We start from the raw sequence: 72,089 nt of genomic DNA, 5'->3' as shown, positions 1-72,089 counted from the left end.
AACCCGAGTCCCAAAGAGTTTGTCATCTATAGCGACGCCTCTACTTGGGTTAGGTTGCGTATTAATGCAAGAAGGTCGAGTTGTGGCCTATCGTCGAGGCAATTAAAGCCACATGAGAAAAATTATCCGACTCATGATCTCGAATTGGCCGCCATCGTATTCGCCTTAAAGATTTGGCGACATTATTTATTTGGTGAAAGGTGCCATGTATACTCGGATCACAAAAGTCTCAAGTATTTGATGACCCAAAGAGACTTAAATCTGCGACAAAGACGTTGGTTCGAGTGTTAAAGGATTATGAGTGATCATTGACTATCACCCGGAAAGGCGAATGTGGTTGCGGATGCCTTGAGTCGTAAATCGTTATTCACATTACGACGATGAATGTGCACTTGTCTATCCGATCCGACAGTGTGTTAGTGGCTGAATTGAAAGCCAAACCATTATTGACACACCAAATTCGAGAAGCTCGTAAAGTCGATGACGAGTTGGTTGCAAAACGGGCTGCGTGTGTTCGAACAAGGACTCGGAGTTTCAAATCGACGATGACCATTGTTTGAGGTTCAAAAGTCGTCAGTGTCCCAAAGAATTGAACTCATTTCGATAATTCAGAATGAAGCCCATTGTAGCCGAATGGCAATCCACCCGAAGTCGAAGATGTACAATGATTTGAAACATCGGTTTTGGTGGCATGGTATGAAGCGAGACATCTCCGACTTTGTTTCGAGATGTTTAATATGTCAACAAGTGAAAGCGGAACATCGGTGCCTTCAGATTACTTCACCAATCACGATACCCGAGTGGAAATGGGATCGAGTCACAATGGACTTTGTATCCGGACCGCCATTGTCGTGAGTAAGAAGGATGCGGTTTGGGTCGTGGTAGATCGATTGACTAAGTCGGCCCACTTTGTCCCCGTCGTCTGGATTTTTCAATGGACAAATTAGCGGAATTGTACGTTTCTCAGATTGTGAAATTACACGGGGTGCCTATTTCTATCGTGTCGGATAGAGATCCGAGATTTACCTCGCGATTTTGGAAAAAGTTGCAAGAAGCTTTGGGTACCAAGTTGCATTTCAGCACCGCCTTTCACCCCCAAACCGATGGTCAATCCGGCGGATAATTCCAGATACTTGAGGATATGTTAAGATGTTGCGTCCTCGAGTTTAGTGGTTCATGGGAACGGTATTTGCCGTTAATTGAATTCGCTTACAACAACAGCTTTCAATCAAGTATTAAGATGGCACCCTACGAGGCCTTGTACGGTCGTAAATGCCGTACGCCATTGTTTTGGACTGAGCTCGGTGAAAGCAAGATTTACGGGGTGGATTTGATTAGGGATGCTGAACAGAAAGTGAAAGTAATCCGTGAAAGTCTGAAGATAGCCTCCGATCGTCAGAAGTCGTACGCGGATCTGAAGCGTAAGGATGTCGAGTATCAGGTGGGTGATAAAGTGTTTCTCAAGGTATCGCCTTGGAAAAAGATACTCAGGTTCGGCCGTAAGGGCAAGTTGAGCCCGAGGTTCATTGGACCATATGAGATATCAGAGCGAGTCGGTCCAGTGGCATATCGCTTGATTTTGCCCCCGAACTCAAAAGGTTCACGATATCTTTCATGTTTCGATGCTTGACGCTATAGATCCGATCCATCGCACGTGATTAGTCCATCGAAATTGAAATTCAAGCCAATATGAGTTATGAGGAAGAACCGATTCGTATCCTATCACGGAAGTGAAAGAGTTGCGAAACAAGCGGGTTCCACTAGTGAAAGTGTTATGGCTCAAGCACGGGATAGAAGAAGCTACTTGGGAGACCGAGAACTCTATGAAAGAGCGATATCCAAACCTATTTACCGGTAAGATTTTCGGGGACGAAAATTTCTTAAGCGGGGAGAGTTGTGACACCCAAAATTGACCCTAGTCGGAATGTGGTTTCGGGACCACAAAACCGAGGCATAAAAATAATTAAAATTTATTTTGATGCCTATAATATGTGTGTGCTCATGTATGACATTTTATGATGATTGATTTAGTGTTATAAAGGTGAATTCCACTAGAAAGGACTTAGTAGTGAACTTTGAAAGTACGATAGGGAAATTTGTGATGACTAATTAAAGCATGCATGCAAAATAATGGACTTGCATGTCAAATTCCCCTTTTTACAAGTGATGGCCGGCCATGACAAAGAGATATGGGCTAAACATGTCATGAAACATGTTTTTTGGGCATTAGGGAGAAATAATAAACAAATAAGCATGGGTAAGAAAAGAATGAAAAAAAATGTGTGAGAGAGTAGCATTCCCCACCCCATTGCCGTGCAACCAAGAAGAGAAAAACAAAAAAATTTGTTCATGCTTGCTCTCTCCCTTTTTGGCCGAAAATACTAAGAGGAAGAAGGGATTTTTGCTTCATTTCCTTTGTTTAGAAGAGATCTAGAAGGTGATTTGGCTAAATTTGCATCAAGAGTAAGGTATGTATGAGGTTGTGTTGGGAGTTTCATGCATGTTTTGGTTGCTAATTTGATGTGCACGTTAGCCATGGCTCAAATCTTTGTTATGCCATGGAAATGGCATTTGGCCAAAGTTGTTATGGTGATAAAGCCATTGCATGCTAAGTGTGAAACTTGATGATGATGCATGCAATGATGGATTGTCTACTCATGAGTAAGATTTTGAGCTTTCTTTTGTTTTATCATGATTGAAGTTGAAAAGAAGCATGATTGTCATATTCGCCATGATGCATTCTTGAGCATGATTCATGCTTCTTGCATGTTAGTTAAAAATTTGTGTTTTGGATGGCTATGGACACCTTGAAAATTCGCCATGCTCATATATACATATATATGATTGCACATTATGTTTGGTTATGAACTAAGTGATGAATATATTGGTTTAAAGAAGAAAATGTGGAAGAATGCTTGTGAAATTGCAAGCACAATTCGCTTAGCACACATATAAGTGCTTGATGCTATATTATAAGTTTTAATACAATGTGCAAAGCATTAATTAGTAAATTGCATGCTGTTTTTGTGAGGTATTAAGTGCAAAATTGACCTCAACATGTACATGAATATTCGGCCTTGGGTAGCCTATTGAAGGCCTTAGCATTTCCTTGATGCTCAAATAAATTGTATTGAATTGCTTGATGTAGTATAAAATGTGCATGACCATTGTGTATTCAAGCTAAAGAGTGGCCATATGACCATTTAAAATCCTTGTCATATTCGCCATAAGCAAGCACAATGAGGTTTTAATAAATTGAATTTGTTTGAATTAGCTCAAGAGCTAAGAGGGCCACAATTGGACAAGGGGAAGGAAAAGGTGATCGAATAGCCGAAAAAGCCGTTCGACAACATCCGAGGTAAGTCCTCAAGAAGTGACCTTACTTGAATTATGTGAGATGAAATACGGATGTGTATGATTGTTGATTATGTGTGTATGAGTATTTGAATTCTACCCGGGCTAAGTCCCGAAGGCGAATATGCTAATGATTATAATTGTGTTTGAGCCTTAGTAACGAAAATGAAATATGTATGTCCAATGATTATTGATGTATGTGTGCATGAGAATTGAATGATATCCGGGCTAAGCCCCGAAGACAATTATGCTGGAATTTATATCCGGTTAAGACCAAGGCAATTGTGCTAGTGGCTATATCCGGCTAAGACCAAGGCATTCGTATGAAGTTATTCTATCCGGCTAAGACCAAGAAGGCATTTGTGCACGTGATTATATCCGGTTATATTCAAGAATCTTGGGCTGGAGGTGAGTGTTGGTTGCTGTAATGAATTCAATTAGCACACTCGAAAAGCCCAAAGGATAAGGTACGTTATATGTGCATTGGAAAGTCGACATGTTTGAGCAACATTCGCTCAATCGACTAATGAATTTCAGTTATTGAATTGATTGATACTTTGTGAAATTATATAATGATGAAGTGTGAAGTAGGAATGTGTACAAATGAAATGATGCATTTGGCTATGTGAATGTATTGCTGTAATTAGAGTTGATTATATCCCTTGAGACTTACTAAGCATAAAAATGCTTACCCGCTGCTTTGGCTCTCGGTTTTCTAGATTTCGCCGAGGCAATCGGATTTGGGATCGTTGAAGTCGAAGTCATCCACACTATCAAGCCTCCATTTTGGTATAAATTTTTGGTTGAACTTGAGATGGCATGTATAGGACTACCCCTTGTTTGTTAAATATGTTGTAATGTAAGTATGTACGGCCATGCGAAAATGGCTCGAAAAGGGAAGCATGAACTTAGGCTAATTGTGGGTTGTATGTATATATTTGGTGTCATGATGTGGCTATGGCTTGAAATGGGAATGTTGGTCATATGATCAGCCATTGGCATGGTTAAAATGATCATATATGAACCTATGTATGGCAAGACTAGTTGAATCATGGAGACTACCAAATAGGTAAGTCCTACCTTAAAACAGATGCTGCCAGCTGCAGTGGCGTGAATGTGAAAAATCACCAAAATTCATAGGAATGGAATTAAATAGTGAATAAGCTATGTAAATGAACCTTGATGAGTCTATTTTCATATGGAAGAAACGAAATGGTCATAGGAGTTACAGGTTAAGAGATATTAAAGCTATTGTGAGACAGGGCCAGAATGGTTTCTGGGTTCCCTGTCGCAACTTTAAAAATTCACTATAAATTATCCAAAAGAATTAGGAGACATACCTTATATGTACAGATTCCATTTTGAGTCTAGTTTCATTAGAAACAAACGACCCCAGCATTAAAGCCCTGTACAGAGAGATATTCAAGTTATACCGCGCGAAGGTCAGAGCAGTCGATCCCTGTAACATGGGTAACTTTAACTAATAAACTGTACCAATTGGCCCGACCAAAAATCCTAGAAATAAATCCATGGATGGATATATGAGTCTAAATTCAGGGAAAATTTACGAAACCAGTTTCCGAGTTTTGAAACTCGAGATATGATTTTTAAGGCGACAGTGACGCAGTTTTCCAGCCTGACTGGAAGTGTCAAATTGGTGGGCAAAAACATGTGAACTTGGCTTGTTAACCCCTCGGGTCCGACACCGGCGATGGTCTCGGGTTTGGGGTGTTACAATGATTGAAATTGTATGATTGTGGTGGAAATGAGTTAGTGTGTGAAAATGCTTCAAATATCTTGTTGTGTTGAATATGAAATGTGGATGTATGACTTGGTATGAGATTGGACCAAAAGGTCCGAGGAATTATGGTATAGATTCGATATGGATGAGTACCTAGCCTCGTTTATTGTTCATGTTGTAGTAACTTTATCAGTGGATTGATGAATGCTTATGACTTACTGAGTTATAAACTCACTCGGTGTTTTCTTGTCACCCATTTTAGGTCTCTCGGACTCGTATTGTTTATGTGATCGAACCGTCGTTGAAGTCATCACACCGGCTGAAATATTTTGGTATTGTCTTCGTTGTTGAAGAACATTTGGCATGTATAGGCTATTATATTTTGTTGAACTGTGGGTTGTAAACTTTAAGCCATGTGAAAATGGCCTACGTGGTCGTCGAGTGGGATGCTAGAACCTATAGCCACGAGTCTTAGAAACTTTAATTTTGATAAGGTGGCCATAATTTGTGTCATGTATGATGGATGATTAAGGCCAAGGAAAGATTCATGAAATTGGCATAGTCTCTGCAGTAACTGTTGCGGACAGCAGCAGTGAGATGAGATTGAAAATCACTAAAAATAGTAGAAGTAGAATTAAATAGTGAGTAAATTATGAAATTTAACCTTGATGAATCTATTTTTATATGGACGAAACGAAACGACCATATGAGCAGTATACTGAGAAATATTAAAGTTCTCGTGAGACAGGGCCAGAACGGTTTCTGGGTCCCCTGTCGCGACTTTGAAAATTTACCATAAATTATCCAGAAACAATTAGAAGTCATGCCTTATATGAATAGATTCCTATTTGAGTCTAGTTTCATTAGAAACAAACGGCATGAGCATTAGAGGTCTGTACAAGATGATATTCAAGTTGTAACGCGAAAAGGTCAGTGTAGTCGACCCCTGTAACATGGGTGACTTTAACTAATAAACTGTACCAATTGGCCCAACCAAAAATTATAGAAATAAATCCATGGATGGATATATGAGTCTAAATTCATGGAAAATTTACGGAATCAGTTTCCGAGTTTTGGAACTCGAGATATGATTTTTAAGGCAACAGTGATGCAGTTTTCCAGCCTGTCTGGAAATGCCAAATTGGTTGGTACCTTGAGAGGATTTGGCCCGTTAACCCCTCGTGTCCGACACCGGCGATGGTCACGGGTTCGGGGTGTTACAAAATGAAAGAATGCAACCCATTTGGGGAGACTACTCAACCCACCATCCGCTACTCTCCACCCGTACCAACCAACACACCATGTGGGGATTAACTCGACCCACCCCGCCATAACTCTCCACTTGGCGGCAAAGATAGTCTTTATCATATAACTGGAGGCCTAGCCTCTTTTAATAACTGGGGCAAAAGCCCTTTTAATAACTGGGGCATAAGCCCTTTAATAACTGGGGGCATAAGCCCTTTAATAACTGGGGCATAAGCCCTTTTGATAACTGGGGCATAAGCCTTTTAATAACTGGGGCATAAGCCCTTTTGCACTTCCTCCATCCATATAAATTCCCAACCCAATGCATTTATGAACATCTCATGTGCATATCATACATATCATGTGCATATCATACATGTCATGTGCATATCATACATATCATGTTTATCAAAATCCCATGCATTAAGTTCATATATAAACCCTAGGGGTATAATGGTCATTTCCATATTATAAGGGTAATCTTGTAATTTTACCAAAATTAGGGTTTCCATGTTTATTAACATTTATAAACAATTCATGGGTGCAAACAAGTGATTCGGCCCGCTTTTAGCGAAATCGAGTTATTGGGCCAAAAACCCTAATGGGCCCTACTTAGCCAATTTCGTCATCTAGGCCCATTTAGCCTATATTCCATAATGGTTTTATCAGTCTCGATGCTCAATTTAACTAGTTTTCATATTCTACCAATTTTACCCAAATGGGCCCGAAAGCCTGTTGGGCCCTATTGCAGCCCCTCGAGGCCCAACTTACCGTGAATGCCAAAAATCATGTTCTTACCGTTTCCAATGTTCCCATCATCATCTCAACGAATCTAACTAACTAATGAGCGTTAATTGCTCACGAGTCCTCGAAATGCCGAATTTGACATTTCGCTTTTCGGCATTTATCGCTTTAAGCTATGAAAGGGTTCGTTTACACACCTGATTTGTGATATTCCTCGACGAGATCTCCTACAAGATTTCTCCTACCATCAGTTGTTAAATAGATCAGCTCGCAATAATTGAACCAAATCAAGAACTATCCAATATTAACACTTACACATTCGGCCACCCTCCATAATGGCCTTAGGACCTTACCTTTGTCGCGATTGATGACTAGGCCTAGCTACTCCGGTGATCCAAGCTACTCCAAGTCGACACTACACCTTGTTGTTCCTTCAATAAATAAACCAAAAATATTAAAAGAAGACCCCATAAAGTCTTTGCCCATATTCGGCCATCTCCCTAAATTTGGGGTTTCGGCTTTTGGCCAAAGTTACACTAGGAATTGTTTAGAGTTTGAACACTTACCACAGTCTTTCTCCTCTTGAATCCGGATGCCTAAAAGGTAAAGGAATCGAACGCCAACTATAGAAAAGAAAAGAAAAGGTTGCTGGTCACAAAGAATCGGCACCCCCTATCTTCACTGATTTCGGCTTTTTGCGGTATTTCGGTAGAAGTAGAGATTAAGGAAAGAAACAATGGTGAATGGAGGGAAATAGTGGGCTGTTTTGAAAGAAGAAAAAGGAAGAAAAAATGAATAGGAGGGAGGTAGATTCGGCTGGAAAAGAAAAGAGAGAAAAAGGCTACACACCAAAGAAGAAATCGGCACAACTAAGACCCTAATGCCGAAATTACTAACCTAATACCCCTCTACCGAAAATCCCCTCTCCAATCTCCCTTATTCGGCCAACTCTATCTCCATATCACATCCCTAAAATCTCTCCCCTTATCCCTCCTTAATTTATGCATTTGACTTGATCCAACTCTCCTCTTACAGAATCCACTTAGGTTCCAACACTTACCCTTCCTGCACATAAAAATAAATACTCTTATTTGCCAACACAAGGAATCAAACCCAGGTCTTCCTCTATGCTCCACACGCCACCTTTTTAGGAGCTTAGTGGCATCACCCTTGCCACTTTACCAAAGCTCTTTTTGTGATACATTTTACCCACAACTTAATATAAGGGCACCTAGCCAGAACCCCTAACTTCTAAGTCCAAAATTTAAAAATTCTACTGGCTTTTGGCCAACTCATGGGCCTTCCATAGGCCCATTTACATACCCAAATTATGAATTCTATAATCACATACCAAATTTTAGAAATTTACTTAAAATATCAAGAATCGCGAAAAACCCGAAAATCAGGATGTTACAACCACAATATCATACTACACACATGAACGTAGTCAAAATTGACATTAAATATCATTAAACATCAAGCTTTCTTACTCCGTTCTACTCATGCTAAATTTCCCACCATGAATCGAGTTCAATACTCATGAGGTTTACGTTCATACCTATACCATACATTCTTACTCATATCACTCCACTTCTTAACCCAGCATCTTGAATGCCCCGTTGAACCATCGAAATACTAAAGGACACTCGGGATTGTCATACACCAAATAAAGTATCAATGCCATATCCCCGACATAGTTTTACATGAATCCACATATAATCACCGACGCTATCTCCCAAACATGGTCTTACACTGGCACATATATCACCGCCGATACCATGTCCCAGACATGGTCTTACACAGGCACATATATCATCGTCGATGCCATGTCCCAAACATGGTCTTACACAAGCACATATATCATCGATGATCCCATGTCCCAGACGTGGTCTTACACTAGAACATATATCATCACCGATGTAATGTCTCAGACATGGTCTTACACAGGCACATATATCATCGCCGATGCCATGTCCCAGACATGGTCTTACACAGGCACATTTAGCATGGTGTCACGATATCCTAGTCCTAAGTATTCCTTTGGGTCACCTGGGCTTCCGAGAGACGAGGCTATTACTAAACTTCCATTGAATCATCACAAGTCAATTTCATTAAGGCATACATACGTGTATCATATAATGTCAAATATTAGATACGTAATATTGTAGTTTTTGAATTACTTACACACAACTTACCTCGGTGCAAAAATAAGACAAATTTGCGATTTAGTCTACAACATTGCCTTTTCCTCGGTCAAGGTCTATCCCTCGTCTCTCTTGATCTATAATAGCACATTTAGCTTATTTAATACACGCATTATTCATTTCAGTCTAAAAATCATGATATGGAAAAATTACAATTTTTCCCTTAAAATTTTATAAGATTACAAAATTACCTCTAGGCTCGTAAAATGAAAAGTACTCGTTTTTCTAATTATTCAAGCCTAGCCCAGTCATTTTCCTTCTTATACCAACCCATATTTTTCATTCATTCACACATTTACACATAGTTTCTACAACTTTTACAATTAGGTTTTTTTTATCAATTTCAACAAAAACCACTTAGTAAAAGTTGTTTATCACACCTCAAACCTCCATATTCTTCCATTAGACATCAAACCACTTAGAAACGAGGCTAGAATGTACTTACTTTGAGCTTGAAAGATGAAAGAAACCATAGCTATGGCTTCTTGTGAAATTAGGCCAAGGAGGATAAAGATGGACACAAATTTTGACTATTTTTCCTTCTTATTTCTTTTATTAACCAATGGACCAAAATGCCCTTCCATTATAACTTTGATATTTTATGCCTCCTATGTCCATTTTTGTCCATGATGACATATAATGGTCTAATTGCCAAATAAGGACTTCAAAATTCAAATCTTATCACAATTAAGCCCTTAAATCAACTAGAACACATGTTTTTTACTTATTGCAATTTAGTCCTAATAACTCAATTGGACACCTTATCGGTAAAATTTCTCATCAATATGTTTACACAGGTATTCATATATATGATGGACCTCGTAACATCCATAAAATAATTATTTCTGTCTCGAATTTGTGGTCTCAAAACTACTGTTCTGACTAAAACCTAATTCGGGATGTTACAATTCTCCCCATTAGGGATTTTCATCCTAAAAAATATTACCGGTAAACAAGTGCGGGTATTGATTTCTCATGGCTTCCTCGGGCTCCCATGTAGCCTCCTCTATCCCCTGCCTATGCCATAACACTTTTACTAAGGCGATATTCTTGTTTCTCAACTATTTGACTTCCTGATCCAAAATCTTGATCGGTTCTTCACCATAAGTTATGTCCGGTCGAGTCTCAATTTCTTTTGGTGATATCATATATGAGGGGTCCGATCTATAACGGCACAACATAGACACGTGGAATACGTCATGGATCTTTTCCATTTTTGGCAGTAAAGCCAACCGATAAGTTACCGGTCATATCCTTTCGGTAATCTCGTAAGGTCTTAAGAAACGAGGACTTAACTTGCCCTTCCTGCCGAATCTCAAAACCTTTTTCCATGGGGATACTTTCAAAAATACCTTATCACCCACTTGAAACTCAATTTCTTTTCTTTTCAAATCCGCATAAGACTTTTGTCTATCTGATGCCGCTCTTAAACAATCTTTAATTACTTTCACTTTGTCCTCGATTTCTTTAACCAAGTCAACCCCGTGCAAGTTACTTTCCTAGAGCTCTATCCAATACAAGGGAGTTTGACACTTCCGGCCATACAACGCTTCATAGGGTGCCATTTTTAAACTCGTCTAAAAACTATTGCTATAGGGAAACTCAACCAAAGGTAAGTATTTTTCCCAACCACCTTGGCATTCTAAAACACAACATCTCGACATGTCTTCCAAGGTTTGAATCACTTTCCTGGATTGGCCATCGGTTTGTGGGTGGAAAGCGATACTAAAACTCAACCTCGTGCCCAAGGCTTCTTGCAACCTTTTCCAAAATCGTGAGGTAAACCTCAGATCTCTATCCGGTATGATCAATAAGTGTATTCCGTGAAGTCTCACAATTTCATAAATATATAGCTCAGCCAATTAGTCAAGCGAGTAGTTGGTATGTACCGGGATGAAATGAGCCGACTTCGTCAATCAATCAACAATGACCCACACTACTCGGTGTCAAAGGTAAGCCTGATACAAAATCCATGGTAATTCGGTCCCATTTCCACTCGGGAACCATGATAGGCTGTAGCAATCCTGAAGGCACTTGGTGTTTAGCTTTTACTTGTTGACAAATTAAGCATCTCGCAACAAACTCAGAAATATCTCTCTTCATACCGTCCCACCAATATATTTTCTTCAAGTTATTGTACATTTTAGTACTATTAGGGTGTACTGATAGACGGCCATTATGTACCTCATTCAAAATCTTATTAATCAACTTGGTGTCTTTAGGAATGCAAATTCTATCTCGGAACATCAAGCAACCATTGGAATCAACCTGAAAATTGGATTCAGAGCCCGACTCACATTGAGTTCTCTTGGCTTGCAATTCATTATCGTTACTCTAAGCTTCACAAGTTTCTTGAACGAACATCAGCCTAGCTCTCAAATCCGTTACAATAATACCATCGTCTGATAAGGCTAACCGAGCATCCATGGCTCTCAAAGCAAACAAGGATTTTCTACTTAGGGCATTGGCAACCACATTCGCCTTTCCCGGATGATAGTTAATTATTAACTCATAATATTTTATCAATTCTAACCATCTCTGTTGCCTAAGATTTAAATCCTTTTGGGTCATCAGGTATTTCAAACTCTTGTGATCGGTGAATATTCGGAAAGTCTCACCATACAAATGGTGTCTCCAAATCTTTAATGCAAACATAATGGCAGCTAGCTCTAAATCATGTGTCGAGTAATTTTTCTCATGCGGTTTCAGTTGTCTAGATGCATAGGCTATCTCTCTGCCTTCCTGCATAAGCACACATCCCAAACCATTCAAGGATGCATCACTGAAGATCATGAACTCCTTTCCTAACTGAGGTTGAACTAACACTGGAGCTTCAGTCAACAATGCTTTCAGTTTCTCAAAACTTTGTTGGCACTTCTCTGTTCATTCGAACTTAACATCCTTTTGTAACAAATTCATCATTGGAGTAGCAATCATCAGAAATACTTTAACAAACCGCCTGTAATAACCGGCCAAGCCTAAAAAGCTTCTGACCTCTATCACATTCTTCGGCGGTTTGCAGTCAACAATGGCTGAAATATTACTTGTGTCAACTCTAATACCGTCTCCAGAAACAATATGTCCTGAAAACCTGACTTTACGAAGCCAAAATTTACTTTTACTGAACTTGGCATACAACTGTTTGTCCTCAAATTTTGTAGAACAGATCTCAAGTGCCCGATATGCTTTGCCTCATCTCTTGAATAAATCAAAATATCATCGATGAACACTACAACAAATTTATCCAAATAAGGTCAAAATATTCTATTCATTAAATCCATAAACACGGCAGGAGCATTTGTTAACCCAAATGGCATAACGAGGAATTTGTAATGGCCATACTTCGTTCTAAAGGCAGTCTTAGGCACATCTGATTCTTTAACCCGCAACTGATAGCTGGACCTCAAGTCTATCTTTGAAAATATTGTTTCTCCCTTCAATTGATCAAATAGATCATCAATCCTTGACAAAGGATACTTGTTCTTTATTGTCACCTTGTTGAGCTGTCGATAATCTATACATAGTCTCGTTGAACCATCTTTCTTTATCACAAATAACACCAGAGCACCCCAAGGTGAAAAGCTCGGTCTCGCAAAACCCTTGTTAGTTAACTCCTGTAACTGAACCTTCAACACTTTTAAATCTATTGGGGCCATCCTACATGGGGCAATCGAAATAGGCACAGTACCAGGAGTCAAATCAATGCCAACCTCTACTTCCCTAATAGGAGGTAACCCTGGCAATTCTTCTGGAAACACATCCAGATATTCACATACTACCGGTATTGACTCAATCTTTAACTCAGACTCTTTAGTGTTCAGCACAAAGGCGAGGTAAGCTTCGTACCCCTTTCTTATACATCTCTGAGCAAACATGGAAGAAATCACTGCAGGCATGCCATTTAAATCATCTGGTTCAAGCCGAAGAACATTACCATTCTCACATTTCTTTCACAATTCACTTCCACATCATGAGTGGTTAACCAATCCATGCCAAGAATTATATCAAATTCATCAAACGATAATAGCATAAGATTAGCCGGGAAACAATAACCTTTAATCATTAAAGGGCAATTTTTACACACTTTATCAACTAACACATACTTGCCTAACAGGTTTGACACATTTACTACGAATTTAGTAGATTCAACAAACAAGTTCATACCAGGCACCAACTTCATGCAAATATATGAATGGGTAGACCCCGGATCAATCAAAGCAACAATAGTAGTTATATAGATAGAAAATACACCCGTAATTACATCAAGAGACGAGGCCTCTTTGCGAGAGCGAATGGCATAGGTCCTCACAGGTGCCCTACCCTTGGGTCTCATAGCAGACTCTCTAGGTGCACCTTTACTACTCGTTCCACTACCCGGATTCCTCAGAGGTTTTTCCTTATTAGCAGTGCTATCTGACCTTGTTCCTTAGAGATTTCTTCCTTTCGTTCTCTTGGGGCTGTCCTTAACAAAGTGATCAAGGGAACCGCACTTAAAACAAGTTCTATCATTCCATTGACACTCGCCAAAGTGGCATCTCCCACATTGGGGACATTCTAATTTATCGCATCTCCCACATTGGGGACATCCTAATCTATCGGGTCGAGCATTCCCAACACTGGAAATTAAGGTAATCTAAGCTTTTGAAACTATGTACTATTTAATCCTATTATTACTTGAATACCTAGCAGTGGCATTAGATTGAGTAGTAAACTCTCTCAACTTCTTAGAGGAAGATTAAAAAGATTTTCTCAGTTGCCTCTTCTTCAAGTCTCGAGACAACAAATTAGCTTTTCACTTTTCTTTGGACAATTCTTCGGCCTTACATGCTCTTTCGACTAAGACTACAAACTCTTTCAACTCAAGGATGCCAACCAACAATTGGATGTCTTCGTTCAACCCATCCTCAAATCTTTATGGTTCGGTAGATACACATTCCTGAGTGTATTTGCTAAACCTCACAAACTCATGCTCATACTCAGTAACTATCATTTTACCCTATTTCAACTCGAGGAACTCCTTCCTCTTTTGATTTATAAACCTTTGACTGATATACTTCTTGTGAAATTCCTCTTGGAAAAACTCCCTAGTCACTTTATCCCTCGGGACAACCGACACGAGGGTATTCCACCACTAGTAAGTAGAATCTCTTAGAAGTGATACCACGCACTTCATGCACCCCTTTGGTGCACATGACAACTCATCAAAGACTCGGATGGTGTTCTCGAGCCAAAACTCTTTAGCTTCTTGCTTACTAATTCGATCAACCGGAGGCCTCTCCCTTCTCACCATTTTAAAAAATTGAGGAGCTACAGGGGTAGGCTGGGGAATAGAAGAGGGTAGAGGAGGTTGAACACCCGAGTTTGCCCGAACAAACTCAGTGCACAAATTATTCATCATATAGAGAAAGGCTTCTCTGCCTCCTACTCCTCTACTAATTGTCTCGGGTCTACTATCAGCTGGCATTGCTCCTTCGACGGGAGCAGGCGCGTTACTTTCTACATCATCAGCAACTGCTCGTTCAAGATCCATTTACTATATAAAACACAATTTCAATTGTTAGGAGTTCTTACACTATCATAATACACGTATGGCATGTATAGCTAGACTTCCGCACTCACTATGTATCCTAGAACTGACTAAACCGTAGCTTTGATACCAATAAATGTAGCACCCTTACCCATGTCCAATGTCGGGACAAGATACGAGGCATTACAGGACCTGAACATACACTACTATGTAAAATCGGGCCATAAAATTTTGTTCAAATTTAAAATTTATTCAAGAACATTCATATCATCCCTTATATGGGCCTACGAGGCCCAAAACATACATCGGGGGTGCTTCGAGACTAAACTGTAAACTTTAGAAATTTTTTCTTAAAACAGGGTTACACGCCCGTGTGCCCTTGACACGCCTGTGTCCCCAGGCTGTGTAACTCTCTGTTTATGATGTCAACATAATTTTAATATCATACGGCCAAGTCACACACCCGTGTGCTACGCTGTGTGGAGAATTTAATTTTCACATTTAAGGTGCAAACTTCACACGACCTGGGCACACGCCCATGTCCTAAGAGCGTGTCCTCCAGACGGTTGAGACACACGGTCGTGTCTCTACCCGTTTGTTTACTGCCATGCATACAAACTTGTAAAAATAGGGTGCAAGGGACACACGGCCAGACTACACACCCATGAGGTGCCCATGTGTCTGTAACAACCTGATTTAGGGCCTAGTCAGAAAAGTGGTCTCGAGACCACAAATCTGGAGTCAAATAAATTATTTTATATTTTTTTACATTATAAAAAGATTATATGAATGCATGGAAAAAATTTGGTGAAGTAATTTTAACGTTTGAGAGTCCAATTGCGAGAAATGACTAAATCGTATAAAATACAAATGTCCTAAATTGATAGCTAAAGGTGTCAAATAGTTAGAGAATTAATATAGGGAATCTTTAAAGGGCAATTAGACCCTATTTTGATAGCTTGGCCAAACATGGAGACAAAAATGTTGAAAAGTCAACATTAGGTAAATTTGATGACATAATGTGTAATATAATAATACCTAAGCCTAGCTATCATCTTTTTCTTTCAGTCTCTCTTCCTTCCCAACTATTTTTTAGCCATTGTTAAGGGTTTTGAGCTTCAAAAATTTCAGCAACTTATTTCTCTCACAAGTAAGTGATTTTCCTACCCTTTGTTGATGATTTTTGCATTTTTAAGACCCTTGAAGCATGAGCTTTCAAATGAGGGTACTATTTTTTGCAAAATGATTAAGAGTGTAGGGTTTTTCCATGAAAAGGTTTGTAATGTTTGCTGAGTTTTTATGAAAGAAAATAAGTCTTGGGTGTATTATGAATAGTTTTTTATGAAAGGTGTTAGCATGAAAACACCTAAAAGGACTATATTGCATAAGTTGTAAAATAGATGTTATGTATGTGAAATTGTGGGAATTTGGAGTTGCTATAAGAGTAGAAAGGGTTCGGCTAGGCTTAAGATGCGAAGAAATTTGATAAAAATCGATTTTCGGGCTTAGGGGTAAAATGGTTATTTTACAAAAGCCTAGGGGCAAATTGGTCATTTTTCCCAATTATGAATTGTAGAGTGCTTAGTTTGATAAAGTGACTAAATAAGTGCATTTTGTTAATATGAATCAAGAAATACTGAATCCGAACCTAGACTGGGGGAAAGCCAAGCAAAGTGACTAAATCGACTAGTCGCCACATTTTTGTAATCTGAGGTAAGTTGTATGTAAATAATACAACCACAATGTTAATGCATGTATTGAATTGTACTTGAATTTAATATAGCATGAATTGCTTGATTGTGGAATTGAGAAAGCATGATGGTAATAGAGATAGTAGAGTTCCCGTTTGAACCTAGGAAATAAATCAGATATTCATGCCATAATATATGTGTTATTGTGAGCTAGTGTAAGACATGTCTGGGACATGCATCAGCCACATTATGAGAGCCAGTGTAAGACCATGTCTAGGACATGGCATCGGCATTGAGACGAGTGCTAGTGTAAGACATGTCTGGGACATGCATCGGCCTCTAGAAGTAAGCCAGTGTAAGACGTGTCTAGGACATGCATCGGCTACGAGCTGTGTTAGTGTAAGACCATGTCTGGGACATGGCTTCAGCACAGATATGCTAGAACTTGTGTAAGACCATGTCTGGGACATGGCATCGGCACCTTACCCCATGTTTGAGGTTTAATGAATATCTGATAGTGTTCCAAATGGTTCAACGGTGAAAGTATGATTTTAAGTCAACAAGGAAAGTATAACCGTGTTGTGAGTGGCACATGTACCTATATGGTATGTATGAATTGTAAGATCAATATATGCTATATGAGGTGTATTGAATATTGATGAGTAAGTTTTTCTTATGCAACTTGTGTATTTATGATACTTTTTGATGGATGGTAAAGTTATGTTGTATATTTATTTATGTGCAACTTACTAAGCTTTATGCTTACTCCCTCTCCTTTTTCATTTTCTTATAGTGTTGCCTATCTAGCTCAAGGACCAAAAGAAGTCAGAGATATCGATCACACTATCAGTCTAAGCATTCGGTATAGTTTGATTTATATTTTTGAATATGGCATGTATAAGGCTTAGACTTTACCATTTTTGTGTCTTGGAGAACTGGAAAATGTGTTGGCTTGGGTTGGAAACCCTTCATTTTGTATTAAGCCTAAAATGGTGGCAAATATTCATTTTGATTTATATGCAAAGATGTATTTTCATAGATGAATAAAATGCACTATTGGAATGTTGTCTATTGTGGCTGATTGGTTTAAATAAGTTATCCTTGCATTGATTTGGTAGCTCTTGTGTAGGTTGTGTAAGTAAGGGTGGCAAATAGGCTTGGTAAGTAGCCTTAAATTGTCCACACGGGTAGAAACATGGGCATGTGTCTAGGCCGTGTGTGACGCACGGACTACCCTATGGGCGTAGGGTCCGATTGTGTGTCCTCTGCACATAAAAATTTCAAGTCATTATGCATGATAGTAAACACACAGGCAGAGACATGGCGTGTGTCTCAGTCATGTGAGGGACACGGCCTAGCACACGGGCGTGTTCCTTGGCCGTCTGACATTTTGGGGATGCTAATGTCAGAAGCAGAATGTCCATGTTTTTGCACACGAGTTAGGACGCGGGCATGTCATGGCCGTGTGAAGGACATGGGCTAGGGACACGGGCGTGTGCCAGGCCGTGTGAAAACCCCTGTAGGTGTGCATTTAGAATTAATTCCATATGGGTGGAGGACACGGGCTGTGCCCTGTTTCAGAGTCAAATTTTCTATAGATGGTTTAAGGACCCAAGTTGATCCTGAATAGTTTTCAATGGTTGACTTAGGCTCATAGGCCCATAATAAGAAGTTTAAAGTAGAATTGAAAAAGTTCTAAAGTGGACCAAGTCTTGATGACTTGAGGAACATTTGTGTGCGTGAGATCGAGTTAGGTAATGCCTCCGCTCCAACGTGGGTTACGAGTATGGGGTGTTACAGTGTCTACCCGTGTGGACAATTTTGAGGGTATTTTTCAAGCCCTCTTGTCACCCTTAATAGCCCCAGCACACACTCACATGCCAATGGTGGTTGACATGGCATAAAAGGGTTACTTAGACATTCACAGCTTTAACTCATGCATGATAAATACATATCAAGTTTACCTAATTGGGACTCCTTGACTTGTTAAGTTCATTCCATTCATTTCTTTACCTTTATTAAAATAGTGACCATAGCAATTGGCATCATTTATCCATCAAGCATAAATTCCACATTTTATCAACCATTTGGCACACACCACATAAGTAATAACACATCTCATGCATGTAACAATATTTGGGGATTTCAACCCAATAATCAATATGAGCCATATTTCATGGCCATATACAAAATGGAATAATATACCAAAAGGAACCATCACTTTGGCTAACAAATATGACACATAAAACAAAATACTAAGTCCCCCTATACATTCCATACTTAAATGTAGTAAACTAATTATACCCCAAAAAGATTTGTTGATAGTGTGACTCAAGCTTCGACGTCCATGATCCCCGAGCTAGCTTGACGATGCTAAAAGAAAAGGGAACGGAGAGAAGGGTAAGCACAGAGCTTAGTAAGTTGCATGTAAATAATAAACAACATAAGTCAAGATATTCATGGATTAAACATATTATCAATTATCACCACAATATCATACTACACATGAACGTAGTCAAAATTGACATTAAATATCATTAAACATCAAGCTTTCTTACTCGATTCTACTCATGCTAAATTTCCCATCATGAATTGAGTTCAATACTCATGAGGTTTACGTACATACCTATACCATACATTCTTACTCATATCACTCCACTTCTTAACCCAGCATCTTGAATGGCCCGTTGAACCACTGGAATACTAAAGGACACTCGAGATTCTCATACACCAAATAAAGTACCAATGCCATGTCCCCGACATGGTCTTACATGAATCCACATATCATTGTCAATACCATGTCCCAGACATGGTCTTACACTGGCACACATATCATTGCCTATGCCATGTCTCAGACATGGTCTTACACAGGCACATATATCAACACCGATGCCATGTCCCAAACATGGTCTTACACAGGCACATATATCATCGCCGATGCCATGTCCCAGGCATGGTCTTACACAGGAACATATATCATCGCCAATGCCATGTCCCAGACATGGTCTTACACAGGCACATTTAGCACGGTGTCACGACATCTAAGTCTTAAGTTTTCCTTTGGATTACCCGGGCTTCCGAGAAACGAGGCTATCACTAAACTTCCATTGAATGATCACAAGTAAATTTCATTAAGGTATACATATATGTACCATATAATGTCAAATATTAGATACGTAATATTGGAGTTGTTGAATTACTTACACACAACTTGCCTTGGTGCAAAATATGGAAAATTTGCGATTTAGTCCACAACCTTGGCTTTTCCTCTGTCATGGTCTATCCCTCGTCCCTCTTGATCTATAATAACATATTTAGCTTAATTAATACATGCATTATTGATTTAAGTCCAAAAATCATGATATGGAAAAATTACAATTTTGCCCCTAAATTTTATAAAATTACAAAATTGCCCCTAGGCTCGTAAAATGAAAAGTACCTGTTTTCTCAGTATTCAAGCCTAGAAAAATCATTTTCCCTCTTATACCAACCCACATTTTTCATTCATTCACACATTTACACATAGTTTCTACAACTTTTACAATTAGGTCATTTTTATCAATTTCACCAAAAATCACCTAGAAAAAGTTGTTTATTGTAACACCCCTTGCCCGCATCCGAAGCGGGACGGGGTTCGAGGTGCTACCTGACTTTTACTAACGCTTCTATACTAAACAGGGCCAAGAAATCTCAAACAATTAAAAACTTTTCCTTTTTTTCATGCAATATGTCCCTTATGGGGCTTACGAAGCCCAAAACATACATCCGGGGTGGTTCGGGACTAAACCGAGAACTTAAGAAAAACTTGGAAAATTCATGCTTTAATTATTATAAACTCATCACGTAATACCATAGCACATACATGCATAATTAAAATGGATTTGCAACCCCATAATCAAAATAGGCCAGCACATACGGTTAAAGCCATATCACATACTCTAATATTTACACACCTATACATGAGATAGACCCAAAGTACTTGAAATCACTACACCAATAGCGTTAGCTCTACAGTGTGATAATATCTCCGGCGAACTCCAACTCGAGCAAACCTGGCAATCCTAGAGAACAAGGGAAAGAAGGGGGGTAAGCTTTACGCTTAGTAAGTTCTTAAGAAAACAATTAGCAGCTTATTTACATGTTTAATCAATGTTTACAATATATACTCAATTTTATGACAAGCTGTCTTCCTGAGTAATAGTCACTAAATTATTTATAACTAGAGCTACGAAACTCAAAATCAATTTCCGTTAATTTTCCCTAAAAATAGACTCATATATCTTCTATCCATAAAATTTTCAGAATTTTTCGATTGACCAATCAATACCAGATTTTTCTTAAACTTTCTCCTATTTCACTATTTTACTATTCTGACCATTCTTCACTTTGAATCAGATTTCTCATTATACAGAATTCAAAACATGTTCTTGCTTATTTCATTTGAAACTAAACTCATTAAGGAGTCTAATCATATAAATTTTATTTTATAACCATCATTGTACAATTTACAATGATTTTCTAAATACAAAATAGGGGACCTTGAAGTCATTTTGACTCTGTCCCACGCCACTTCAAATATCTCATTATCGGAAATTATTTTGCTTACATAGTTTCTTTTACAAGAAACTAGACTCATTAAGCTTTCATTACATAATTTATTTAGCCTCTAACTCAACTCCCACTATTTATGGTAATTTTCCAAAAATCATATTACTGCTGTTGTCCCAAGCAGATTTATTACAATCTACTCTTTCACACATTCTTTGCTTTCATATTATTTAAACATGTATATCATGTAATTCAAGATTGCACTTATATAACATAGGCATTTAAAATGCTTCACTATCAACTTTAATTCAATCAAAACGAACAAAATGCAATATCATATCCACTTTTAATTTTCCATGATCATAATCACATATAACAATCATATACTTCCACATAACTTCACAGATTTACCGAATGTATCACGATCACATTTATAGTTGTAACACTTATTCACATATGCATCACTTTATACACTTATAATTCAATCCAAATCAAAATCGCATACGAGTACATAATACGTACCTGGCCCTCATAATGTAACATACATAATCAGTAGTAGTTTACCTCGAACATTCAAATTCATAATCTTATTCGAATCATCGGCGTTAAGCCTGCTAGGTTTAAACCCCAAATTCAATCACCAACGCAAAGCCTACGGGACTTTAAGCCCAGATATAGTACCAGTACAAAGCCTGCGGACCTTAAGTCCGGATATAGTACCAGTACGAAGCCTGCGGATCTTAAGTCCGGATACAATTCCAGCATGAAGCCTGCGGGTCTTTAAGCCCGGATACAATTCCAGCACGAAGCCTGCGGACCTTAAGTCCAGATATAGTACCAATACGAAGCCTGCGGATCTTAAGTCCGGATACAATTCCAGCATGAAGCCTGCAGGTCTTTAAGCCCGGATACAATTCTAGCATGAAGCCTGCGGACCTTAAGTCCGGATACAATTCCAGCACGAAGCCTGCAGACCTTAAGTCCGGATACAATTCCAGCACGAAGCCTGCGGACCTTAAGTCCGGATATACATCAAATATCATGCATATTTAATCATATATTAACACATCTCATTCAACATATCACATTAGTAGTCATTTGCTACATTTGGATATAAGCTCCATATGAACACCGTCATTTACATTTCGGTTCAAAAGTCATACATAAATATCACATATCCATTTCACCATTCAAGCTTAACCCATAGTGACCATTCGACTATAAGTCATATACATAAATTATTTATCACACAACTTAATTCAAGTAGAACCAAAAGGTCACAATTCATCTAATATACACATATCAAGGCATCATCAATTATATACTAAAGATGACTACTCAAAACTTACCTTGGATTTTATCGAATAACTACGGATTGACTAATCGACTAGTTTCGCTTTCCCTTTATCCAAAATTGGCTCCTTATGCTCTTGAGCTTGAATTACACAAATTTAACTTATTGTTAATCAACTAATCAAGCATTGTATCATGAGCATATTTGGCTTTCACACATTTTAAACATAGTAATAATCATGCACAATAAAATCAAAGTGCAATTAATCCCATACACAAAAATATACAACACTTCACTTCCATCTACTTATATACACGTATCACATAAGACCATTTCATACTTTCTATCACCTAAACAAACAACAAATTTTCCAATTAATTTCTTGAGTCCACATTCGGCATCTATATCCACAAAAACACATTAGCCAATTACTATAAATCATCTAAACATTTTTCACTTAAATCACACATACATATCATGCTAGCACATAACACCATGATTTTGTCCTAATTTGACAGCCAATAATTTCTGACATTACAATGAGCAAATTAATTAGTAATAAACTATCTTAAGTTCAATTTTAACTCCCTCATGCAGTAACCAGACAGCATACAAGTTAACTTCCAACATTCGGTCAAAGCATTTAAATAAAAGAATATGCATGTTGAATTTCCAGCATTTGGATAACATTTCAACTTGAAATTTTTCAGCCTTTCACCTTCAATATTTCGAATATTCAAAAGCAAAAAGAAGAGTGCAACTAATCAATTAAAATTTTTTAACATAATTCAAGGTATATGTTCAACTAAATATTCATGTTAACTCATAATCAATAAGGTATTAAGTAGAAAATAAAAACATTATTAGCATGCATGCTATCTACATACAACAACCATTCAACTTCCATCTATTATCAACCCTTAATACACAAAACATCAAAAACAACATCAAAGAAATATAAACATCCATGACCGAATGTCATCTTCATCCATTTACAAAAATTTTGCCATGAGCTGACTTCTATACTTGATGACCACTCCAAATATACAAGGATTTTCAATGAAAGAGCATTAAACATACCTTAATCTATACATTCACCATAGTCGAATGCCTTAGCTTCATTTCCTTTTTCTTTTCTTTATGGTTTTCAGCAAAAATGCAAGAAAGAATGGGTGTAACTTTGTTTTTATCACCATTTTCTATTATATTTCATTTTAATAAGCCAATTACTAAATTAATCTTTGTAATTTAATATCAAAAACTTTTAATGGTGGTCCATTACCGTCCACTTACCTATATAGTGGCCAAATATCATTTAATAATTATATTTCTTCTTTCTTTCTCAACATTTGGCAAGCACAAGGCAAGGATGTATGGCTTCCCCTTTTTCTTTATAATTTAAACCATTAACTATTATAATATAATATATAATGCATATATGGCTATTCAACCATCATCATGGCCAGCCACTTACATAAAAATGGGGAATTTGACATGCAAATCTCCATATTTTAAGCCATGCAATATTTGACCACTACACTTCAACCTACCACAATTTCAATATTTTTCACATAAGTCTTTTTTAATCAATTTCACATTTAAATGACAAAAATCAAAGCATGAAATTTTCACACATGCACTTTCACTTATAATAGGCATAGAATATAACACTTAATTATTTTTGTGGTCCCAAAATCATTCCCGACTAGGGTCAAATTAGGGCTGTCACATTTATCACACCTCAAACCTCCATATTCTTCCATTAGACATTAAAGCACAAGTATGTCATTCATGGGTATGTTTTTGAACATGGAACCTAGCTCAAATTAAGGGTTGAAATAGCTAAATCGAGCTACGAGGATTTCAAAAATATAAAAAAAAAAGCAGTAGAAACGGGGCTAGAACTTTGAGCTTGAAAGATGAAAGAAACCCTAGCTATGGCTTCTTGTGAAATTCAGCCAAGGAGGATGAAGATGGACACAAATTTTGACTATTTTTCCTTTTTAATTCTTTATTAACCAATAGACCAAAATGCCCTTCCATTATAACTTTTATATTTTATCCCTCCTATGTCCATTTTTGTCCATAATAACATATAATGGTCTAATTTCCAAATAAGAACTTCAAATTTCAAATCTCGTCACAATTAAGCCCTTAAATCAACTAGAACACGTGTTTTTCACTTATTGTAATTCAGTCCTAATAACTCAATTGGACACCTTATTGGTAAAATTTCTCATTGATATTTTTACACAAGCATGCATATATATCATGGACCTCGTAACATCCATAAAATAATTATTTCTATCTCAAATTTGTGGTCACAAAACCACTTTCTAACTAGGCCCTAATTCGGGATGTTACAATGGATATCAATAACCACTCTATTTCATCAAATTAATACTTTTTTAATTTTTACTTTTGTTCAATTTAGTCCTTTTAAGTATAGTTTGGTTTAATCAACCTTGAATCATGGATTGTCGTAATTTAACACTTAGTCATTTGCTAGCTAGACTTTCTAATTGCATGTTTGATTGTTACCCGATCTCTCTTCAATTCAATCCTTAGAATACTTTGTGTTCCGTTGTAACGCACAAATATCACAATTGACTTGTCACACTAGCAGTTAAAACTGCTTTTAAATATATATTTGTGTTAAACCAATGCGTGGTGTATGACATTGATGTGAGCAGTCAACAATGCGACCCTACAATTTTGTACTCAAAATGTAATTATTTGAATCAAATGTTCTGGCTAACTCAATTTAATAAATTCGGCCCTAAAATTAAATTTTTTGATGTCGTTAAAATTTGGGTCGTTACAATATATATATTTCTACACCCTTCAAGTTAGTAGCTTCTTAACTCTTTATGTTCCAATACATTTGGATATGTATCAGAACCTGGTTCAAACTTGCATTAAATCAATTTTAAACACTTAAAAGTACTTTTTTATAGACTCAAATATTTGGAACATTATGAGACACATATATAACATGTTTTTGAGTTTTTGTATGTTTTAAAACTGCTTTCAAAATGTTTGATAAAATTGGCAACATTTTTTTTAATAATGACTTAGTAAATATAATATATATAATTAATCTTAAATGTTATTGTATCAAAAGTTTAGGGCATCAAAGCAAACATTCTCAATTTCATGGTGCAAGGGGTACAACAAAATTCATTAAAATTTTAACTTATTTTCAAAGTTCTAATTAAGAAAACTAAAATTGATCTTTCCAATGTTTGTTTAAAAAAAGCACTAAAGGGATAGCGATTGATGCATCAACACTATAAACCTTGCCTTATAACAAAAATTAGAATCGACTATTTTTTAATACCTTTGGTCACTAATCTAGCCTTATATATATTTAGAATCCCATTAGGCTTCCTTTTTTACCCTAAATAACCACTTGCAACCTATAGTTATTATGTCTGGAGTGAAGACTAATGAGTCCAAGTATCATTATTGAGAGGTGCGTCAAGTTCACTTTGAATAGTAGTTTGCTAATGAGTATAAAGAATAGCTTCATGAATGTTTGTTGATTAAAAATCAAGATTGGTTGTGGCTAATTAGGTCTTTGGCTTGAAGGTGCAAAGTTTACTTCTAGTAACTATTGGATGAATGTTACTAGAGGACTTTTCATTATGAATTTCACTAGGTTTAATTATTTAGAAACATGTGCATTTGATGGGTCTCAAGAACAGTATGTTTTGCAAGAACACTTGCAAGTAAGGATTAGAATCAGGAGATAAGAATGGAGATTATTGTGTTTTTTGTGACAAAGGTGTGACTTGATCAAACACTAACGTCCTAGTCCTAAACTAATATTGGTTTACAAAAAAAAAACATGAATTTCAAGTAGGTTTAAAATTAATAATTTTGAATGCACAATGTAGGTTTAGAATATTTTTGGATTGTTTATTTTACAATTTATTCTTAAGGTTTATATATAAAAAGATCAACCATACAACATACCAAAACTTGTTAACATACATATCAAAATATTAAAAGGATAAAAATAGATTATAAATGTTGCTCGATTAATAAATTTACTGCTAAAATATATAGTTTGCAAGGATTCTCCATTCCATGGGTTATTAATTACGTCTAGATAGTATTAATCTTTTAAAGATATATAACACCATAATATATATATAAATATATATGTAGAAAAGGTACATATGCATCCTAATTTAATTTATAATTTTCACCAAAGATGATAAGAATTATAATGAAGAATGTCTTGCAGCTACGCAGTGGCAGTGAGTTTGAAAGGATCAAAGCCATCCTGCAGTACATTTGTTTGCACCTGATCTGTTCACCATACGATCTTCAGTTACTCTTTCTTGAGGAATAAACTGATGGTACCTGTTTTCAAGTGGAGTTATTCATCATAATATAATTTTCTCAAAGTAAACAAAACTAAAGATTTATAACATCTTTGACGACCATAATGTTGGTATGAATTGAGAAGATCTCCAAGATTGTTCCTGAAAACTCAATGAAATGGAGTCAATCTTCCCTCATTTTAGTTAGTATTAAAGTCTTTGCTTTTTGTTTCCATTTTATTTTAGGAGTAAAAATTCTTGTGTAGTTTAGCTTTTAATTTTGGTTTGTTTACATCTCATTTGGGTATTTAGGTGAGAATTTCTGGCTAAATCCTCATTAGGCTTGTCTTAGAGCTAAGAGTTAACTTAAGAGTAGTTGAAGTGGAAGAGAACTCTTGAAAAAGCTTCCCAATGAGAGAGTATTCAACCTATATGGTAGCCATTCTAGCCTACACTGCACACGAATGACAGAAAATGCAATGTTTCATCTAATCATGTGATTTAACTTCTTTTAACCCTAGTTTAGGCCCATAAAACTATCTAAAAGCCAAAATTACGATGGAAGATCTTGACGGGTGCTTCCGTACTCTATTTGGAATAAGCTTTAAAGGATCTTAACGAAGAGAATCAATGGATGTGTTGAATGAAGATTATTTTTTCAGAGTTTTTTCTTCATCCTTTCTCCTTGGTTTATCTTATCATGTTCATACTCAATTTTTATATTTATTTAGATATGTACGTTGACCTTATCAAGAACTAAATTTCTCTTTTGAGTGATATATTAAATGTTTTTAATTGAAATGTCCATTTACATTCTTTTCTATTCTTAATTGAGATTTTCGCTCTTTACTTTTATTCCTAATTTTTAATGGACTAAAACCTAAAGGAATTAAAAAATTAAGTTAGGTTTTAGATCTAAGAATAAATAGCCTTTATTCACATTAATCTAAAATTTGATCTTAATCAATTTAATTGGCATAGAAATATATAGCTCAATATCCAAACTAAAATAGTTCTTTAAATTCGGATGAAAAGTTAAAAAGCAACAATATATTAATTAGCAATCAACTTTATTAAAGTAGAATGGATAGAATAGAACAATAAGTTTTATATTGAATGGAATTGTAATTCTAGGTCTTCTTTAATGAGTGCTTTATTCTTTTTATTTGGGTTAATATTTTCATTTGATTATGTTAATTCTATAAAACTCAGTTGATTATTAATTTGGATAGGATTAAAAGTACTAGTTGTTGACTTGAAGTAAAATTAGTAATAGTTTTTAATGGAAATTATCATAAACTATAGTACATGATATGATACATATACTTCGTATGTGAAATTTGGAATTAAGTTTTGTAGGTCATTGTCGAGGAGCCAAGTATTATCTTTTTCTTGACATTGGTACAATTACTTTTTACCAGACTCAAACTTTCTTTTTGTTTTATCTTTAGGTATTCTTATTCTCTAAATGCATAGAAGCCAAAATCCTTAGTCTTTAAATGCATAGAAGCCAAAATCCTAAACCAATTTCACTTGTTTTCGAAATTGGGAACTAGAGAACTAGAGAAATGGGACACAAATGCACAAACTCCTACTACTAAGGAAAGAAATAATAGAATTCATGATCTTGCTCAAAATTTTGTCAGAGTATGTATTACCGTATTCTAAAGGGGAATTGGTATAACAACCCGATTTTTAGTGGTACCAAAATAGTGGTTTCGAAACCCTATTTTTTGGTGATCGAGTAAGTAAATATTATTTATTCATATTTATGACTCTATTATAGAATTATATTAAATTTTGATCCAACAATTTTGTTGATTGAATGGTTATTAGGGTACATGGACTAAATCGTAAAAATAGTAAAAATTGATCGCTATTGAATTATATGAGTTAAATAACTTAATTATCACATATGCAAGGGTTATGTGGTAAATAGACCATAATGAAACATTAAGGACGGTTAGTGGTTATTTTTTACTTGTTTTATATTAAAATTAGTGAAATAATTATTAAAGGTTAAAACATAAAATATCAACATCATCTTCTTCCTTTCTTTGCTCTTAACCGAACTCACCATTGTTGAAATCTAGAAAATTCGTCCAAGCTCTTCTCCATTGCATGTAAGTGATTTTGAAATCCGTTTTTCATAAGTTTTATGTTTTTGAAATTCTTGTAGCATAATCTAGCTAACCCAAGTATTAAATTGTAAAGTTGTTAAAGTTTGTAGAAGTTACCAGTGATGAAAATTAAAGCTTTTGGTAGTGATGTGTTAGTTTATAAGTTTAGAATTGAAAAGGGGACTAAATTGTAAAGTTAAATGTTAGTTTTTATTATAGGGACTAAAATGTAAGTATGTCAAATTCAATATGGAATTTTAGTAATTATTTTTTCTAGAGGGTTATAGAAAGATGAAAATGAAAATGGATTGAAAAATGAAGCTTAAATGTGAAAGTTATAGTTGTTTTAGTTTTAGAGGCTAAATTGAATAAAATGTAAAATTTTAAGGAAATTGTATAAAATGAAATTGAAAGGTCATATGCATGTATTTGAGTGTGATAAGTTATTTGGAATTGATAATTTGAACTTAATTATCATATAGATCAAGGACTAAATCAAGTTGAGGATAATCGAGATTGAATAGTGCCTACGATTCAACTCCCTAGTTAATTGTATTAGGTAAGTTCATATGGTGTATATAAATTTTAAATTCTATTTACTTGTATTATATATGTTTATATGTTTAATCTAACTTAAGCTATTTGCAAAATGGTACAAAAGGTGAGCTTGGACCAAATTGTACAGTTTTGCGTATGTGATTATTATAACTTATATGGAATAATGAATGAATATAATATGGTTACGAAATACGTCCTGACTCATGGAAAAGCTATGATAGAGTGAATGTTTTGAATTCTATATAAATGCTCGTTTGAACTTAGTAAATTATTAGAATATGATTGGCATGTCAATAAGGTTAGTTGTGCGCTTGTACGGATTTGCACTTTAGTGGCTCTGTTTGCACTTATGTGTCGCTATTTGCACTACGGTACCTCTGTATAGCACTACAATGCCCTTTGGCGTTGTGTAGGTACCTGAGTATCTTAGTATGTATTTTCTATAGTTCATCAAGCTATTTGAATTTGAGTATAGATTATAAATGATATAATGGGCTATGTTGAATCTATATGAATGGATTACATTGAATATCATGTGAAATGTTGAATTATTCTGTGATTAGGTATTATGACAAACTCACTTGTCTCTTGTGAGTTATTTTGTTAGGTTATTAACATTATGTTAATTCTTTCATTGCATATTTTGATTCGAGGAAAGTTTACGTATATTTTAACCAATGAACTTAATAAGCTTACTTAAAGCTTACTCTCTTTTATTTTTTGTTTTCTGTAGTTGGAATTTTGCGGAACATGTCTATTGGATCATCCCCTGATCTTACACTATTCAGCTTCTATCTTAGTAGACTTCCAATCATTCTTGTCTTGGTTATGTGGCATGTAAATAGGTTTTGGTATGTCAAAGTGTATATATTTGTTGGTAAAGGAGAATGGTTTATATATGTATTGTTGTTTTGAATGTTTTGATGATGTGCATATAGAACTTGCAATAAAAATGTGTTTACTTATGGGTTCATGGAATTGAACCAAGAATGAAGTTGGTTTTGGATGAATTAATATGATATTTAATGTATGTATAATGGCATTGTGGTAGGCTATATTTGTGACAAATGAATGGCAAAATGTTGGAATGTTACTAAGGTTGCAGCATCCTATAGCTAGGGTCCAATGACCGGATCGGGTGACGGATGTTATAGTTCGATAAGCAGTTCAAGAGATTTCTAAAGCTATTTAAGAAACTCTTTATTAAGATTCCTTTTTCTAAGAACTTGAGTAATGACCCATTATTATAAATTTGATTAGTTGTTTATAAAAAGAAGGTTATGTGATTAATGAGACCATGACCCTTACTAAGAAGTGTAGTACAATTATTTATAGAAAGCTTCTACTAAGTTGAAGGATTCAATTAACTTTATCGTAACTTATGTCATCGCTTATCAAACTTTTAGCAAGACACTTTGTGATTTGGTAGTTAGTACCAACTTGATGCCATTTTTTTCTTATAATATGCATGTCACATTTACGGTATACTAGACGTATTTTGGTTACTTTTCAATTCCTAATAGAACTTTAAGCTTTTAAAGAGGTATTGTTAAATATATGTTAGCGAAAGTGGATAGGCTTATATTTCCATCAAATGTCATAGTTCTAGACTTGGAGGAAGATGAAGATGTTCTACTAATTACTGGTCGTTCATTCTTTGCAATTGGAAGTGCATTCATGGATATTTAAGCATATTGATTATAATGTGAAATGTTTTTTAGTTAGTGTAATAAATAGAACTTTTTATGATTATTTTAAGGATGTTTCCTCCAATGATACTTTGAAAGCTACTTAGGTTCCTAAAGTTGGAATAATAGATTATGAGTTTAAGGAATTTATGATTACTTTAGGCTAAATTACAAAAGGTGTGAGACTCGCACCAAAATTTGAATATTTGGAATTATGTTTAGATATTTGAAGAATATAAAGCCCACAATTGAAAAGCCATAAGTTTTGTATCTCAAGCACTTGTTATCACACCTGGTTTCCCATGAAACTTAAAAATTTGGAACAATTAGGGGTTAAATTGAAAAAAAAACCTTAAGTTGGTAGCTTCTATTGGGAAATCATGAAAAGTTAGTAATTGAAATTGGACAAGGTTGAGATCCAAGTCTGGTTCAGCTAGATTAGAAACAGCAATTTCCTTAGTGGGAAACAAAATGATTTTGGATGAATGGTTGTTATACAGTGGAAGGTTGTGCTTGAAGAGCTATAAATAGATGGGAAATAACTTCCTGGGGGGAAATTCAACTCTATTCTGTTTCATTTTCCTCTATTCTTCATTTTCTTCCTTAGGTTACTTTGAAGAAGAGATATTTATAGAAAGCTCTATATGGAGTAGAAATCAGGATGTTTGAGGCTGAAAAGTAGAAAATCCAGGAAGCTAGAGAATAGAAGCTCTAGTATTCAAAAAAGGCTAAGCTGAGAAGGGAAAAAAACATCAGGTGAGTTTTTGTACCCAAAACAAGAATTTGCTGAGTAGGTTGTAGGATTGCATTGGTCTATAATTATCCGCCATTTTATTTCAGTATGCATGATCCCGTGATACTTTATTCAGAAAACATTTGTATTGCATATGGAATTAAGAAAGGGGATAAATGATGGGGTAGACAAATTTAAGAATGAGAAAAAGGGGTTTATTCTGTTAGATACTGTCATATGGTGTTGTTCGGTGCACCCTTGATGTGCGAAGCTCCTGGCCTGCAGAGGGGACGCTACAGTTTTCGAGCATCAAGGTTAGGACAGTGAATAGAGGAATGGATGGAAGACAATGAGAAAAGTAAGTAAGAAAGATCATGGCTAGGTCATGGGTCCGATTGGAGGCTATTTGCCTAACATAAGTAAGACCATAGTTGAAAGATAATATTACATTATGATAAAGATGAGTAAAACCATAGTTGAAAGATGTTATGGCATCATGATAAAAATGAGTAAGACCATTGCTGAAAGAAGCTATGGCATTAGGTGAAAGCACGCCAAAATGGCTAAATAGGACTAAAATCATAATTGAAAGACATTATGGCATCCTTTTATAGTCTGCTGGGACGGTAAACACGGGTTTATATTGTATAATGCTGTAGTTGAAAGACATTAGGGCATCATAGATAGTCTGTTAGAACACTAAACATGGGATAGTCCATCGGGACAATAAACACGAGGATCTTGAGGTGTAGGACCATAGTTAGACTATAACAACCAATAGAGTCTGTCAAGATTTTAAACAATGGGGTGTACTATATAAGACCATGGCTCGACAATGACAACATAGAGAGTTTATCGGGACAATAAACACAGGTGAAAAATCAAGACAGTAATTGTGGGGAATCCCACAACTAACAAAAAAGGGTTGGAAGAAAAGGTAAGTAATGGCAAACAATAGTGAGCCAGCAAATTATTGGGAAATCAGTTGAATAAGGAAAAGAATGTAGAAATGGAAATAGTACATTAAATTAGTAATTATGGAAGCCATAAAGGTATAAGGAAGGTAACCTGACGGGAATCAGATTTGTGAACTATCGCACCAGTAGTGCTTGGTGTATAAGTAAGCTAAAGAGAGAGTAAATAGAGAATCACAATAAGGATTTGCCATTAAGAATCATTGAAAGATGTTTAGTGAAACTGGTAGGTTAGAGTCAAGATTGGTGAGCACCCCAGCAAAAAGGGATTTTGAATAAGAGGGGTCGGCTGGAGACTTAGGATAGAAAACTACTATGAGGGATGACACTAGTGACAGGTATTTCTGTTAAGACTATTCCTCTTAAGAGGAAACTATTGACGAATTGTTAGCCAAAAGAGTAGTTATGGGGGGATGCAGTATGAAAGAGAAATCATGAACCCAAATGGTCACTCCATGACAATTGGTTTAGTACTGAAGGTCATAATGACTCGTAACAGGAGGGCATGCTACGTTTTAGGATAATATAGCTAAAGCAGACTATAAAAAAGTAGCCCGACCACTAATTAAACTAAATAGACTTTGGTTCGTCAGAGTGACTGGGGACTACAATAAGTTATCCCGATATTTGGGAATGTCAGTAAGTCCTTTAGGATTAAGGTAAGAGGAGGATCTGCCCTCGACTAAACAGAATTGAAATGGTCGTCCAAGGGGAATATTCTAGGATCAGTAGAAGGGTAGGTTGAAAAACTACCTTGTAGGAATATGGTGAAAGGAATAACCCACAATAGGAATAAAAAGGATAAAAGAACGTAAAGTAAAGGAAGGGATAAAGTTCGTAAATATGGCAAGACAATCAGAGGAACTGTCAAGGCTGATCGAAGGATGATAGTATGGGCAAAAGGTAATTATTTAACGACCTATCCGGCAATGGATAGGATTAGGAATAAGATAAAGTCCACTACGATAGGTTTAAGGGAAATTACCCAGAACAATTAGGAGTTTATCATATCTAGTTTTGTTTATTTAAACCTCTGTTGGATGGGGATTAATTACGTGCAAACTAGAGACTCACTAAGTTCAGTAGAACCTACAAAAGTTGGATTTGTGGTTGCAGGATTGTCGAACTGAAGAACTCGATCAGAGAATGAGCCAAACTGTGATAAGTCATGGGGCATCAAAGGAAAGTGTCATGCACATAAGATAGGGGTTACCTTTAATAACTTCGCCAAGTGGGTGAATATATTGTAAATATTTAACCCCCTTAAAGTCCAAAGTTCAGACGGTGAACTTTATTTTTAAAATAGTGTCACTAATATAAATTTTATAAATGGGTAATACAATATGTTTGTAACTTAGCGAGATCTTAGTATGAACGATAACCCGGTTTTGTTGTGACGCTACACCTGGATCCGGTGGTTGAGGTAAGTAAGGGTGCTACACTTGCCTTCCATTTAAAGAATTTTTAATGTAATGATTCTAATTTACCAGTCATTATTTAATCTTGTGATTTTTCATCTCAAGCAATTGCCTTTCATTTAATTATGCAATTTTAGCTCTTTTAATCCTAGTTTAGGTCCATATAAATATCTAAAATTTAGGATTACAATAGAAGAACTTAAAAGATTCCTCCTAAGCTTATTTGGAACAAGATTTAAAGGATTTTAGCAAAGAGAACCAAAAGAGTAGTTAAATTGAATATTGCTTTTGCAAAGTTTTTCTTCTATCTTTTCCTCCTCCTTCTTCTTCTTCTTCTTCGTTTTTTTTTTAATTATCATATTCAAATTTAAATTCAAATATTGTATTCATTTAAAGATGCTCCATCACATTATCAAGAACTAAATTATTTTTCTAGGATTGTAATGGATATCATATTTGGTTAAACTAAAATTGTAATTTAACCAAACCTAAATGAATTAGAAAAGAAATTTAGGATTTAGGTCTAGAATCAATAATTACCTTATGTAATCATAATTGGAGTTTGATCTTAATCAATTTAATCTAATTCATTTACTTAGGAATATAGCTCAGGGTGAATTGAATTAACTATTTAATTGCTAGATAAAGAATCAAAGAAACAAGAATAACTTAGGTAGATTATAAGATGAAATTATAATTCTAGGCTTTCCGTATTGAGTTTGTTATTCTTTTATTAAATGTACTAGTTGGGTTGGCAATAAAATTAATAAACTCTCCATGAAAATTATGAGAATCTATACTTACTAGTAGTATTTGACAACAATTTCTTTGCTTTTATATTGCTTGGTCTTACATGGAAATTTCTCTTAGTGTATTTTTGGGAGTTTGTTTTTGGTTGTGGTTTTCATAATCGATTGTAGCTGACTCTATCCGGTTTATTCTGATCAATTTTGACTGCTTGTATTAACCTACTAGTTTTGTCGGTTTTTAGTTTTAATCAGCTGATTATCAGAATCTCATAACCAAATTGATCGAACAGACCAGATCAGTCCAAAGCTTTTGAAATAAAAATTAATACTTATATTTTTTAATTTAATTTATATTTTTAGTTAAATTTACTCATTAAAATTTCAAAATAAGATAAATCATTTTTTAAATTGAAATGTTAGCATAGCTACGTGCAGCCCGTGTGTTTCATGTTGATATGTCACTATTTTTTATATATGTCACATTAACAAATAATTTAAAAATTATAATAATTAAAAGTTCTTAAATAAATAAGTAAAAACATGAACTATTCCTAGATTACAATTTGAGTTGTCATGTATAAAAATTTAATATTTTAGTCAATATTTTTGTTAAAAAAAGAGCAATTCAACTCTTTTTAAAGGGCAAGCTACACAATTGGTCACCCAATTTTTATAAATTTTCACTTTGGGTGACAAAAAAATTGCAAATTGAGTCTGTTGTTAACAACTGTTTTCATTTTAGTCACCTAACTTTAAAATTCACCCACTGTTAATTGAATGTTATTGTAAACTCATTTTAATCACTTAACTTTAATAAGTTCTTATTTTGATTACTTATTTTATCTTTTCAGAATTAATTTTAGTTTTTTCAGTAAAAGGAATTTTTAAGAAATTGTTTGGGTTTTTATAAAAAAACTTAAATTTTATAGGAAAAACCATTTTATCTTTTAATTTCTTTTTACTTTTTTCCTTTTTAATAGTAAAGGAAAAAAACATAGGATTTTGCATGAAATTATTTGGGTTATTATAGGGAAAAACAACTTATCTTTTAATTTTTTTCCTTTTTCTAGAACTAATTTTAATTTTTCCTAAAACTTGACATTTTACAAAAAAAAAAGCTATTTAAGTTTTTATAGGAAGAGCCATTTTATCTTTTTAATTTCTTTTATTTTTGAAATTTATTAGAATTATTTTTAGGCTTTTTCAGTAAAAGGAAAAATAAAACATGAGTTTCTTCTCGGAAAATTTGAGTTTTTATAGTAAATTGAGTTGTAGGGGAAAACTTGGATTTCAACTCCACAGTTGAATAACTTAATTTCCTATAAAAACTTAGGTTTTCTTTTAAAAAAATAAAATTAACTTTTAAAAATAAATGAATAACCAAAATGAAAACTTAATAAAGTTAGGTGACTAAAATAAGTATACAACCACATTGAATTAACAGGAGTGACAAAAATGAAAACTTATTAAAGTTAAGTGATTAAAATTGAAACTGTTGTTAATGGCATTGCTCAATTAGTATTTTTTTTTTTAAATTTTGGTGCCAACAATGAAAAATTATGAAAGTTGGGTGACCAACTATATAGTTTACACCTTTTAAAAGATTGGTTGTCAAATTCAACCCACTTTAAAAGATTGAAGGTTGAATTAAACTAAAGAAAAAAAAGAGTAAAAGCCAAATAACAAATTATATAAACATTAAGAGTTAAATTTATTATTATATTTAAAAAATTCTATATACATTTTGTCAAAGGAATGGATCCCTTGACTTTTTGAAATGAACATGTTGGTTTAACATGAGAAATGGATCCTTTTAAAAACTGGATCCATTTGTTTTTCTTTTTGTTTTTATAATTAAAAGTGGGGAATGGGATTATGCTAGTAGGGATAGCAATGAAGCAGGCGAGGATGAATTTTATTAAATCCATCATTGTACGCTCTGCTTTACCATTCACCCCGTTTTATTATGGATGTATAATCTTGAAATTTACTACCATCTCTATGGATGTTGGATACATCCATCCTTACCCCCACCCCATTCTACTTCAATTTAATTTTTTCTACTTTTCTTTAATATTTTCAATCTTTTTAAACTCAAGTAAATATTTAAACACAACTCTTCCAAAAAAATTAAGCATAAAATATATGATTTTTTTCTATATTCCGTTATTACATTTTACCCTTTTAATAGTTTATATATATAAGGATAAAATGATAATTTCATTTGGTGGAACAGGCTAGAGTAGGATAAGCAATTATCATAACCGCTCCATACACACTACCTAAAACAAAAAATCTACCTTGCCCTGCATGCATCAATTTTTCAAAAGAAAAAATCTGCTCCATTTAGAACAGATTGATTCGAAATTCAATCATTAGGTTAGGATTTTGCCATCCTTACCTACCAGTGAATAAAGAATATTATCCCTAAATTAAACAAAATGGGTCAACTTATTTCAACCCGGTTGTTTTGGATACTCCATACATGATCGATTAGTTGGTGGTCCATGTATGAGCGGTTTGTTTAATTATAGGGTATTATCCTGGTAAAGTCCCAAAGTGGGAATGGGGATTGAATGTAGATGAATGGTACTTGAAGAAGAGGGAAAGCTTACCCCACATGAGTTGAGGATTGTTGCTTAGCATGATTAGCTTGTGATGGAATCATATTATATTCATTACCCATTTCTATGCTAGCATCTCCTAACCCTTGAGCTGATGGAAAACAATGCTCTAACTCTAGCTGAAAACACCAAGAAGGACCAAAATAGTTATTATTCCACACACTGGTTGAATTGGATCCGAGCGAGTGTAAGAAAAAAAAAAAAAACCTGAGACTTAAGCTGCTTGTTTTCAACTTCCAGCTCACGTTCCTAAAGGTTCATACGAAAACATGAATGTTAAACCCAAGATGAGTAGGTTTCAACATGTTGGGCTAATGGGGCTGCTTTTACCTTTTTGCTCAAGTCTTCCATTCGTTCCAACAACAATTTTGTCTGCATTTATATTCAAGAAATTCAGATTTCAGTATTATGGTAACTGCAAATAGGAATGTAAGAGAGCTTCATAACTACAGTTTTGTGAGGTTTTTCCTAACTCCAAGGATTTATATATATATAGAAGTAATTTAACTTGGCAATTTATATCTATTTTATATCTATTTTATCTTTTTTGAATCTAAGTGATACATAAATTTAGAAACCATAAGTCAATTTGGTGTTTTTTTTAGGCATCTAACTAATATTATTAAAATATATTTACACTGACAACCAATAACATGTTAAGATGTAGTAGCCTCACATCTTAACACGTGACAAAAAATATATTTTTTTTACAAATTTTAAATATTTTATATTTCATTCATGCCACGTGCCAAAATGTAAAGTTGCCATCATATTATTTGTTATTAGTGTTATATCAACATATTTTAATAATGCTAGTCGGCCACCTAAAAAAAGTATAAAGTTGATTTAGGGTTTCCAAATTTAGATATTAGTTAGTAAAAAGAAAAAAGAAAAATCTAGATACCAAGTATAAGTTATTAAATTCAGGCACCTTCATGTATATTAACCCACAAATTATTTTACTATTTCATCCTCAATTTGAGAAATGTTACAAATGAAAAATAGTCATCAAGTTACCTTCTTCTGTCTAGCTTGCGAGAGAGCCCTGTCAAGCTGTTTCTCGATCTTATAGAGCTCTTTCACAGTAAGTGACTCAAGCTCTTCTCCAAGGAGATGCCTTTAAGTATATACAATATAAATCAACCGATAATCAGTGAGCATTTAGATATAATTATTAATATAGATATGTAAGTAATGTGAAAACCAATGCATTAATTCGTCCAAATTACCTTTGCGAATGCTGGAGAGATTCATATTTTGCCTTTAACCTCAATACCTCTTGATACAAAGTCTGTAATGTTGAACAAGAAATATATATATATATATATATATATATATTAAGAAAAATGACGTACATCGTACATAGATCACTCAGGGTAGGTCTCTTCAATTTTTTTCAAAACAAATTTGGGTCCAAATTATGTCCAACCACGTGGATAAAGTTTAACATATATAATTTTTCCTTTTAAAATTTTAGGTTTAACGATAATACAAGTTAAATTCTTAAGAAGAGGATTTTAGATGTAACGATAAGACACGTTACATTCTTAAAAAGAGAATGTATTTTCGAATTCTGAAGACAATATTATTAAAAAAAATAGTTATGAACCCCAAATATAAATTATAAAACGGATATAAAAGACAACAACATACGGAAATGAAAAAGAAAAGATGAAAATGTAAAAGAAATTAACCTGCGTTTCGTCCACAGGAATATCGACTGGGGAGCTGTATCGATGCTGCCAGTATTTTTCCAGGGTTGTTGGCACACTTCTAAAGAAAGAACCAGGAAGAGAGAAAAAAAAAAGGGTTTAATAATTGGGATTTAATTAGTAGATATGTTATAATATAGGTATAAAAGAGAAATATTGCATGTATAAATGGTTTAATTACGATGTATAGGAAAAGTTCACTAATTAGAGTAAATTGTAGCATCTAAAACAAGTAAACATTGATAAAGGATTCGGTTGCCTTTGGTTTGTGTAATATAATATTTCAAAACGGGATTATGGTGTTTAGATTTTAATATTTCATTCATTTTGTAGTTTTACATTACGACCATTTAGTAATATAGAGAGTAATCGCATTATGACTCAATCCTCAAATAATTTTAGATTACGAGTATAATATTAAATTTTAGACCAACTTACCTTTTTTTATTCTAATAAATTTAGGTTTTCTTTCTTAAATAAAATTTAAAACCAATTAAAAATATATATTTTAATAGTAAACAGGTAGATATCATATATTACAACTATAATAATTATATTTTTAATAATTTATTTATTAATATATTAATTATGATTATAACTATAATTATTATTAGTGTTGCAATCACTTTTTTTTTAATTATTATAATTATCACTTATAAATTTATTTCAACACAATATATTTACTTACTAATATATAAATTGTAATAAGAAGTAGTAATCATAATAATTTATCATAACTTTATGGAAATTAAGATTACAAAATATTAAGGAACTAGTTTAAAAATTAAATTTTACATTAAGGATAATAGAGTAAAATATACTTCTAAGTAATCATTCGTTCCGTCAACCAAACACTTGAATCTTAAATTCTAGCCAAATGAACCAAGCAAGATAATTCTATTACAGTGGGATCTAAAATTCTATTACGAAACATAGTCTAAAATTTGATGAACCATACGCTCCTTTAATTGCCTTTCTTTTATACCATTGGGATCTAAAAAAAAAAAATTAGGGTTTACCATAAAATTTGTTTATTTGCTAAGATTTCATATATGCTTGATTTTCAGAAATTAGTTTTGGACACTTTTTTTTCAAGTATACATATTTGACATCTATATCTTATGCATAAACTAATATATCTACAAAAATATAGTAATTGAAACACTCAAAAAAAATTAAATATTTTGAATTAGAAAGATTTGACGAATTTAATATTTTAAAATTACATGGAAAAAATTATAATGTTAAAAGTTAAATTTTCTAAATGAATTGAAAATAATTAATTTACATAGAAAGTAAATGTATAATATCAGGACATAATTTGTTGAAAGTATGTTTGATAAAAGATGGCAAACGAAAATTTTAATAATTTTAAAATTTTCTTCAATGTGCCTATAGCTCAAATTTTAAACTAGCTTGTAACTGAAATACTTTAAATAGTAAAAGGGTTAGCAAACAAACGCTATTTAATGAATTTAATATTTTTATACAGTTTAATTTTTAAATCAAAAGAAAAACACATTCAATCATAATAAATTTAATAAGTTAAACTTATATTTTTATAAATTTTATTAAAATAGAAAATTTAGATTTTTTTAGTTTCTTTTTTCTGTGTACCTATACCTCAACTTTGAAGCTAGTTAAATGAAATGTTTCTTAATGGAAAAGGTCTTAAATTTTAAACGTTATTTAACAAATTTAATCATTTTATTAGAAATATTATTTGATTATTTTAACACAATATTTTCTTATATCTATATATTTTCCTTTTAATTTTTACGAACACGAAAATTACTTAAAAATCCAAATAAATAATTTTCAGACAAGTATCGAAGCAAAAATTTAATATATAATTTTTTTCTGATGCAAGCACATCGATGAACAGAAATAAGAGGTTGAAGGGTCAATGCACTGGCACTTATGATTACTTTAATTATTAGCAGGAAATCAGGAGAGAAATCCTCTATCTTTATGAATGAAAAAAAAAAAACATGGGAACACAGAAAAAGCTAACTGTGAACTCAAAGGAGACAATGGAACTTTAGCTTAGAGAAACAAAAGTGATAGAAGATCCAAACAAAGAAAAGAGGGAAGAAGAACCAGAAGCCTAACGTTCAAGTATGGACAAGGGAAAAATGGAGGAATTTCATATATTTAGGCTTTGTTCGACAATTTGGACGACATAGATGAAAGGAAAGAAAGAAGACAAAAGTGAAAAAGTGCAAAGAAATGCATGTCGAGAAACTATTGGTTCTCACAGAAAATTTCCTCGATCATTGGAAGCCAACAACACCCTGTCCCCCCTCCCAACCCCACTCCGTCCTTGATGTCCTCTTTCTCTCTCTTCTTGTTTAGGTTTTGGTATTGAAATCAAAACCTAGGCAGTTTTAAGTTTTGGTAATTGGAAGCTGTAGGAATGGATGATGATGATGTACTGATCTTACTGCAACAACAGTAGTTGCACTCGAGTTTTGGGGGTTTGATGATCATAATTATTATGCAATAAAAAATCAATTCAAGAGAGAGAGAGAGATGGAATCTTACATATTACTGGCAAATTCAGAGAGCTTGCCTCGACTGGAAAAGATGATGAGAGCAACCTCAGCATCGCAAAGCACCGACAACTCGTAGGCCTTCTTAAGTAAACCGTTCCTTCTCTTGGAGAAGGTTACTTGGCGATTGATTTTGTTCTCTATTCTCTCCAGCACCACTTTTCCTCTCCCCATCTTTCTGCCCAATAAAGCTACCCAACGTAAGCTAATAAATAACGGCTGCTGTCAAACTAACTCCCTTTTTTTTCTTTCCTTTCTTTCTTTGGTGTTAGGATTTTATATTTATTGCACCCTCAATTACAATTTTCAAATCGTTCTCAATCTTAATAATAATAATAATAATAAACAACGGTTTCAAACTTAACTCACAAGGATGGACCTAAATGGAGAAGTAGTTAAAGGTTTTATTAGATAGATGTTTAACACGAGTTTAAATTATATTACATTTATTCTTTATCCTTAATATTGTATTAAAAAATCTTAACTCACAATGGTTGTTGTACTAAGTGGAATGGTCTAGATTTTTTTAACTTATAATTTAAAAAAAACTATTTTCTAAAGGCACATATATTGTATGTGATTTTACATGTTTAATTTTAATTATTTTTAAATAATTTATTCTTAATATTGTAATTATTTTTAATTTTTAATTTAAATTGTTAAATATAATTAAAATATATGAACTTATTTAATAATTCAAATAAAATAAAAAGAAATATGTAGCAAAAAATATTATCAAGTAAAAACTAAAATATATATTTAAATTTTTTCGGTGATTGTAATTGTAAAAAGAAATTAGGTCAATTTTATTTCAATTATAATTATTTTAACTAAATTTTTTACAAAATAAATGTACATTAAATTATAATTATTTTTAAGTGTGAAATTATCATAACTTCTATTAAATTATAATGATAATTAAATGTCAACTAGTTGATCTTGTTTGGACACAAACTTAAGCTCAACAGCACCATTTTCAAACAATTCCCTTACGAAGTGATGCCCACTTTCAATATGTTTAGTCCTCGAATAATGTATTGGATCCTTGGAAATATTAATGGCACTTGTGTTATCACACAAGGCAGCAACCATATCTAACACAACACCAAATTCCTTTATCATTTGCTTCATCCGTAGCAATTGAGCACAACATTTCCTTGCAGCAATGTACTCAGCTTCTATAGTAGACAGTGAGATTGGATTTTGTTTCTTATTGTACTATGACACCAAGTTCGAACTAAGATAGAAACAACCACATGATGTGCTCTTCCTATCATCAACGTGCCTTCCCCAATTAGCATCATTGTAACCAACCAGACTCATAGTGCTATCTTTTGAGAACTAAATTCCCAAATCAGTAGTTCCATAGACATATCGAATTATCCTCTTCACAACTTTCACATGGGACTCACTTGGACTTGCTTGGTACTAACACATACTCCCATGCTAAATGATAAATCTGGCCAACTAGCAATAAGGTACAAGAGACTACCAATCATGCTTCTATATGTGGCATACCCTATAAACACACATTCATCATACTTGGAATCAAACTTCCCTTGACGCTCTCAATCCTTCAAGATAAAATAGGTACTTCCAAATACATGGAAGCATTTCACACTTGGTTTTCTACCCTTCCATAACTTGTAAGAGGTGACTTGAGTCTTTGGCCTATCGTGCATCCTATTGATCAAATAGCTAGTTTTGCTAACAGCCTCAACCCAAAACTTGTGAGGAACACCTTTACTATTTAGCATTACTCTAGCCATTTCTTATGCCGACATGTTCTTTCTTTCTATGATTCCATTCTACTAATGTAATATCCTGATTTTGGGCCTAGTCGGAATAGTGGTTTCGTGACCACAAAATCCGAGATAGAAATAATTATTTTATGATTATTTTAAGGTCTATGATATGATTGCATGATTGTGTGAAAATTTCGTGAAGAAATTTTATGCATAAAGTGCTTAATTTGAAATTTGGGACTAAATTGAATAAATTGCAAAACTTGTGTTCTAGAAGTATTTTGCATAAAATTGAATTAGATTATTAATTAGAGGTCCTTAAAGAGTAATTTTACCAATTTCTAAGTCTATGGACAAAATTAGGACATGGAAGGAATTTTTGGAAAGTTTAGTAGTAAGGGCATTTTGGTCATTTAGGGTAAAATGAATTAAAATACAAAATTAAAAGCCAATTTTGCTCATCTTCAACCCCATGGCCGAATATAGCAAGGAGAAACCATGGCTAGGGTTTTCAAGCTTCCAAGCTCGATTGTAAGTCCGTTCTAGCCTCGTTTTTAATGATTTTTACGTTTTTGGAGTACCTAGTAGCTCGATTTAGCTTATGCTAGCAATAATTTAACCTAGGGTTTATATTTGGAAAAATACCCATAGGTGAAATTTGTGTATTTTGGTGTTTTATGATAGAATGTGAGGTTTTAAATTATGTTAGACAACTTGTGCTACTCGGTTTTAAGTGAAAACGAGCAAAAGGGCTTAATCGGTAAAAATACCTAATAGTCATAAGTACATGTTAGAGTGAGAATTTGATGTTGCCATAGAAGGGAAAAATGATCAGAATGTCATAAAACATAAGAAAATAGGCTGAATTTTAATTTACAAGCTTTGGGGTAAAAGTGTAAATATGCAAAAGTTTAGGGGCAAAATTGTAATTTTTCCAAATATGATTTTTGGTCAATTTGAATAATGTGAGTCCTAATTAGACTATATTTTAATTGATAGAGCAAGAAAAACTGAAATTTGGGCTAAAATGGGGAAAATACCAAGTTGTGGACGAAATGGTAAAAATAGCCATTTTCGCATACGAGGTAAGTTCATATGTAAATGTTGGTAACATAGTTATTATTTTAAATGTTTTAATGTTTTTAAATGATATGATAATTATTATGAAATATTATACTTGTGATAATTGTTTGATAATATGTAATTATGTGAATTACTTGATGAGTATGAACTATCACCAAGTATCGATTTCGATATTCCGTGGAAGACGGCAAAGATGTGAGATCGAGGAAAAAAGCCCGTTTGAACCTTAGGAATAGATTAGGATACAAGTGACATGTCACTAGGATGGTTGAGCATCCGAACTTGTTGAGTTGAGTCCGAGTTCACTTATGGATGCGAACGCCCGAGCTCGTTGAGTTGAGTCCGAGTTTACTTATGGGCGGGTTACATGGTAGCTTGGCTACATATGTGGCACTTATGTGCAAACTTTCCATGTATCCGAATTATATTCGATGTGTTCAACGGGTAAAGTTCTACTCAAATGGAGGAATACTCAAGATGAAAGGGACGTATTGGTAAGTGTTGTGAAATGGATACTTTGAACAGTATGTACTTAACCCTCGGGTTGAAAACTCGATATAACAACAATATGGTAAGATGATAAATGAAAAGGTGATATGAATGTCTTGGTGATGATTATGCAAATGATGTTTTATGTTTGCTTATATGGTTATGTTACTTGCTATTTGCATGTGAGCTTACTAAGCATTTATGCTTACTCCTCCTTTTCATTCCTTGTAGTGTTGACAAGCCATTTCGAAATCCAAACGGTCGGAGGCACGCTCACACTATCCGTATACCATCTTGGCATAATGGCTTGTATATTTTGAGTATGGCATGTATAGCATTATAATCATTTTATATGTATGGTCTTATGATATGGTTATTGAGTGGTATGGAAATAGAAATGCTTGGTAATGATTAGCCATTGGAATGGCTAATCATGATCATATTTGGTATTATGTATGTCAAATTGCTAGCTAATCCATGGAAACCATGAAATAGGTAAAATTTACCATAAAATAGATTCAGACAGCAGCAGTGACGTGAGTTTCAAAAATCACTAAAAATAGTAGAAATGAAATTAAATAATGAATAAGTTATGGAATTGAAGATTGATGAGTCTATTTTCATATGGAATAAGCGAAACAGGTATATGAGCTATATTTTATGAGATGTTTAAATTTTTGTGAAATAGGGCCAGAGCGATTTTTGGATCCCCTGTTCTGACTTTGGAAATTCACCATAAATTTTACAAAGATAATTAGAAGTCATGCTTTATATGTACAGATTTCTTATTGAGTCTAGTTTTATTAGAGACAAACGGCATAGTCATTGAAGGTCTGTATAGGGAGATATCTGATTCGTAATACACAGAGGTCAGAGTAGTTGAACCCTGAAACAGGGGAGACTTTAACTAATAAACTGTACTAATTGGCCCAACCAAAAATTCTAGAAAAAAATTAGTAGATATATATATGAGTCTAGTTTCAGGAAAAATTTACGGAATTGGATTTCGAGTTTCGTAACTCGAGATATGATTTTTAAAGAGACTGTGATGCAGTTAGCCAGCTTGTCTGGAAATTTTAAAATGAATTGTATGAGCTGTTTAATTAATGAATTAAGTCCGTTAACACCTCGTGTTCGACTCCGGAAATGGTCTCGGGTACGGGGTGTTACATTTAGTGGTATCAGAGCAGGTTTAGTCGGTTCTCGGACTAACCTAGCATGTGTAAAAGTTTAGCTATACATGCCACTGATCTGTGATAGTGTGATGTCTTCCGACGCGTATAAGTACCGTCTTATTTAGACAGGGTACTCTCCAACCGAGCTGCGCCAACCATGTTCAATGTTAAGTGAAGGTATTTGAGTAAAATTATGATTATGATAAGTCTCGGTTCAGAAAAGTATGAATAAAGGTTTATGATACATATGTGATAATATGTGAGATGAAAGTTCATGTTGTGATAAATATTCATATTTGCTTAATGCTCATATGATGTAGTGTATGTGGCTTACTTGATAAGATGAATGGAATAAATAGAAAGTAGTAGAGGTATGAATAAAGGTCATAATATTATGATACGAATGAAAAATGTCCTTGTCTTGATTGGATGTCGAATGTTGATGAATGTTAATGGTATATAATTTTTATGAGGTAAAGGATTATAATGAAATGAACTTATCTATGTTAAATTGTTGGACTGAATTATATGATTGTAATGATATGTACATGATGATGCACGAAATGAAAGTTCTGATTGTGATGCAAATATCTATGTTTGTTTGGCCTTATATAATGTCATGAGCATGAATTAATTTAATTAATTGAATGGATAAGTAAAGCTGTCTAGAAAACATAGAATGTATGCATAAGTATATTGTCTAAATGGGACAATAGGAAAATTGGTGTAAGCCAACATGAATGAATGACATGATTATGATGATGTTACTATGATATGGAAGTTGTGTCATATGTGTATGTATAAGAAAGTCGAGTCAGAGGTCCTACAACCCTCCCCTTACCAAAGTGGTACTTATAATGGAATTTCATGAGATTTGTATTGAATAAGTTTTCGTTGAGAACCCAAAAGTTCAAGGATAGAATAATTATAAGTATGATCCGAGATTGAAAATGAGCTGATAAGTAAAGTCGAGCGAAAAGTATCGGATTGACGTAAAATTATTGGAGTTATGCATCATCCTAGTTAGAAAAGGAATTCTCCTTGGTAAATCGAATTACTCAAGTGCAAGGTCGAGAAAAGTGTAAATCAAATTTATTCAGAATTGGCCTTTTTAGTGAATGGTTTAATATAAAATTTGTGACGGCATAACTAGTTGGGGAAATGATATTTCAAATGTGAATTATCCGAGTGTGACGATTATGACCGGACAGATTTAGCGATCTCTTTTGAGATGTTCTATGTGTTCACCCGTTCTCGAAATATTTCTATGGCTATTGATCTTCGAAGAAATTCTTGTTATATGGGAATGTCTTCTAATTCGGTGTTGGATGAAAGCATTGGTAGTCTGATTGGTTTATAATTTATATTGCTCTATTTTATCGGGTATTCTATTTCATTTCGTCGATAAGAATTGATGAGAGAATTCATATGATATTATGATTCTGCTTTCTTCTACTTGATGCTTCATCGATATATATGTATGGGAAGATATATTGATCTTGTTATATTTGATTTCATTGGGATTAAATGATGTTTTCTTTTGGACTTTCTTTCTTTGAAGAATTATCGGGTATTCTGTATTTTCTCTATGAATTTGGTTTTCGATTCTCCCAATAGTATCATATCTTGGGTTTCTTTATCCCGGATCTCTTTATTCGGATTTCTTTATTCCGGTTTCTCTATCTTGGATTTCTTTATTCGGTTTTCTTGTTATCTTTGTTCCATAATTTGTCAATTCGACTCATGTTCAAGTCGTTCTTCACTTCGTGATAATCATGTCAAATATGACTATACTTCTAATTTGATCTTGGTAATGTGGTGATTTTAGTATTGGGATTTTTTTCTAATTTCTGTGTAAGGATTTGACATCAGTAAAGGCATAGGTGATAAAAGCGCGAGTTTTAGTCGGTATGGTAAATTATTTATTTGAAAGATTTCATGTGACAATTATGTCGGATTATTTTCCCAAGTCGATAATAGAATTTCATTTTGTACGTATAAAAGAGTAAATAGTTTGAGCGAGAAGTGTATATTTATTAGAAAGAGTTGAATATTAGTTTAAGTCACTACGAATGATAAGGTTTCCATCTTGTGAAAGCTAAAAGTTTATTACATGTTGACAGAGTTCGGATAGATGAGAATATTGGTAACAAGCGTCGAACTAGACTAGTCTACATTGAGCAAAGACTTCGACTTTCAAGAATGTATTGTTGTATGAATTGTGATGTGTTTCAAGACGGTGAGGTAATGTGATAGTTTAGAGCATCCGATGTTACATAAAATCGGAGTTGTTAAAGGGTTAAAGCCGAGCATTGGGATCTATCAAAATTATCCTTGTCAATGTTGATATTGGGATGGAAATGAGAAGGATTATTCTTGAGGCCATATCGAATTATTTCTATAGCGGAAAGAGGAAAATGTGATGTATCCTATTGTTAAATGTTTGGCGAGATCTATAAATCACATCAGATTGAATGAATTCCTACTCATCGATTCATGGAATTTCGGTCTCTTTGATTGTTGGATTTCTTGGAATTCGGTCTCCATTAAATCAAGTTGAGATCCGGGTTTTATGTCATGATATCATGGGAAATTAAGAAGGGTTGAAAATTTAAGAACAGTTGAGAGTTGAGGCTGTAAGCTTTTAGATCATATGAGAAATTGAAGAGATGTATTGGAGGTACAGTCTAAGTGCAAGTTCTTGACACCAAATATGAGATTAAAAGTGAAGACCACTTTTACGGTAAGATTTTCGGGACGAAAATCCTCAAGGGGGGAGAGTTGTAATATCCTGATTTTGGGCCTAGTCGGAATAGTGGTTTCGTGACCACAAAATCCGAGATAGAAATAATTATTTTATGATTATTTTAAGGTCTATGATATGATTGCATGATTGTGTGAAAATTTCGTGAAGAAATTTTATGCATAAAGTGCTTAATTTGAAATTTGGGACTAAATTGAATAAATTGCAAAACTTGTGTTCTAGAAGTATTTTGCATAAAATTGAATTAGATTATTAATTAGAGGTCCTTAAAGAGTAATTTTACCAATTTCTAAGTCTATGGACAAAAATTAGGACATGGAAGGAATTTTGGAAAGTTTAGTAGTAAGGGCATTTTGGTCATTTAGGGTAAAATGAATTAAAATACAAAATTAAAAGCCAATTTTGCTCATCTTCAACCCCATGGCCGAATATAGCAAGGAGAAACCATGGCTAGGGTTTTCAAGCTTCCAAGCTCGATTGTAAGTCCGTTCTAGCCTCGTTTTAATGATTTTTACGTTTTTGGAGTCCGGTAGCTCGATTTAGCTTATGCTAGCAATAATTTAACCTAGGGTTTATATTTGGAAAAATACCCATAGGTGAAATTTGTGTATTTTGGTGTTTTATGATAGAATGTGAGGTTTTAAATTATGTTAGACAACTTGTGCTACTCGGTTTTAAGTGAAAACGAGCAAAAGGGCTTAATCGGTAAAAATACCTAATAGTCATAAGTACATGTTATAGTGAGAATTTGATGTTGCCGTAGAAGGGAAAAATGATCAGAATGTCATAAAACATAAGAAAATAGGCTGAATTTTAATTTACGAGCTTTGGGGCAAAAGTGTAAATATGCAAAAGTTTAAGGGCAAAATTGTAATTTTTCCAAATATGATTTTGGGTCAATTTTAATAATGTGATTCCTAATTAGACTATATTTTAAATGATAGAGCAAGGAAAACTGAAATTCGGGCTAAAATGGGGAAAATACCAAGTTGTGGACGAAATGGTAAAAATAGCCATTTTCGCATACGAGGTAAGTTCATATGTAAATGTTGGTAACATAGTTATTATTTTAAATGTTTTAATGTTTTTAAATGATATGATAATTATTATGAAATATTATACTTGTGATAATTGTTTGATAATATGTAATTATGTGAATTACTTGATGAGTATGAACTATCACCAAAGTATCGATTTCGATATTCCGTGGAAGACGGCAAAGATGTGAGATCGAGGAAAAATCCCGTTTGAACCTTAGGAATAGATTAGGATACAAGTGACATGTCACTAGGATGGTTGAGCATCCGAACTCGTTGAGTTGAGTCCGAGTTCACTTATGGATCGACGCCGAGCTCGTTGAGTTGAGTCCGAGTTCACTTATGGGCGGGTTACATGGTAGCTTGGCTACATATGTGGCACTTATGTGCAAACTTTCCATGTATCCGAATTATATTCGATGTGTTCAACGGTAAAGTTCTACTCAAATGGAGGAATACTCAAGATGAAAGGGACGTATTGGTAAGTGTTGTGAAATGGATACTTTGAGCAGGTATGTACTTAACCCCGGGTTGAAAACTCGATATAACAACAATATGGTAAGATGATAAATGAAAAGGTGATATGAATGTCTTGGTGATGATTATGCAAATGATGTTTTATGTTTGCTTATATGGTTATGTTACTTGCTATTTGCATGTGAGCTTACTAAGCATTTATGCTTACTCCTCGTTTTCATTCCTTGTAGTGTTGAAGCCATTTCGGAAATCGGAAGCGGTCGGAGGCACGCTCACACTATCCGTATACCATCTTGGCATAATGGCTTGTATATTTTGAGTATGGCATGTATAGCATTATAATCATTTTATATGTATGGTCTTATGATATGGTTATTGAGTGGTATGGAAATAGAAATGCTTGGTAATGATTAGCCATTGGAATGGCTAATCATGATCATATTTGGTATTATGTATGTCAAATTGCTAGCTAATCCATGGAAACCATGAAATAGGTAAAATTTACCATAAAATAGATTCAGACAGCAGCAGTGACGTGAGTTTGAAAAATCACTAAAAATAGTAGAAATGGAATTAAATAATGAATAAGTTATGGAATAAGCGAAATAGGTATATGAGCTATATTTTATGAGATGTTTAAATTTTTGTGAAATAGGGCTAGAGCGATTTCTGGATCCCCTGTTCTAACTTTGGAAATTCACCATAAATTTTACAAAGATAATTAGAAGTCACGCTTTATATGTACAGATTCCTTATTGAGTCTAGTTTTATTAGAGACAAACAGCATAGTCATTGAAAGTCTGTATAGGGAGATATCTGATTTGTAATACACAGAGGTCAGAGTAGTTGAACCCTGAAACAGGGGAGACTTTAACTAATAAACTGTACTAATTGGCCCAACAAAAAATTCTAGAAAAAAATTAGTAGATATATATATGAGTCTAGTTTCAGGAAAAATTTACGGAATTGGATTTCGAGTTTCGTAACTCAAGATATGATTTTTAAAGCGACTGTGATGCAGTTAGCCAGCTTGTCTGGAAATTTTAAAATGAATTGTATGAGCTGTTTAATTAATGAATTAAGTCCGTTAACACCTTGTGTTCGACTCCGGAAACGGTCTCGGGTACGGGGTGTTACAACTAAGGAGTCTTTAAAGGAGAAAACTCATGTTTGATCACTTCATCCTCACAATAAACAACAGAGTCTTCAATTCGTTCCATGATCACTTATTATTTTTTTGATCATTCCAATGACAACCCTTTCCATTTATCAAGGTCTTGTATAGCTTCCTAAAGGTTCTAAAAGTATCATAATTGTCTCTAAGAAATCTCACCCCAAGTGGATCTCGAATAGTCTTCCACACATACTAACACATATCTCTTGCCACTAATACTCTCTATCTACATAAGGCCAATGAAATTCATATGAAGCAACTCTAGTGGCTTGAATGTTTAGACTTGAGAGACTCTCTGATGTTTCTCCTTATGTCGATTACCTTTCAAGCATCATTATAGACTTTACGGACATCACCATCCAATTTAAGAATACCCACTACCAGCCTCAAACTATATCAACCTTTAAAGTCCTTTGTAATTTACGTGACCAAGTTATTCATGCCACAATTCTATCTTAAAGACACTTATCTTGCTACATTTCACAGGCTGGAGCTGTAACAGCCCGTTTTCAATGAAATCAAAATAGTAGTTTTGAGACCACAAATCCGAGTCAGAAAGAAAATTTATTTTAATATTATTGCATGGTCTGTATTATGATAGGAAATACGTATGAAAATTTAGATAAGAAAATTTTACCAATTTCATGTTTAATTAAGGAAAGGACCAAATTGCATAAAATGAAAAAGTTGAGTTCTAGTAGCTATACGTATCAAATAGCTATGGAATTCAAAAATTGAGGTCCTTATATGGTAATTAGACCATTAAGAAAAGTTAGTAGATATTTTTGATGATTCATCCATGGAAAATTTCTGATTTTTATAAAGTATATGTGCTGTAAATGTTATATGTAAAAATCGATTAGGCTTGGAATAAGTATTAAATTGCACAAATTTCATTTTTCGAGCCTAGGGACAAAATCGTCATTAATAGAAAGTATAGTGGAAAAATAGTACTTTTGCCTAATATATGAATTGAATTAACTTGAGTATGAAATAGATTAAATTGATGTTAAATTTATTTATATAGATCCAGATAAACCTAGTACGGAGTTGGATAAAGGAAAACAAGCAGTATTAGATTAGTAGACCCTTGTATACGAATGTTTATCGAGGTAAGTTCGTGTAACTTAATCGTGTTTATTTATATGCTTGAATTGACAATTGCATGTATGAATTGTGTAAATGCCATTGATGTGAAATTGAATACATGATTGATAAAGCTGGATAAATGTTAAGTCCCGTATGAATAATGAAATTCGATAGATACATGATTTCCCGTATTGATTGTGGTCCTAGATATGTTGCAGACACACTATAGCTCGGACGACCTATCCTGTTATAAGCCCTCTCAAGCATCCTGTTATATAGTTCCTGTGAGCATCCTGATCGGTAGTGATCCTGCATGTGTTTCGCAATACCGCAACCCTTTCTGAGCATCCTATTACACGATTCGATCGGTTGTGTTCCAACATTTATTGCAGACACAAACGCAGCTCTTTGTGAGCATCCAAATATAAGCTCTTGTGAGCTTCCTGACATGGCTTGCTTGAACTCCCTATTATGCTGTCCAGAGCTCCCTATTAATAACTCTTCGGAGTTACCTGTTAAGCTCAATGAGCTTACTGTTCTAAACTCTTATAAGTTTCCTGTTTAGCCCAGATAAGCGTCTTGTTACATGGCTCATCTGAGCATCCTGTTATATAGCTTGAGAGTGTGCTTCTTGATTATGTGCCTTAAAGGGTACCCTTGTATATGAATTGACGGATTTTTAGTTTTGTACATATTAAGTGTACTACATGAGCGTATCCATCGATATTTCAAGTAAATTCAATGGGAAGAGTTCTAACATGATTAAATTGAACTTAAAATGGTTAATTATGGAAATGCACATGTTATATGGAAGCGTGGTATGAAAAGTACATGTTTATGAGAGTTATTACATGATGAGCTCATCCTTGATTTTTAATGTTTACATGATATACATGACTAACAAGTTTCTTGAGATCATATGTGTTTAGGCAAATGGCCATAATAATTTGGATGCATGTTTGTGTACTTATTTTGAATGTACATGATTGGTAAGTTAAATTCTTGTTATACGAACTTACTAAGCATTTGAAATGCTTACTTAGTTTTCTTTTCTCTGTTTTATAGTGCTCGAAAGCTTGTAAAGGTTGGGATCGATCGGAGCATCATCACACTATCCTTCAGCATGTTTTGATATAAATAGTAAACTTATTTTGGGTATAATGACATGTATAAGACAACTTGGCCAATGTTGGTATGTAAAAGGTTGTTTGTAATCTAGCCATTGGGATGGCTAGTAATGGTATATTTAGTGAACAAATATATATGGGGTTATAATATGGAAAATATATGTGTCTTACAAAAGGTGAGTTTGAATACATATGATGACATATCAAATATAATGATAATGTTGGCTTGGTTTTAACATATTGAATTGGTTGATATTTGTATGCTTGTGTAACACCCCTAACCCGTATCCGTCATCGAAATAGGGCTACGATGTATTACTGATCAATTACATCATAAAACATATATTTCTCATACATGAATCCATTATCACATAAACATTAATCAAACATAATCACAGTGTCCCTTATAAGGCTCTACGAGACCTTAAAACATGCTTGGAAGAGGTTTGGGACTAAACTGATAACATTTGAAAACTTTTGGAAACTTAGAAAATTTTCATGCATACAAGGTTCACACGCCCATGTGCCTCACATGGTCACCAGACACGCTAGTGCCACAAGCCATGTGGAAATAGGGTATACATACTGACTTGCATCACACGACTGGAGACACGCCCGTGTGCCATGACCGTGTGAAACCTGGAAGGTATACTGACTTAGGTTACACGGCCGACCACATGCCCATGTGCCAGCTCGTGTGCCACACACGGCCAATAGACACGCCCGTGTGTTTAAGTCGTGTAACTCTCTGACTTGTTTTAACTAGGATTCAGGGGTTACACGGTCCAGTCACACATCTGTGTGCTCATCCGTGTGGCACAAAAATAGGCTTGATTTAAGCCATTATTCCCACCTATCATTCATGTACCTATAAGCATTCATTTGACATCATTTTCTCATGCAATAGGCAACCAAAAATGACATTTTATGCACATTTCATGCTATTTCAATTCCATCCATTTCACTACTCCAATTCATAACCAAAATCATGCCAAAACAATATGCCATACCCTTAACTTCTAAATGCATTTTCTCACCATCTTATTAACTATTTCATGTCTCAAACATATCAATTCATCATCTTAAAACCAATTCACAATATTCCATTTCTCAACCATGATACATCATTTATAATTAGCCAAATCAATTAACTAAATAGCCAACACATAAACCATACCAAACATGTCAAAACATAAGACATTATATACATCACATTCACTTACCAAATTCATAAATCTAGCCAATTCAAAAGGCCAAATTCACACCAACATTTACATCATATAAAAGCCAAATGTCGTGGTTATATTATAACTCAAAACATATCATCATATCACTAGACTATACAGGTCATATACCACATTTACAAAGCATTCAAAAGTACCAACAAGTAGTCAATAATGTGATGACAATTCTTGATGATCCCCGATGTATAACAGTCCGGTTTAGACCCTAGTCGGAATAGTAGTTTCGGGACCACAAATCTGAGTTAGAAAAATATTTAAATATTATTTTCTGTGTTTATAATATGTGAATTGACATGTGTGAAAATTTTGTGTGAAAATTTTATCATTTGTGTGCTTAATTTGTAAAAAGGACCTAATCATGTATATTGTAAAAGTGACCTTCTATTTGCTAAAGTGTCTATTTGATACGGCTTTATAATTGAGAGGTCCTTATATTGATATTTGACCATTGGAAGTATGAATGGACATTAGTGACCATTTATTTATATGAATGATATGTTTTAATACATGGGTAAAATGGTAAAATGCATATTAATGTTAATTAAAATAAACTAAAGGCATGAAATAAGGTTATTATGTGTTCTTATTGCCAAAAATTGTTGAACAAAAGAAAAGAAAAGAAAAGAAAAAGAACTCTAGGGTTCAGCTAAGGAAATCTATGATTAAGGTATGGTTTTGACTCGATTTTTCATAATTTCTATGTTTTTGTAATCGTTGCTTTGTATACTATCAAGCCCATGTCTCAATTTCTAATTTTTTTGATGATTTTGAGTTGATCCATTGATGAAATTATAAGCTTTGTGAAGTTAGTTGTTGGTAAATGAAAGATATGTTTTGGGTTAACATGTTTTGTATTTGAATTTTTTTTGAATTTGAGTAATTTGGACTAAATTGTGAAATTTGTAAATTGAGGGACTAAAATTTGAAATAAATGAAACATATCAGCTTATATGAATACTATGAGAATTCAGCCTAACATGGGTATATGCAAAGTTTGTGTATTTTGTATTTTTGTGATTAGGGACTAAATTGTTAAAATGTGAAAATGTAAGGGCTAATTTGTAAAATGCCCTAAATGTGTGTTTGTGGATTGATTTGAATGATTTGGTGAGTAAAAGAGTTAAATTTGAATTTCTATAGATCAAGAACTAAAGAAAACAAAATTAGATCAGGGAAATTCGAAAGTCGTCAAGTAGACGATTCCGTCTATCCAAATCCATTCGAGCTAAGTTTATATACAAATACATGTGTTTTTAATGGTTTACTTATGTTTAAATGCTATTGAGAAATGATGAATGGCTTATTGAATTGAATATGAGATATCCGAGAAAGTATCGACAAAGTTCTGACATCCGAAAAGCCACGTACGAACCATAGGAATAGTTAGGTTGCATATGTCATGACATAGGATCCGATATGTGTTATCGTGTAAGACCATGTTTGGGATGTTGGCATCGATTTATGATTTATGTGTAAGACCACGTTTGGGACGTTGGCATTGTATGAGCTTTCCAAGCTATCCGCGTAATCTTATGATTTCGAACGGTTCAACGAGCATTTCGAGAAAATAGATGACTATGTGAATTTGTTTCTGACTCAGGTACGTTTGAATTGTATACCATGTTTGAGAATGAAAGGTAAGTATATTGTACCTTGGTGAATATATGATATAAGTATGATTTGTTATGAGAATGGGTTATGATATGTATATGTGAATTATATTCAAATGAAATGTAAGAGATATATGGCTAAGTGAATGTATTTTGCCTTAAATTATATGAATAAATTGATGTTATTTGTTAAGTTTATTTGTATATGGCTTACTAAGCTTTTGAAAGCTTACTTTGTGTGTGTTTGCATTATTTTATAGATATCGTAGCTATCAGGAGCTAGGGGATCGTCGAGGATCATCATCACACTATCGAACTCTATTTTGGTACCTTTTGAAAATGTATATATTGTAGAATGGAATGTATAGGCTAGAGGATTTTGGTTATGTTTTGTGATGTGTATATTTAGCCATGTGATATGGCTTGGTTATGGATGAGATTATGAATGAATTTGGTATATACTTGTGTTCATGAATGGTATGTTTTGATGTGCTTCAATGGCATAATGAAATGGTCAATTTCGTAAGGTTTTGGTGTGTAAACAGATGAGGTGAATTGGAGTTATGAAACATATGATTTAATATGACTTTGGCTTATGATTTGATATGATTGAGTATAGATTATAAGATTAAATTTGGTTGATAATAATATGGCATGAATGATGTAAGTTTTGGTATTTAAATTGGCTGAAACTATAGTGCAAATGTGCTTGGTTTGATGCTTGTAGGTTTGACCCAAATTGGGTGGCAATTTTGGCTTTTCAAATAGCCTATTATGTCCACACAGGCAGAGACAAGGGCGTGTGTCTCAGCCATGTGTGACACACGGTCATGTTGCACGGCCGTGTATCCCCTGGGGTACCCTACGATTTTAAGTCAATCTTGAGCATGGCCAAGGCACATGGGCTTGTGGCTCGCCGTGTGACCCATGTCAATTTCGACCACGGCCAAGGCACAAGGGCATGTCTTGTGTCCGTGTGATTAAGTCAGTATGTATGCCCTGATTTGGCATAACCTAGAGACACGAGTGTGTCTAATGCCGTGTGAGGCACACGGCCTGTTCCCACAAGCGTGTGAGCTCTGTAACTTAGAAAATTTATTTAAGTTTCTAAAAAATTTTGTATGTGTTCGGTTTGGTCCCAAACTTTCTCCAAAGCATGTTTAAGGTTTCGTAAACCTTCTAAAGGGACTATTTGTGTATGAGTTGCAATGATATGATGTATAATTTATGATTTTTTAATGTTCTGATATGTCCGGTAATGCCTCTTAACCCTAGTCTGGCAATGGATACGGGTTAGGGGTGTTACATTTGGTTGGATACGGGTTAGATTAGGAAAATTTGAAAGTCGAAAGTCGTCGAGTAGTCGATTCTGTCTATCCATGTAACATCCCAAAATAGGGCCTAAATGGAACAGTGGTTGCGAAACCATGAATCCGAGAGGGAAAAGTTTATTCCGATTAATTTTTATAATTTACCAAGTGATTAGATGCATGTGTTAGAGTATCGATGGAAAATTTTAAAGATAGCATGCTTAATTTGCCTACTAGGGCTTAATTGCAAAAGTTGATAAATATGAGTTTTAGATGCTAAAGGATTATATTGAAGAGTATAATTGAAGTGGAGGTCCTTAAATGTTAACATACATAGATAAAAATAACTAAAGTTTTAATGAAAGGTATTTTAGTCATTTGATAATTAAAAGATTAAAAAAGGGAAAAAGATAGCAAAATGTGCCCATCCTTTTCATTAGGCCGAAATTTCAAGGGTTCTTCATAGGTAGGGTTTTGTCAAGCTTCCAAGCTTCATAGTAAGTGATTCCAAACCCCATTTTTAATTTTTTTTTACATTTTTTAAGTCCTGATAACTTGATTTAGCTTATTCTAGCAATAATTTAACTTAGGTTTCATATTTGGAAAACTACCCATAGGTGAAATGTATTTATTTTGATGTTTTATAGTAGAATATGAAGCTTGAAATTATGTTAAATGACTTGAGCTAAGTGATTTAAGCGAAAATGAGTAAAACGACATAATCGGTAAATATATCTAATGGTCATAAGTATATGTTAGAGTGGGAATTTGATGTTGCCGTGGGTAAATAAATGATCAGCATGTCATAAAACATAAGAATTAGGGATAAAGTTTCATTTCTGAGCCTTGGGGCAAAAGTGTAAATATGCAAAAGTTTAGGGGTAAAATCATAATTTTTCCAAAGTTAGAATTAAGGACTGTTTTAATAAATGGTGAATATTGAATAAGTTAAATTTTCTATTATAGATCAAGAAGAACAAAATTTGGGGTTAGACCGAGGAAAGAAAAAGGTTGAGGACTAAATCAAAATATTTGATCGTATTTTGTATCGAGGTAAGTTTACGATAAATAAATGCAATGTTTTATTAATTATAATTAATGATGTTATTTTTCAGCATTTATATATTTATTTTGTAAATTTACTCCTTAATGATTCAAGTAAGAATTGACGGAGAAATGATACTTAAAAGTCCCGGTTGAACGTTACAAATGTGTAGGATACAAATGTCATGACATTAGGGTTTAAGGATACCAGGTAAGACCATGCCAAGGCATGGCATTGGTAAGTTTTACAAGGCAAGGAAATCATGTAAGACCAGGTCAAGACATGGCATTGATAAACTACGATAAGGCAAAGATCCCATGTAAGACCATGCCAAGGCATGGCAATGGTGAGTTCATAAGGCAAAGATACCACGTAAGACCATGTCAAAACATGGAAATGGTAAGTTTAAAAAGGAAAGGTACCCGTGTATCCTTAGTATTCCAAATGGTTCAACGAAAAATTCAAAGAGTGTCCCAAAGGGAAGGTAAGATAAGTCCATGTTCGAAAAGTTCATGTTATCTTGATAATTCATTTAGAACGTTGTTATTTATTTACATGCAAACTTACTAAGCTTTATGCTTACTCCCTTTCTTTTCTCTCTTTTTATAGTATCGAAAAGCCAACTTAAAAAATCGTAAGGACGTCAGAGATCGCCTCACACTATCAACGAGCTATCTTGGTATTTTGTGACCAGAAATACTTTAAGTTATGGCATGTATAGGGACTTGGCTATTTTGTGTGTATGTCCTTATGATATGATTAAAGAATGACATGTGAATACTTGGCGATGAGGGGCTCGAGAAGCCTTCTTCTAAGCTAGGAATGAATGGTTTGCCGAGTTCGTTCATACGAATCTAGCTGTTAGACCTCTACCCCCTCATGATCCTCAGACTACCCATGTAGCTTCCCCAGTCACAGATACAGTCAGAAGAGAAAAGCCACCAATTGATAAAATTAGAAAATAAGGGGCTGAAGAGTTTCGGGCTACTAAAGATGACGATGCAGAGATAGCTAAATTTTGGCTCGAGAATACTATCAGGGTCTTTGATGAGTTATCCTACACACTTTAAGAATGGATGAAGTGTGTTGTATCACTTTTACAAGACTCGGCCTACCATTGGTGGAAGACACTTGTGTCAGTAGTACCAAAAGAGAGGGTTACTTGGGATTTCTTTCAGGAGGAGTTCCGTAAGAAATACATTAGTCAGAGGTTCATCAACCAAAAAAGAAAAGAATTACTTGAACTAAAGTAGGGTAAGATGATAGTGACTGAATATGAACGTGGATTTGTTAGACTCAGTAATTATGCTCGAGAGTGTGTGTCTACTAAAGCTATTATGTGCAAGAGATTTGAAGATGGGCTCAATGATGATATTCGACTGTCAGTTGGTGTTTTAGAAATAAAAGAGTTCGTCATTTTAGTTGAAAGAGCTTGTAAGGCAGAGGAGTTGCTAAAAGGAAAGGGTAAAGCTGAAATTGAGATGCAAGACGCGAAGAAAAATAGATGAGCAAGTCATTTTAGTCTACATCCAAGAGGCCTAGAGAGTTCTCTACGAGATATAATTTTTCAAAAGGGTATTCTAGCCGAAATAAAGGTAGAGGATTTATGGGTCAGAAAGCTCAGACCACTTCAATTGCGAGTGTTGGCAGTATTCAGCCTGATAAACCCGAGTGTCCTCAATGTGGTCGACGTCATCCAAGTCAATGTCGAGCAACTGAGACTGGTTGTTTCCGGTGTGGTGCATCGAATCATTTCATTCGGTAGTGTCCTAAGATGGTTAAAAGAGAAGTAATACCGATTGTAAGATTAGGCAATGCCTCCGTTAGAGGCAGACCTCAGAGAAGTTCAGGAATAAGGGCAGGTAGAGGTGTATCTAGAGATTCAGTAGTAAGACCCAATGTTAGAGCACCTGTAAGGACCCATGCTATCCGTGCTCATGAAGAGGCATCCTTCCCCGATGTAATTACGGGTACATTTACTCTTCATGATATTAATGTTATTACTTTGATTGATCCGGGTGTGCATGACGTGATAGTGAATTGTGGAAAGATATTTATTGGGTTGAAATGCGAAAATGGTGAAATTCTTCAGGTTAATTCAGATGAGTCAGATAGTTCAATTGCCATGATTTTTGTTATGTCTACTCAGAAATGCTTGAGAAAACGATATGAAGCTGATCTTGCTTTTGTGTTGAATACTAAAGATCTATAGTTGAAAATTGAATCAGTGCCTGTGGTATGTGAGTTTCCTGATGTGTTTCCGAAAGAACTACCAGGTTTGCCTCCTATCAGAGAAGTTGAGTTTGGTATTGAATTGGTTCCAGGTACAACACCTATTTCTATTGCTCTTTATAGAATGGCTCTAATAGAATTGAGAGAATTGAAAGTTTAGTTGCAGGAACTAACAGAGAAAGCCTTTGTAAGACCTAGTTGTTCACCATGGGGTGCACCAGTGCTCTTTGTAAAAAAGAAAGATGGTTCGATGAGACTGTGCATAGATTATCGGCAGCTTAACAAGGTGACTATTAAGAACAAGTATCTGCCTAGAATTAATGATTTGTTTGATCAATTAAAGGGAGCTACTGTGTTCTCCAAGATAGATTTGAGATCTAGATATTATCAGTTGCGAATTAATAAGTCAGACATTCCGAAGATTGCTTTTCGGACTAGGTATGGCCATTATGAGTTTCTTGTGATGCCATTTGGCTTGACTAATGCTCCTACCATTTTCATGGACTTAATGAATCAAATTTTCAGACCTTACTTGGATAAATTTGTAGTTGTGTTCATTGATGATATCTTGATTTATTCTCATGATAAGACCGAGCATTCAGAGTATTTGAGAACAGTTTTACAGACTTTGAAAGATAATCAGCTTGATGCCAAGTTTAGCAAAAGTGAGTTCTGGTTACGGGAAGTTGGTTTTCTTGGACATATAGTCTCAGGTGAAGGTATTAGAGTTGATCTAAGCAAGATTCAGTCATTGCTGATTGAAAGCCTCCTAGGAATATTGTGACAGCCTTAAAACGACCCTAGTCGAAATGTGGTTTCGGGACCACAAAACCGAGGCATAAAAATAATTTAATATTTATTTTATTGCCTATAATGTGTGTTAACCCATGTGTGACATTTTTTATGCTTTGATTTAGAGTTATAAATGTGAATTTCACTAGAAAGGACCTAGTAGTAAACTTTGAAAGTATGATGGGGAAATGTGTGATGACTAATTAAAGCATGCATGCAAAACAATGGACTTGCATGTCAAATTCCCCCCCAATAGCTAGTGGCCGGCCATGACAAGGAATTATGGGCAAAAATCATGTCATGAAACATGTTTGGTAAGTGGGTTATGTTGGAATAAATAAAATAAGGAGTATGGAATAAAAAAAAAATGTGTGTGTGTGAAGGCTTCTCCCTCACCATTGCCGTGTAGGTAGGAAAGAAAACAAAAAATTTTGTTCATCCATTTTCACTCTCTTTTTGGCCGAAAATACTAAGGATAAGGAGGGAGTTTTGCTTCATACTTGGTTTGGAAGAGGATTAGGAAGAGGTTGGCTATACTTGCATCAAGATTAAGGTATGTTTGAGGTTGTGCCATGAGATTCATGCATATTTTTAGTTGCTAGCTTGATGTTCTTGTTAGCCCATGGTTCAAATCTTTGTTATGTCATGGGAATGAAATTCGCCAAAGTGAATATGGTGTTAATGCCATTGCATGCTAAATATCAAGCTTGATAATGATACATGTGATGGAGGATTGAGGATTCTTAGATTTTCTTTTAGCATTTTTTGAATGAGATACTAAGTTCTTTGTTTTACCATGACCAAATTGAAATGGTATGGTGTTGTGGTATTCGCCATGTTATATCCATAAGTATGATTCATGCATGTTGCATGGTAAGTAAGATTTAAGCTTTGGATATGTGTATATATTTGGATATAAGCCACTTGAGAATTGGCTCTAGCATATATATATGTATATATGTTACATTACGATGTATTGGTATGACATATATGCTATTTCAAGGTGTATATTTGCTTGTGATGATGTCTCGATTATGAAGTAAATGAGAGATGTGCAATGAGTTACGATATGTAATGCGTTAGTAGTAAAATGTATGCTGTTTTGTGTGGTATTAAGTGTATAATTGGCCTCAAATTGGACATGTATATTCGGCCACATGAGGGAAATTGGTGTGCATGCATTCGGTTAGAGGCAAGCATATTGATGTCTATTCTTGGCTTAGAAAATTCGCTAAGAGGAATATTAACTAATGTGTTGAGTTCGATTCATGATTTCGTACATATGCGACTTTGATGCCTAATGAGTATATATATTGGCTAAGTATCTTGAATTCCTCTTTCGATGCTCACATGATAAAACCAATTTATTTGTTAAATTAAGCTCAAGAGCAAAGGGGAGCTAAATCCGATAAGGGGAAGGAAAAAGTCGTGGAATAGCCGTCGAAATCGTTCGACCACGTCCGAGGTAAGTTCTTGAGCAATAGAGCTTAAATTCTGAATTGATTAGATCATGTTTAAAGCAAATTAAAATCATGCTCTTTGTGTGTGGCTATTGAGCGAAATTACAAATGTGATAAGTGACTTGTGTCTGAATTTTGCTAATGAAAATGAAATGTGAATGTGTTATGGTTTATTGATAAATGTACATGGTTATTCGAATGATATCCGGCTAAGTCCCGAAGGCTTTGTGCTAAGTGACTAAATCCGACTAAGATCCGACGGCATACGTGCGAGTTACTAAATCCGGACTAAGATCCGAAGGCTTTCGAGCAAGCTACTAAATCCGGGTTGAGTCCCGAAGGCATTCGTGCGAAGTCTCAGAACGGGCTATGTCCGAAGGCATTTGAATGTGTAGCCATATCCGGTTAAACTCAAGATCGTGATTCAAGAATGAATGAACCTGCTGTAAAATTTCAGCTAATACGCTTGAAAATTCCAGCAACGAGGTATGTTCGTATGTGCTTTGGAATAGTTGATTCCTTGAATAATATTCACTCAATCGAGAAATGAGCTTTGGCATTTGGCTAAGATGAACCCTTATGTATAAATATAGGGGTTGGAATGTGAAATAAGTATGATATTGAGAATTTGTGCATATGAAATTATCCGTTAGCTATATGAATGTTATGCTTTTATTGTGCTGGAATCCTTGCTCTAACTTCTAAGCATAAATTGCTTACTCGTTTCTCTGTTTCTCTGTCTATAGATTTTGGCTCGTCACTATCGGACTCGGGATTTCTGGAAGTCAAGTCTCCCACACTATCAAAGTCCCTTTCGGTATATATTTTGGTTGGATTTTGAAATGGCATGTATAGGACTACCCTTTTGTTGCGTTTTAAGTACTTTTGTGATATATGTGTATGACCATGCGAAAATGGCTCGTAAAAGTGGAGTATGGCATTAGACCATTTGTGCTTATGTATATATGTATGGTTTTATGATGTTACTACGGACTGAATGGAAGTGTGAGCAAATGATCAGCCATTGGGATGGCTAAAAATGATTATATGTGGACCTATGTATGACAAAACTTTAGTTGGTCCATAGAAACCACGAAATAGGTAAGGTTTACCTGAAAAACAGATGCTGACAGCAGCAGTGGTGTGGATTTGAAAAATCACTAAAAATTGTAGAAATGGAATTAAATAGTGAATAAATTATGTAAATGAACCTTGATGAATATACTTTCATATGGAAGAAACGAAACGGTCATATGAATTATATGTTAAGAGTTATTAAAGTTCTCGTGAAACAGGGCCAGAACGGTTTCTGGATCCCCTGTTCCGACTTTATAAATTCATTGTAAATTAACCAGAGATAATTAGGAGTCATGCCATATATGTATAGATTCCTCTCTGAGTCTAGTTTCTATAGAAATAAACGGAATCAGCATTGAAGCCCTGTACAGGGAGATATCCAATTCGTAACACACGAAGGTCAGTGTAGTCGATCCCTGCAACAGGGGAGACTTTAACTAATAAACTGTACTAATTGGCCCGACCAAAAATTCTAGAAAAAAATATGTTGATGGATTTATGAGTCTAGTTTCAGAGAAAAATTACGAAACTGATTTTCGAGCTTTAAAACTCAAGATATGATTTTTGAAGCGACAGTGATGCAGTAACCCGCTAGTCTGGAAAATTTTTATGGACTGTGAAAACAATTTAGCTGAGTTTGTGTGCACCTTGTGTTCGACTCCGGTAACGGGCTCGGGTACGGGGTGTTACAAATATATCAAAGGTCAGAAGTTTTCTTGGTCTTGCCGTTTATTATAGACGATTTGTAGAGGGATTTTCCATGATAGCTACTCCATTGACAAGATTGCTACAGAAATATGTCAAGTTTGAATGGACTGAAAAGTGTCAGCAGAGTTTTGACAAGTTAAAGGCATTGTTGACTGAAGCTCCTGTCTTAGTACAACCAGAACCGGTAAAGAGTTTGTGATTTACAGTGATGCGTCCTTGAATGGACTAGACTATGTACTTATGCAGGAAGGAAAGGTAATTGCTTATGCCTCTAGACAGCTAAAGCCACATGAGAAAAATCATCCGATACATGATTTAGAACTAGCTGCCATTGTATTTGCGTTGAAAATCTAGAGACATCACTTGTATGGTGAGAAGTACCGAATATTTACTGATCATAAAAGTTTAAAATACTTGATGACTCAGAAAGATTTGAACTTAAGGCAAAGAAGATGACTAGAGTTGATTAAAGATTATGAACTAGTGATCGATTATCACCGGGTAAGGAAAATGTAGTTGCTGATGCTTTGAGTAGAAAATATTTATTTGCATTAAGAGCTTTGAACATTAGTTTAACCTTATCGGATGATAGTTCTATCTTAGCCGGATTAAGAGCTAGGCCAATGTTTTTTGAAGAAATTTGTGAAGTTCAAAAAGATGACAGTGAGTTACAAGCCAAAATAGCTCAGTGTGAGTCGGGTATAGAGTCAAATTTTCAGATCAGTTCTGACAGTTGTTTAATGTTCAGAAATCGGATATGTGTACCAATGAATGATGAGCTTATTTGAAAGATTTTAGAGGAAGCACATAGCAGTTCTCTGTCTATTTATCTAGGTAGTACAAAGATGTATAATGACTTGAAGAAAATGTATTGGTGGGTAGGAATGAAGAGAGATATCTCATAGTTTGTTTCCAGATGCTTGATCTGTCACCAGGTAAAAGCCGAACATCAGGTACCTTCAGGTTTATTGCAGCCTGTGTTAGTTCTTGATTGGAAATGGGACCGAGTTGCTATGGATTTTGTGATAGGATTGTCGTTGACACCGAGAAAGAAAGATGTAGTATGGGTTGTAATTGATAAGCTAACGAAGTCGGCTCATTTTATTCCGGTTCGTATGGATTATTCACTTGACAAGTTGGCTGAGTTATATATTTTAGAGATATGGAGTATCGTTATCGATTATTTCAGATAGAGACCTGAGATTCACTTCACCGTTTTGGAAGAAGTTACAGGAAGCTTTGGGCACAAAGTTGACTTTTAGTACAACTTTCCATCCTCAGACCGATGGTCAGTCAGAGAGAGTTATTCAGATACTTGAGGATATGCTCAGATGTTGTGTCTTAGAATTTCAAGGTAGTTGGGAGAAATATTTTTCGTTGGTAGAGTTTGCTTATAATAATAGTTACCTGTCGAGTTTGAAAATAGCACCTTATGAAGCTTTGTATGGACATAAATGTCGCACAAATTTCTATTGGACAAGGCTTAAAGAAAATCAGATTTACGGGGTTGATTTAGTTAAAGAAACTAAAGAGAAAGTGAAAGTTATCAGAGATTGCTTGAAAGTAGCTTCAGATAGACAGAAGTCTTATGCAGACTTGAAAATAAAAGAGATTGAGTATCAAATTGGTGACAAAGTGTTCTTGAAAGTATCCCCGTGTAAGAAAGTCTTTAGATTTGGCAAGAAAGGCAAACTAAGTCCACATTTTATTGGACCATTTGAGGTGACTGAAAGAGTTGGACCATTAGCATATCGTTTAGCTTTGCTGCCAGAGTTAGAGAAGATTCATGATGTGTTCCATGTGTCCATGTTACGTCATTACCGTTCTGATCCTTCACATGTGATTTCACAGACAGGGGTTGAGATTCAGCAAGATATGACTTATGGTGAAGAACTGGTAATGATTTTAGCTCGAGAGGTCAAGCAACTAAGGAACAAAAGTATTGCACTTGTGAAAGTATTACGGAATCAACATGGGGTAGACGAGGCTACATGGGAGCCTGAAGAGGTTATGCGAAAATAGTATCCAAATCTTTTCATAGGTAAGATTTTCAAGTACGAAAATCCCTAAAGGGGGAGAACTGTAACTTCCCAAAATAGGGCCTAAAAGGAATAGTGGTTACGAAGCCACGAATCCAAGATAGAAAAGTTTATTCCAATTAATTTTTATAATTTACCGAGTGATTAGATGCATGTGTTAGAGTATCGATGGAAAAATTTTATAGATAGCATTCTTAATTTGCCTACTAGGGCTTAATTGTAAAAGTTGATAAATATGAGTTTTAGATGCTAAAGGATTAAATTGAAAAGTATAATTGAAGTAGAGGATTGTAAATGGTAATTAGACCATTAGGTTTTCATGGACAAAAATGGACATACATAGATAAAAATAACTAAAGTTTTAATGAAAGGTATTTTAGTCATTTGGTAATTAAAAGATTAAAAAAAGGGAAAAACATGGAAAAATGTGCCCATCTTCTTCATTAGGCTGGAATTTCAAGGATTCTTCATAGCTAGGGTTTTTTCAAGCTTCCAAGCTTCATAGTAAGTGATTCCAAGCCCCGTTTTTAATGTTCTTTACGTTTTTGAAGTCCCGGTAACTTAATTTAGCTTATTCTAGCAATAATTTAACCTAGGGTTCATATTTGGCAAAAATACCCATAGCTGAAAAGTGTTATTTTGATATTTTATGGTAGAATATGAAGCTTGAAATTATGCTAAACGACTTGAGCTAAGTGATTTTAAGCGAAAACGAGTAAAACGACATAATCGGTAAAAATATCTAATGGTCATAAGTACATGTTAGAGTGAGAATTTGATGTTGCCGTAGGTAAATAAATGATCAGCATGTCATAAAACTTAAGAATTAGGGACATAGTTTCATTTCCGAGCCTTGGGGCAAAAGTGTAAATATGTAAAAGTTTAAGGGTAAAATCATAATTTTTCCAAAGTTAGAGTTAAGTACTATTTTGATAAATGTGAATATTAAATAAGTTAAATTTTCTATTATAGATCAAGAAGAACAAAATTTAGGGTTAGACCGAGGAAAGAAAAAGGTTGAGGACTAAATCAAAATGTTTGATCGTATTTTGTATCGGGGTAAGTTTGCAGTAAATAAATGCAATGTTTTATTAATTATAATTAATGATGTTATTTTTCAGCATCTATATATTTATTTTGTAAATTTACTCCTTAATGATTCAAGTAAGAATTGACGGAGAAATGATACTTAAAAGTCCCGGTTGAACCTTACGAATGTGTAGGATACAAATGTCATGACATTAGGGTTTAAGGATACCAGGTAAGACCATGCCAAGGCATGGCATTGGTAAGTTTTACAAGGCAATGAAATCATGTAAGACCATGTCAAGACATGGCATTGATAAACTACGATAAGGAAAAGATCCCATGTAAGACCATGCCAAGGCATGGGAATGGTGTGTTCATAAGGCAAGGATACCACGTAAGACCATGTCAAGACATGGCAATGGTAAGTTTAAAAAGGAAAGGTACCCGTGTATCCTTAGAATTCCAAGTGGTTCAGTGGGAAATTCAAAGAGTGTATCAAAGGAAATGTAAGATAAGAACATGTTTGAGAGGTTCAGGTAAGAATTCAAGACTTATGCATATTGAGTTTAATGGTTATAATGGTTTTGATAAGATAAGAAAGAGATAATTCATTTAGAATGTTGTTATTTATTTACATGAAAACTTACTAAGTTTTATGCTTACTCCCTTTCTTTTCTCCTTTTTTTATAGTATCACAAAGCCAACTCCAAAAATCGTAAGGACATTGGAGGTCGCCTCACACTATCAACGAGCTATCTCGGTATTTTGTGACTAGAAATACTTTAAGTTATGGCATGTATAGGGACTTGGCTATTTTGTGTGCATGTCCTTATGATATGATTAAAGAATGGCATGTGAATACTTGGTAATGATTAGCTTATGATATAGCTAAATAAGAACATGTTTTGGTATTATGTATGCCTAAATGAGGTTTGATGCAAAGAAATTATGGAGGAGTAAGAGTTGGCCATGGAATAGTTAGAAAAACAACAGCCATGACGTGGTTTTAAAAAATCACTAAAAATCTTAGAAATGGAATTAAATGGTCAATGAGATATATAATTAACGATTATTGAGTCTATTTTCATAGAGAAGAAACAAAGCAATCAAAGGAAGTCTATATTCTGAGATATTTAAGTTTCTGTAAGACTGGCTAAGAATGACTTCGTGATCCCCTGATCCAATTTTGGAAAATCACTAGAAATTGTATAAAAATAATCATAAGTCGTAGTTTATATTTCTAGATTCATTAGCGAGTCTATTTTCATTAGAATTAAAGAAAAATAGTATTTGAATTCCGTATGAACCATATGAATAGTTAGGATACGTATGCCATGAAATAGGATCCGATATGTGTTATCGTGTAAGACCACGTCTGGGACATTGGCATCGATTTATGATTTACATGTAAGACCACATCTAGGATGTTGGTATCGTATTTGATTTCATGTAAGACCCTGTCTGGGATAGTGTAATTGATAGTTGATTAAATGTAAGACCACGTCTGGGACATTGTCATTGTACGAGCTTTCCAAGCTATCCGTGTATCCTTATGATTCCAAGCGGTTCAACGGGCATTCCGAGAAAGTAGATGACTATGTGAATTTGTATTCGACTTAGGTACGTTTGAATTGTATACCATGTTTGAGAATGAAAGGTAAGTATATTGTACCTTGGTGAATCTATGATATAAGTATGATTTGTTATGAGAATGAGTTATGATATGTATATGTGAATTATATTCAAATGAAATATAAGTGATATATGGCTATGTGAATGTATTTTGCCTTAAATTATATGAATGAATTGATTTTATTTGTTAAGTTTATTTGTATATGGCTTACTAAGCTTTTGAAAGCTTACTTTGTGTGTGTTTGCATTGTTTTATAGATATCGTAGCTATCGGGAGCTAGGGAATCGTCGAGGATCATCATCACACTATCGAACTCTATCATGGTACCTTTTGAAAATGTATATATTGTAGAATGACATGTATAGGCTAGAGGATTTTGGTTATGTTTTGTGATGTGTATATTTACCCATGTGATATAACTTGGATATGGATGAGATTATGAATGAATTTGGTATATGCTTGTGTTCATAAATGGTATGTTTTGATGTGCTTTAATGGCCTAGTGAAATGGTCAATTTGGTAAGGTTTTGGCGTGTAAATGGATGAGGTGAATTGGAGTTATGAAACATATGATTTAATATAACTTTGTCTTATGATTTGATATGATTGAGTATAGATTATAACCTTGAATTTGGTTGATAATAATATGGCATGAATGATGTAAGTTTTGGTATTTAAATTGGCTGAAACTATAGTACAAATGTGCTTGGTTTGATGCTTGTAGGTTTGACCCAAATTGGGTGGCAAATTGGCTTTTTCAATAGCCTATTTCTGTGCATGCAGACAGAAACACGGGCGTGTGTCTCAGTCGTGTGTGACACACGGTCATGTTGCACGGCCGTGTGTCCCCTGGGGTACCCTACAATTTTAAGTCAGTCTTGAGCACATCCAAGGCACATGGGCGTGTGGCTTGCCATGTGACCCAAGTCAGTTTCGACCACGGCCAAGGTACACGGGCATGTCTTGTGACTGTGTGATTAAGTCAGTATGTATGCCCTGATTTGACACGCTCTAGACACACAGGCGTGTCTAATGCCATGTGAGGCACACGGCCTGTTCCCATGGGCGTGTGACCTCTATAACTTAGAAAATTTATTTAAGTTTCTAAAAAAATTTGCATGTGCTCAGTTTGGTCCTGAACTTTCTCCACAGCATGTTTAAGGTTTCATAAACCTTCTAAAGGGATTATTTGTGTATGAATTGCTATGATATGATGATGTATAATTTTTGATTTGTAATGTTTTGATATGTCCGGTAATGCCTCTTAACCCTAGTCCGGCAATGGATATGGGTTAGGGTGTTACACGATGTCCAAGCTAGCTTTGATAATCTATAAAGCATGGAAAGAACACATAAAGTAAGCTTTAAAAGCTTAGTAAGCCATACACAAATAAAACTACCACCTAAATCAACATCATTTCCATCAATAGGCAAACTATGAGTAAGCACATATAAATTCACAAACCTTTCTCATTGTACACATATTCATTATCATAATTGAATTCATCAAATACTTCCCTTTTCACTACTTGTATGAATCTTGTACGTACCTGAGTTATTTAACTCATTCACACATTTTTTCTTGACTTGACTTTGCCTGTTGAACCCTTCAGAATGGTTAAGGATAGTCGGAAATCACACATAGCTCATACAATGCCATATCCCAGATATGGTCCTACAAGTTATCACTTATCGATGTCAATGTCCCAGAGATGGTCTTACATGAAATCATATAATGATGCCACTGTCCTAGACATGGTCTTACACGTAACCTCAATACAATGTCAATGTCCCAGACATGGTCTTACACATAAATACATCTCGGTAATCCTAATGTCATGACATTCGTATCCTATATTATTCCTAAGGTTCATTCGGGACTTTCAGATATCATAACTTCATCGATTCTTGTTCGTATTTGCTCATTCAACATTCATAGCAAT

At 34.4% G+C, this 72,089-nt stretch overlaps 1 protein-coding gene across 2 annotated transcripts; it reads right to left on the bottom strand.

Annotated features, from left to right (window-relative positions):
• Positions 1–26,391: 26,391 nt before the first annotated feature.
• LOC108455027 (agamous-like MADS-box protein MADS3) lies at positions 26,392–42,143 on the bottom strand. 2 transcript variants are annotated; one of them, XM_053018790.1, is made up of 8 exons: positions 41,800–42,143; positions 39,238–39,313; positions 38,773–38,834; positions 38,561–38,660; positions 37,874–37,915; positions 37,751–37,792; positions 37,535–37,662; positions 26,392–26,719 (listed from the first exon to the last, which is right to left on the bottom strand). In XM_053018790.1, the coding sequence occupies exons 1-8, from the start codon at positions 41,979–41,981 to the stop codon at positions 26,629–26,631; spliced, it is 723 nt and encodes a 240-aa protein (XP_052874750.1). In that variant the 5' UTR covers positions 41,982–42,143; the 3' UTR covers positions 26,392–26,628. The 2 variants fall into 2 exon arrangements, with proteins under 2 accessions (XP_052874750.1, XP_017609141.1); XM_017753652.2 differs by having other exon boundaries at positions 26,475–26,719; positions 39,238–39,316; positions 41,800–42,137.
• Positions 42,144–72,089: the final 29,946 nt, after the last annotated feature.

The sequence above is a fragment of the Gossypium arboreum genome, chromosome 9 (assembly GCF_025698485.1).
Source record: "Gossypium arboreum isolate Shixiya-1 chromosome 9, ASM2569848v2, whole genome shotgun sequence".
Taxonomy (NCBI): Eukaryota; Viridiplantae; Streptophyta; class Magnoliopsida; order Malvales; family Malvaceae; genus Gossypium; species Gossypium arboreum.
This window is presented reverse-complemented; position numbering and strand designations above follow the sequence as displayed.

What these genes read in the sequence shown, in the direction of transcription:
- LOC108455027 (XM_017753652.2), bottom strand. Translation starts at nt 41,981, where the DNA reads ATGGGGAGAGGAAAAGTGGTGCTGGAGAGAATAGAGAACAAAATCAAT. An exon ending in TCTGAATTTGCCAGTAATAT is followed by an intron (nt 39,317 to 41,799) that starts GTAAGATTCCAT and finishes TTCTTTCTTTAG; the next exon opens with AAGTGTGCCAACAACCCTGG. An exon ending in TGGAAGACTTGAGCAAAAAG is followed by an intron (nt 37,793 to 37,873) that starts GTAAAAGCAGCC and finishes ATGAACCTTTAG; the next exon opens with GAACGTGAGCTGGAAGTTGA.